The sequence below is a fragment of the Phacochoerus africanus genome, chromosome 13, assembly GCF_016906955.1.
Source record: "Phacochoerus africanus isolate WHEZ1 chromosome 13, ROS_Pafr_v1, whole genome shotgun sequence".
In the NCBI taxonomy this organism is placed as follows: Eukaryota; Metazoa; Chordata; class Mammalia; order Artiodactyla; family Suidae; genus Phacochoerus; species Phacochoerus africanus.
The window spans coordinates 76,218,569-76,289,187 of record NC_062556.1 but is presented as its reverse complement, the minus strand read 5'-3'; the positions used below and the strand labels follow the sequence as shown (position 1 = coordinate 76,289,187).

At 51.4% G+C, this 70,619-nt stretch overlaps 1 protein-coding gene and 1 long non-coding RNA gene across 3 annotated transcripts; one reads left to right on the top strand and one right to left on the bottom strand.

Annotated features, from left to right (window-relative positions):
• Positions 1-13,641: 13,641 nt before the first annotated feature.
• LOC125113357 (uncharacterized) lies at positions 13,642-16,130 on the bottom strand. Of its 2 annotated transcripts, XR_007131425.1 has the most exons (3): positions 15,246-16,130; positions 14,457-14,592; positions 13,642-13,829 (listed from the first exon to the last, which is right to left on the bottom strand). It is a non-coding gene; the product is annotated as an uncharacterized LOC125113357 (long non-coding RNA). The 2 variants fall into 2 exon arrangements; XR_007131424.1 differs by having other exon boundaries at positions 13,642-14,592.
• A 422-nt stretch (positions 16,131-16,552) lies between these two features.
• On the top strand, positions 16,553-45,601 carry IRS2 (insulin receptor substrate 2). Its single transcript, XM_047755734.1, has 2 exons — positions 16,553-21,093; positions 43,166-45,601. The coding sequence occupies exons 1-2, from the start codon at positions 17,085-17,087 to the stop codon at positions 43,168-43,170; spliced, it is 4,014 nt and encodes a 1,337-aa protein (XP_047611690.1). The 5' UTR covers positions 16,553-17,084; the 3' UTR covers positions 43,171-45,601.
• Positions 45,602-70,619: the final 25,018 nt, after the last annotated feature.

Genomic DNA, 70,619 nt, shown 5'->3' with positions numbered 1-70,619 from the left:
GAACATTCCTGTGTGTGTCTTTTGCAGAAAATAAGTGCCTGTGTATTTTCCCGTGCCTCCGAGCCTGTAGGAGAATTTAAGTAATGATAACTTTATAACAGAGCTCATCAAAATATAGTTTACAATCGTGGAAAATACAGATTATGAAATACGCAGTCTTAGTAACTAGTACTTATAGATGTGGATAAATGTCAATTTTCACTTCTATTCACACCATTTATCAAGATGAAAGAATCAAATAAAGAAACCAAACCATGATAAATTATAAGAAAACATAAGCAATACTTATGTCTGGGCAAGGAAATTCTGGGCAGAGACTTTCTTTTTATTATTGTGATTTTTATTTTATATTGGAGTGGAGTTGATTTGCAACGTTGTATCAGTTTCAGATGTACAGCCAAGTGATTCAGTTATGCCTGTATCTGTTCTTTTTCAGATTCTCTTGCTGTATAGTTTATTATAGAATTTTGAGTATTTTATTAAATAAATCACAATAGGAAAGAAGGTGTGCATATATAGCAATTTAAAATTTCTTCAGGTCAAGATACATAACTAACAAAATTAGAATTCACATAATGGGGAGTTCCCATCGTGGCGCAGTGGTTAACGAATCCAACTAGGAACCATGAGGTTGCGGGTTCAGTCCCTGCCCTTGCTCAGTGGGTTAACGATCCGGCGTTGCCGTGAGCTGTGGTGTAGGTTGCAGACGCGGCTCGGATCCCACGTTGCTGTGGCTCTGGCGTAGGCCAGGGACTACAGCTCCGATTCGACCCCTAGCCTGGGAACCTCCATATGCCGCGGGAGCGGCCCAAAGAAATAGCAAAAAGCCAAAAAAAAAAGAATTCACATAATGACTTTGAAAATATGTACAACAAATATGTCACAAAGGGTTAATAACCTCACTACGTTGGTGAGGAAAATACTATCAACCCATGGAAAAAGCACGTCTGTGTAACAGACGTATAAAAAATAAGATACATTTGGTAGTAAATATAAAAATATGTCAACCTTACTGGTAATCAACAAAGAGCAAATTAAAGCACGAGGACATCATTTTTCACAAATCACGTATTACAAATATTTAACAATCTTGACACTTGTTAAGAGTGAGTGGGCTGGACTTCCCGTCGTGGCTCAGTGGTTAACGAATCCGACTAGGAACCATGAGGTTGCCAGTTTGATCCCTGGCCTTGCTCAGTGGATTAAGGATCCGGCGTTGCCGTGAGCTGTGGTGTAGGTTGCAGACGCGGCTCGGATCCTGAGTTGCTGTGGCTCTGGCGTAGGCTGGCAGCTATGGCTCCGATGAGACCTTCATATGCCGCAGGAGTGGCCCAAGAAATGGAAAAAAAAAAAAGAAGAGTGAACGGGCAGAGAGAGGCATTCTCATAAGCTGCTGGGGCAACTTTTCTGCGAAGGAATTCAGCAAAATGTGTACAAACACTGAAAACATTCAGAACCTTTGAAATCATATTTGTGCTCTCAGAAACCTGTCCCTTAAAATAATGGGTAAGCAATGAGATCCTGCTGTGTAGCACAGGGAACTGTATCTAGTCACTTGCGGTGGAGCCTGATAGAGGATCATGTGAGAAAAAGAAGTATGCATATACATATATATATATATATATATATATATATATATATATGGATGGATGACTGGGTCAGTTTGCTGTACAGAGAAATTGAAGGAACATTGTAAATCAACTCTAGTAGAAAAAATAAAAATCTTAAAAAATAAAAAGGAATAATGCAAAATATAAACAAAACTGTATGTATAATACAGTCATCAAAAGATTGATTATTCTTGTAAAAAAAAAAAAAGACAGAAAAGTGACACCTAACAATCAGAAAATAAAGGACTGTGTGACTTAAGATGGAATATGGTCCAGTCATTACATGCTGCCGTCATGCAAAGGACAAATGACCCAGCAGGAGCGGTTCTCACTGGACAGAGAAGACTCAGAACCACAGTCACTGGGCAGAACCCCATTGTTCCTCACATCCTTGGTAGTGGCAGCAGCCCGGCCCCTGCAGAGGGTGGCTGCTGAACCCTTAAACCACAAGACTCAGAAACACCCCTGGGTCTTTAGGACGGTCGATAATTCTGGGGGTGGGGGTGGGGGAACTTTGCAGGTGGCAAAGGGAACAGTGGGAAATAATGGTGCCCCTGGCACTGGAGACAGGGACATTTCTCGTCACTTCCTGGGCAGTGAAGGTGGCTGTGGCTTTGTCAAGTTGAGTTAGGTGTGTAGAGCCCCGGGAAACCCAGACTCGGGGCGAGAAAGAGCTGGAGAACTATAATGGCAGATACCAACACATAAAAGAAAGTCCCCTAGGAGCCAAAAAATTATGCATGCGCCCAAATATGGCGAGATGCTAAATGTTCTTTGGCAGGTTGGAGAATTTGCAGCAGAGTGAAGGGTCGTGACTGCTCCTTCGAGCCTATCTTTACTTGAGATTGTGCGGAGCTAAGGAAATGTTATAGGTACCCAAGAAAGAGTGAAAATAGAAAAGAGTAATTGTACCTAACTTGCTGTGAGATTAAAAGGGAATGAGAGTGGGAAACCACAACCAGAAATTTCTTTTGCTGGTGCTCTTGCCTCGACCCACGTTGTCCGAATGACTTTACTTTGTAACTTGAAGTTCTGTATGGTGTTGGGTGAGTGTCGAAAGTCCAGCAGAATTTCTAGCAACTTCATAGGTTGTCTCCCAAAGGGACCCAGAGTTAATAGCATTTATTATGGGTATAAGAAACAAATAACTCTTTAGGACGAGAGTAATTTCATGCACATTATCCTGTGTGCTCTCCCGGCCTGAAGCCCACCGTCACATTCTCATCTCACAGCTAAGGAACTACGTGCTGGGATCTGCCATCCTCTGCCCAAATCCAGGGGCCACTGTGCGTGGTGTCGGCTGGCTGTGACGACGTGCACGCCCTTATGTGGTAGCCCCCGTCACCCAGAAGAAATGGTAGAAGGTGACCCCCAGAGCTAGGTTCTTTGCCAGCTCGTGACACGGTGTTAACGTGACTTAAATCTGCATGAAAGGGAAGAGAGGTTTCTGCCCTGCCCTTCGCCTGTGCTGCAAAGGACAGGTTACTTTGCAAGTAAGTTTCTGTTCGTATATGAGTTATTAAGGAAACTAGTCATCGAGCCTTTTAAAGACCAATATCTTTCAAGTGTTCAGTGACTTTTCTCATATGCATTTTATTTAGTATTGTTGTCTATCAGTGTGCTGTAGTATTCACATCAAATACCATTTAAAGAATATGTGTGAAAATAGTTATAAGTTCTAAGTATAAAAAGAAAGGAATAAACCATCAGAAATGTTTCTAGATTGAATTTAAGAATATGAAACCCTGAAATTTTCTGCTATAAAATACTTGAAGTTATAAAAGAGAATTTTAAAATCCACATTTTCAAAAGTTGATAACGAGCTTGCAAGGAAGTTAGTGAAATCCTCGGAGGACAAAGCAAAATAAGGCCGGAATGCAGTGGTGAGCCAGCACGACGGACAACGGCTCAAGGCAGGTGCCTGCTGGTGTTCTGATACCCAGTGCTTTGGTTTTTAAAAGCCACAAAGAGGCAGAAGAAAATACCTAGGGCTCTAGAAAGGGGAGAAAAAGGTTCTGGTTGAAACATCTCATGTAGCCAGAAGCTCCAAGAGCCTGAACATGAAGAAAAAAAATGCATCTGCCCTTCGAAGAAAGAGAAGATGGCTGACACCTCGAGGCACAAAGGCCGACGGCAAAGGAGCCAGCAGACACGACGAGTCTGACACCGGGAGGCACAGGGCAGAGGCTGGCATTACCAGGCGCAGACTTCTTATCTCAAAGCCTGGTTCTAGGGAAACCCAAAGTGAAGAAGGGCCAGGCTAGACTTATTCCAGAAATTCAAATTTGGTTTAATATTTGAAAATCAGTGTTAGTCAACTCTACTAGTAAAGGAAACTAGAAAATCCTAAGACCATCTCCCTAGATGCTGAAAAATATTTAATAAACGTTTACATACCTTCAGCTTGAAACCACACACTGATTGGAATGTAAGAGAACTTTCAACCCATGTAAATGTTCCCTTTCAAAAATTCAGACAAGCTTGTCCTTACGCCATGTCCTGGTGGCACTAGACAGTTCGGTAAGATGAGAAAAATGACAGAACGAAGAATTTGACAGGAAGACACAAAAACTCCATTACTTGTATACTACCAACTAAGAAACTCCCTCCAAACATCTTTAAATTATTGAAATTAATAACAGAGTTTATTGGATGTAAGATAATTGATGAAAAATCAATTTGATTTATATTCCGGGACAATGAAGAGAAAACAATATTTTTCTGGCTGCACCTGTGGCGTATGGAAATTCCTGGGCCAGGGGTTAAATACGACCTGCAGCTGCGACCTCCGCCACAGCTGCAGCAACACTGGATCCTTAACCCTCTGCACCACAGAGGGAACACTGAAAATAGAATATTCTATACAGGTGCTATTTACGATAGCAATACAATACATGGACATATGCTAGGAAGAAAATCTAACCAAAAAATCTAACAGAACATCTCTCTAGATAAAATTATAAATCTTTACGAAAAGACATTTTTAAGCCCTTTGAACAGTTTGGGACATGTGCCATATTTGCGGATAGAATAACTCAATGTCTTAAAGATGTCCAGTCTTCCCAAACTTACCCAGATACGAAAACAGTGACTGGAAGCCACTCGAAGGGGATCACTGAGCAAACGTGGTTGCTTCCCTCCCAGAACTCACAGGAGCAAGTTCTAACAAGCTGGTGGCTGGAGAGTCAGAAAAGGGGGGAGGTGGATTTTGATCAAGGTTCCAAAAAGGCAAAAGCTGCAGAGAGGAGGCAAGGTGATGTTTGCTCTGGAGGAAAGCCTGGTGATGGGACCTAGGCTTTACAACAAGACCATGAGACGGAGGGGCTGGATGGAGGACCCCTGTGCCGCACGAGACCCTGGTAGCTCCGTCTGGGACCCCAGGGGCCCCCACTCACTCCTGGACCTTTGCCTCCCCCTGTCTCACACCAAAGATCCTATGGCAGGGACCCACTGTGCACCAGTGACAGCTTTGGCTGTGCCACCATGGAGGCGGCCAAGCCCAGAGACCAAAGGGGTCTTGGGGGCCAGGCTTCATTTCTGGACCACAGCACAGCCAGCATCTTCAGGACACAGTAAAAACCTGCCGGTCCCACATCATCCTCCTCTCTCAGCAGGAGCCCTCAGCCATCCACCTGCGCCCCCGGGGGCGGGGTTATCCTCACTGGTCCTTGCCTTTCACTAGCACTGTTCTCCTCCCTACAGTATCGCCAGACTCTTTCGTGGGTTCTTTCCAGCTTCCACCTGTTTGGAAACCTGAGCCCATCTTATCTGAACTCCGCCTCCATCCTGAGGGTGCGAGGGGCCCTTGTCTCCCTGAGGAGAGGAGGCTGCTTATTCTCCAACCTCAGCTCTCCCGAGAATCCTGGGGCCCTCCTGGTCCCCACTTCTGCTGGGACAGCGCTTCCAACCCCAAGTGGAAGTGTCTCACGCCTCATCCTCAGGCTCCCGCTCATCTTTCATGTCTTGTCTGGGCCGTGTTCCAACCTCCCCATCCTCACAAACACCTCACGGGGGGAAACCACTCTGTCTGCATCAACAGCAGATTCCGAGTGGCCAGAAGCCCCTCCTTGGGTGACTCGGCATCTCTATCCTACGGTGCTCTCCTCGGCGCCGACTTGTGATCCCGCCCTGCTCTTTTCTCCTGCCTCCCAGACGGCTTCATCGAGGGTCGTCTGCACTCCTCTTCCCATCCCTGACCTTGAAGGTGGCACTCTCCCTGGGCTCCCTTTTATCTCCTCTCTCTCACTGCAGTCTTAGCCAGTCCCACAGATGCCAGTGCCACCCTGGGACTCCCAGCCCGGTACCTCCAGCCCTCACATCTTCCTCGGTTGCCTGATGGCTGTGCTGAAACCCTCGGGAGTCCCAAATCCACCTCCCCACCCCAGCCCTCTCTCCTAGGCCATCTCCCTGCCCAGGAAAGGGCACTGCTGTCCACCTGTTCCTGGGCAGGACTTTTCAGGAGCGCTTCTGGAGTCTCTGTTCCTCCCTTGCAGCCACACCATTACCAAGGTCTTCCGAGCCACTAAATGTTAAAATACATTGCTTTGGAGTTCCCACTGTGGCTCCGGGGGTTAAGGACCTGACATACTGTCTGTGAGGATGCAGGTTCAATCCCTGGTTCTCGCTCAGTGGGTTAAGGAACTGGTGTTGCCGTGAGCTGTGATGTAGGTCACAGATGTGGCCTGGATCTGGTGTTGCTGTGGCTGCGGTGTAGGCCGGCAGCTGCAGCTTTGATTTGACCACTAGCCTGGGAACTCCCAGATGCCCCAGGTACGGCCAAAATAAAATAAAATGAAATAAAATAAAATACATTACTTTTACATCTTTGAATGTTCTTGTGCTACACGATTCAGAAAATCCAAAAATAATGACATGTGAGCCCTTGCCTGCCACTCCGGGTCCCCAAGACCCCAGGGAGGCCTGTGCCGTGGCCAGCTCTGTGACTAGGCTTCCAGAGCATCCAGCCGCGAACACGCACATGCCCTTTTTATAAAACTAGTAGCACTCTACACGCTGCTTTGTAACTTATTCCCCCGCTCCTGCCCTGCATCTTCAGATGGAATTGTCCCTATACATAGAGCTGCCTCGCTCATGTCGCAGTTGCATCGTATTTCATGCGTCTGTGATTTGATCCGTTCTTAGTCGTGGGCATTCGATTCGGCTTTTCCAGCTTCTCGCTATTCCATTCAGGACCGCAGTGAAGATGCGCCGATAGAAATTATCCCACCCATGCCTGTCAGGTTCTAGTCTCAGCACTAATGCAATAAACACCCTTGCATTTCACATACACACAGGTAATTCTTAGGGGTTAGTTGTCAGTCAAGGAGCATGGACATTTGTCACTTTGGTAGAGACAGTCAGATGCCCTGCAAGGATGCCGTTTCCATCTGTACGGCCAGCAGCCTTGTGTGAGAAGCTTTCCTGACATTCTGGCAAACACACTGTGTTAGCCAACATCTTAATCGGTGCCAATCTGATACGTGAACGATTGTACCACTCTGTGGTTTTAATTTGCGTTTTTGTTATTATGAGAAAGGTTAAGCAAAAGCTTTTATAGGCTTACCACTTTCTTGCACCTACTTTCATCACTCTGACCTTTGTGTTCAGATCCTTGACCCATTTTTTTTTGGCTGTGTGGGTGGCATGCAGAAGTTTCTGGGCCAGGGATCGAACCTATGCCAGAGCAGTGACTTGAGCCATAGCAATGGCAAAGCTGGATCCTTAGCCCACTGAGCCACCAGGAACTCCCCCTTTGCCATTTTTATACTGTTTGTGGCCCCTTTATAATATTACCGGAGGCTTTAAGGTATTAAATAAATACACAATTAGCACTTCATCTGTGATACTGGTCTGTGATTTCTTCCCAGTTTGCGCTCTGCATTTTGTCATTTTTGGTTTTTGTTTTTCGGCCGCAGCCACAGCACATGGAAGTTCCTGGGCCAAGAATGAAACCCACGCCTCTGCAGTAACCTGAGCCACTGCAGGGACAACGCTGGATCCTTAACCCCCTTTGCCACACTGGCAATTCCCGACTTTGTTGTACTTTTCTTTTCTCCACTGAATTCTATTTCCGAAAGCTAAATGTGTCAATATTCCTTTCCTTTTCTCCTAAGTTTTAAGGTTTTGTGTTTTAATATTTAAATCCTTGGTTCACCTGGCATTTTAGTGGAGGGAGACAGGGATTCAGCTTTATGGTCTTCAGGTATATTTTGCAGTTATGCCAATGACGTTTATGGAATAGTCTGTCTTCTCCAGAAAGGAAATCAAATGCCAACTTTAGAAAACACCAGCTTCACCGAAGCTGGATCTACTTGGACCGTGAATACCACTGGCCCCGGCTTCGGCTGTGGCCATTCTGGCTCATCCTCCTCGAGGCTGTGAGCTTCCTGGGGACACCGTCTGGGGCTGAAAGTTCATGCCTTTTCCCTACGAGCTCATCAGTTAGCCTGTCACTGTGACGTGCTCACTGGCAAAGGACGTGAGCTTCTGAGGTCAGAGACTTGTGCCACAGCAAGACCTGCCTCTGGCCCTCTGGTCCCCCAGGCACCATGGGGGTGACATGGAGAGTCCCAGGGCTGTCTCTGTGGGGGGCTGTCGTAGCTGGTGCACCAGGCTCAGGAAGCTACCTCTTTTGTAGCAGGAAATAAGCAAGCTTGCTGTTGGTCCTGAAGGGAGCCAGCCACCACATTATCCCTTTCGGCGGCTGCTGCAAACACAATACCTAGAAGTGGCTTTTGGGTAAAACAGAGCCAGGGGCTTGTACATTTCACTTACCCAGCAAGAGGGGTGGGACCAGAGACACCGGCGGGAGGCTGTCCGTCCGACGGCACAGCTGGGCGGCTGCTTTAGGTTTGCATTTTGCTGCCAACAGGACCACACACCGTGTCTTAGCACAAGGAAGAGGCTTAAGTGTTGATCAAGTTGATAGAAGCAAATATGTTATTGAATTAGAACGAATTTACCAACAGATAACATAACTGGGAGCCATCTATTAAGATCCCCTCCAAGCCAATAGTTCCTCACACCGTCTGCATGATAGTGCTTAAGGCTCCCTTGTCTGAAACATCGGCTTAAAAATTAACTTAAAAATAGACTAAATAGAATTACCAATGTCTGACTAGTTAAAACGCGTTTTCATGAAATGACATTTGGAGACTTTTTATTTTTTTTTTAATATTTTCATTCTCCTTGGAGTGTTTAGCTGATGACATGAGAGGCAAGCACAGGGGTGAGGCACCCCGCATCTCTTTTAAATGGACGCGCCTTGTTTGTGAGATGGGCGCTTCGTTATCATCGCTAAGATGTTTTCATCATGTTCCGTTTGACACTGCAACCCAGCCACGACTGGGACCTGCATCCGGAAGCAAATGCGGGGAAGACAGAATGGGGTCCTTCCCTCTGACCTTAGCTAGGGACGCAAACATCCCTTGGAAGAGAGAAAAGGGAACCTGCTTAAGAATGTTTTTAAAACAATGGAACGTAGAAGTGAGGCGCAGCAGCAAATAGTGTAATTACCGTTAGGAAACATTTTACCTTTTGAAATGAAGGACAGGGGCTTCCCTCTTATTACAAAAGGTGTTGTTAACTCTCACTGAACATGGAATGAGGACAGGACAGACGTTCTTGTGAGAGAAGGTGGGAAGCCATCCGCAGCTCAGGATCACCTGCAAATGGCTGTCAGCGTGACCTGCCTATGCCTAACATCAAGAAAATAAAATAAAATAAAATAAAATGTCATTTAAAACAAGACGAACGTTCACGTGCCCAATTTACCGTTTACGCGTTCCCGGGTATTCTCTTTCTTTCTTCGAAGTGCAAACACAATTTGAATCGTGAAGCAGCTCCATGCAACCAAGATGAAGTTCAGCTCTGGTTTTCTTACTCTACCTGCATAGTGCCTTTTCCTGGAATTTTCCCCAGTGTTACCCGATGTGATGTGAGATGCTTCGTGAAACTTCCTGGGAAGAAGGTGAAAACCACTTTCTCTACCACATATCGTTAAGAAGAAGAGGCTAAAATGCCAACACGAGGAATTAAAAGACAGTAGTGGGAAAAATGCCAAAGGATAGTTGTAATGACACAGAACAATTTTTGTTTCTGAATTGTATGTGTGAATATTGTAACAAAAGATACAAGGGAAAAGAAATTTCTCAAACATAAATCTCTGATGGAAAACAGTTCTTTAGACAGGAAACCAAAGGGGCAAAAACCTATGTTCTAGAGAATTCCTAAAATGCTTGATGCTTAAACAGATACTTAAGGTAGGCTTAGTAATTTGATGTTTGGTGCTTTTTATACTTTGAATAGAGGAAGATATAAATTCATCTGAAAAATAAGGGATAATCCTCCTCTTCTATTATTCTATAACTGAAAAATAATGTGACTTTCAATCACCATGCCTAATGATAGCCTGCATACTAACTTCCTTTTTATATTGTGAGGACGTGGTTGCCAATTTGAAAGTGGGGTGCCCGTGTAGTGTGTGTAGAAGTTTTAAAATCAGGGACACAGTTGCCAAAATAAAAGCAGAATCATGCCATCTCCAAATGTCAACATATTTCATTTCCTCTGGGCCGTTTAATAGCAGTGCAAATATGGATTAGAAATTCTCGCTACTGACTCCTTAAAAAGACATCCTTGGGGTAAAGTATAATTTCAAACATTTTTCAATATACGCCTCTAAGTTTTCCCTCTTTCAGCAAGCTCAGAGGCTGGCGTTTAATGAAGAACTAGCAAACACGAAGTGCAGGCTGGTGTGCGTCTCGCGGTGATTCTCAGAAGGTGTTTATCTGAACTGAAATCTGCACTGGACATTCAACAGTCCGCGGGAAATGGCGCTACGGGGCATCTACTTTAATTTCACGTGTCGTCGCTCGGTTTATTTTCTTGTGAACCTCACGAATCCCTCTTTCCTCATGTTACTTCAGTCTAGTTGACATCACGTGTGTTCTAAGTGATGCAAAAAGTATCGCACACACATATGAAGAGCGCGTCATCCTTACACACTGTGTGTGGGCTCATAGGACAGGTTACCAAAGATTACCCAGAAGGGGCATTACCAGAGCTAACTGGACTCTCACGTGTGTCAGAAGTATGTGTTTATAATTTTGGCATCATGGGACATTTTTTCTATTTACCCCATAGATTGATGAGAGTCAGATGCCATTAACAAGTAAATATACTGATAAACAGCTCTCACTAGCTGTTCTTGTTATTATAGTATTAGCATTATTATTGCTAGTCTAGGTCCTGCTTTTTTTTTTTTTTTTCTCTTTCATCCACAGCAAAGGTACTTGAAGAACGTGGTTGGCAGCAAATAATGTCTTCTGATCCCTTTACCCTGTTTAGATAACTTAGCTCAGATACCGCTACTAACTTTAATATCTCCAACATGGGCATCCTAAAATTCGAGGTTAAAACAATTATGGAAATGATGTCATTTACACATTTAGCGCTGATAAACGAGCCGTGAGTTCATACATTCAAATTATTTTAATCCACGAGATAGCGACATTTGACACCTGTTATTTGGAGCTTTAAAAATGTTATTTATCATTGTGAAAAAATATTTTCTTTCCTCCATGCTTTTTCAAGTTTTACTTTTCACTATCTCTCAAGATGACTTGGGCTTATTCTAAGAACATTTGAGACTGATAGGTCTTGTTAGTGGAGAAATCCAACCAAAAATTTGCTTGTAAGAAAAGGAGATTTCAATTGTCACCCTTAGGTTTGCTCCGGGATAATTTCCAAAATAACCCTGCTCTGATTCTTATTTTTAATGTGTTGGCTAGGTCCTTTTCTAAAATCTTAAATGGAAATGGATATATATTTTTATACAATGGCTGTTCTTGGTAAATAAAGACGCAAATTGAGACATAAAGTGAGGCAGAAAATGAGGACATATTAATTTGATAATCGCCCCCCAAAATCTTAAATTTACGAAGAGAGTCATTCCTCATTTGTCGTCTGACGTTGCCCCTAGTCACTCCCTGTTGCTATTTCTTTGTTTCATCTCAGATCGTTTCTAGCGACGTATTTAAAACTGTGGGCAGAGCAAAGGTAGGGGAGGTTGGGACCAGCTTCCTACAAAAGCAGGCACCACCCTGGTTGTGACAACTGGCACAGGAGCCGGCCCTGCCTTGGGAAGAAGCATTGCCAGTTGGTGGCAGCATTCACAAGGGTGGGTCATATTTCCTCTCTTATCTTTAGGTTGGATTTCAAAACAACTCTAGAAAACAGACTGAAAGGCAAGCCTAGAAACAGCCCGTGACCACGGCAGAAAAGTGCAAGGTCTCTGCTGTCCGGTTCCCCAAAACGCCACAGCATCTGGCAAAAAGCTGGGGGCGGGGGGCGTGCTCGAGTCCTATTTACCTCCTGAGCAGTTTGCAAAAACAGGGTGCAAGCTTGCTCCGAGAACAAACAGTGGGATCAATGAACTGTGGCTGATCTTTCCCCTTCATAACATTTGTTCAAGGACACTCCCAGCTGGCCTCACGGCTCATCCCCCCTCCCCTCCCAGAAAATAGAGCTGTGTCATTTTAGAGGCTTTTTTTTTTTTTTTTTTAATGTCATCTGCTCCTGAACGGCATATTGAGAAGCAGACACTTTTGTTCTGCTCGGACTTGAAAAAACAAACACAGCAAACAACGTTTCAGGCACAGCTAGAACATTAAGAGCGAGCCCCACACAAGGCATCGATTCAGTCATGCAAAACGTGAGGATATTATATTTCAAGGCCAAGAATTCCAAGGAAGAGGGCTGTTTTCAGAAGAAACGCTATTTTTTTTTAAATGATTCAGTAATATTACACGGTTGGGAATGTGACATTTTTACTTCATTGTAGAATGTCTTTAGGGGAAGAAGTTGTTGCTGTTTTAATGTAGAAATATGCTCTCAAAATTCAAATACAACAGAATTCAGGGGCAACTAAGAATTTTAGGTTACTAACTACAGTCACTATGCAATTGGTTGTTTCTGTGAAAATATTTCTTCAACATAATTCTATTTAAAATGAAAATATTTTGAATATTGGAATAGCTGTACTGCTGCCTACTTCAGAAATGAGCATTTTTCTAAACTGAATTAATTCAATTCACACACTGTTCAGAATAATTCTTATTTTATGTGTTATAGCCGTTTGCTCTGGCATATATGCTCATAAGAAATTTGTTTTAGAAGATCCCTCTTCCTCAAATGAGCATTTAAGAAAAGGGCTATTTAAAATACATCAGTAGTTTTAATGAGCAAAATAGATACTTTACAACTTTCCAAAAAACTAATACAATATATGAACAAATCCAGTTTTTTTTTTTGAACACTCTCAAAGCCATCCATGGACAGTAAATGACCCAAACAGCAGTTACATTCTTTCGCGTAAATCATTCTGTTGCACAGAGCTGACATGTTACAAGATCCTTGTGAAATTTCAGTTGAAACATATTAGCAAATCTATTTGTGAGAAAAAACTAGCTGCTAAAGTTCAGGAAGCTGCTGTAGGAATCTTAAATGAGGAAAAGCCTGCCTGCAGCATTTATTCATTACACACAGGGAACTTTATTAAATGAGCAATTGAAATACATTACTTAATACAGTGAAATCTTTCTAAAGGCTGCGGCCATAAACCTCTGACGTTCAACTGTCCACTCCTAAAATGCATTTTAAATTCAAGCTGTTCTAGCTGGTCATATAATATTCCACTTAAAGATCTGCTTAGTGGGTCTGTAGATAAGAGTTCATTCAGATAGAAAATATTTTCAAACAGCTACAGGGTTAAGAGAGAAAAAAAAGGATTCTCAAGCACCAGAATGTACGAGTCTTACAGAAACAGAGAAGAGACTTGATGGTGGTTCCTCTTATCATTACTATTATTTGTAGGACTATTTTTTTATATTATAACTTTGTGATGCATTTTTATGAAATTGACAACATCACGAGAGGTAATTAAATTATTCCAGAAAGAACTTTCTGTTTTAGTAAAAGCATCCTTGTGTAGATTCTATGTTAAAACCAACAAACACAAAACACTCCTTGCTGAAAGAGATGACGATTTTATTACCCATGAAAGGAAAGAGGACTTCCAACGAAAGATCTTGGACCATGAGAAAAAATTTCATCCAGGCTCTTGTTGGCAACAGGCCACACAAGCAGCACCCAGCCCTGTGTGGAGAGCAGGTTGGCAGATGTTAACGGCTGACTTGCTGGAAAAGTCTGGGAGAACAGCTGGAAAATCACAAGGTGAGAAACAAGTTTTAAATAAATAAATAGCCTATTTGGCAATCGACGGGGAAAGACAACCAGTTCCTTTGCTGAGGAAGAGGATGGGGTACTTCTAACTACAGAGTTCCTTTCTGCTGGTTTCATGGACTGACTTCCTAATGAGAATGGAAAGTGTGTTCCCACACTTGTAGTTAGAGGTCCTAGGATTTCAGAATGACAATGAGCTTGCAGTTTTGCTGCAGATTTGGGATCTAGATGCATGAGACGCCCCCATGGAGGTGATAACACTTCACCCCACCCTGTCTGCCCCCTAACCATTGACTGAGGCTGTAGCTCATGGAGGAAATGCCTACTGCCTCCAGGAGGGCTTGACACCTGAACTTGAACCTTGGCGTCCTACACCAGAACAGCTCCAAGGGAAAAAACAAACCCAAGATGGACTTGTTACCTTCCAATGAGCACAGCAAATACATATTCAGGGACTATTTGGAAACTTAATTTTGTATCAAAAGCCCAAATCAAAGAGAAATACTTTCTCAGAAGAAATTACTCTGGCATGATGCTGAAGAGAAGTCGCCCCTACCAGCGCCCTCGGCTAGTTAGAGTTTCTGACTGTGTAGGCAGGCCCACCTACTGCAAATCCTCACAAAGTGGATGGGACCGGGCCACATTTTCTTCCAGTGCTCAGATAAGAATCCCCCATCTCTCCTCTCTCATTGGACAGATCGCTAGGCAACAGCTGTTCCCATCCAAAGGGCAACAAGATCTAAAAAGAATACAAAACCAAAGTGCAATGACCATAAGGGTGGTGTCCTCAACGCACACACAATCATACACACCCACAGTCATACACACCCACACACAGAAACACACAGAGATATACACACACACTTAAAGCAGCACTCCTAAAAGTATTTTTTAAAGCGTGGTTAAAAATGAAGGATCAAGTGTAAATATACCTCTCTATAGTTCTATGATGGTATTTGTCACTGATTATTCCTGCTTATATTACTCATCAATAATCATAACTTGTATACCTAACAAACAAAAATGCTATGATCTTTCTGTAAGTAGGGATCTCCTGACCCAAAGAATCAACGGGTAGAATTTTTAAGTCCCATTTTTACAACCATGTTAAATATATAGATCACCCTTTCAAAAAATTACAATCTTAAATCATTTTTTTTAAATGTAGGGCTTCATTACATTTAACATAAAGACTTTTATAAAGCATAGAGGAGATTTAAAGGCAAACTTCCAGGACTTATAAAAATTAACCAACACTGTTGTTTCAAACTATTTCATGAAGACACATAATTAAAAAAAAAAAAAAAAGTAAGGGCTTTTGTGTTTAGCCTTCTTAGTTTCTGCAGGATCTGGAGCCTGCCTGGATCCGAACCCAAGAACTCCCCCTCTCACCAGTAGCCCTCACTGTCATTTGGGAGATGCGATTGTACCGGGTGAGTCCTCATTTGTAATCGACTTTGAAAGTCACAAAAGCCACGTAGATGTAAACACTCGAAGCACTTCTTCAAGGGCGTCTTCCACGCGGCACAGACTGCGGGCTAAGCGCGCGCAGGTCTGCAGCCGCCCGCTCCTGCGCCTCCCCCACGCGGTGCCGAGGGTCGGGCGGGAGGAGGGCACCCGCGGCGGGGACCCGGCTCCCGGGGCTGTGTGCTCGCTGGAGCCCGCCCTCTTCCCGGCACTATGGAAACTGCAGTTCTCCACGCCTGCCCGTCCTCCTTCTCTTTCTCCTATTACATCCCCAACAGCCGATTTCAACTTCCCGAGAACCTGACGAGTGAATGGCGCTGATGACGCCCCGGAAAGAGCCCACGACCGGGTGCGGGGGAAGGGCGCCCCTGAGCGGGTGGGATCCCGCCAGCGGCCGCCGCCAGCGCGGCCTGGGGTAGAGGGCGCCGCATCCGCGCCCCCTCCCGCACCCCGACTCTCCTTCCAGGAAGGGGCACCGAAGCTGCTGCCGATCCAGAGCTCACCGGTGACGGACTAATGTGATGCTCGTAAACAAGCCGGGGCCGGGCACCCGGGAACCACCCAGGCGCAAACCCGCCAAGGCGCGCCCCCACCCCGAGCCTGGGCGCGGGATCCGCTGGCCGAAGTGTGTGTTGGGGGAAGGTGGTTCCGAGAGGGCAGCCAAGTTCACTGCCCCTTCTTGGCCCCCCGCAAATGGGGCGGCGGCGGGGCGATGCGGGGCCCGCGTGGGGTGCTACCTCCGCCTCCCCTGCACCAAGCCCAGGTCCGCGGTCTCGGCCCCTGATCTCCGCAGGCGCCCACCCCCTACAGTGTTCCCTCCCCCGGTCCCCTCCCCGGCGGAAGCTTCGAGCCCAATTAATTGAGTCAAAGGCGGGAGGGCAGGGCCCTCCGCGCGGCGGCCGGCCCCCGCCCCTCCCGCGCGCCCCTTTTCCCGCCCTGGGTGGCATCTCCTCCGCCGGCATCCCCAACGAGCCTCTGATTAATGAGGCTCGGGCCGGCCCCCACCCCGCCCCGGGCCCCGGCCTCCGCGGGAGGGGGAGGGGACGGCGGGAAACGCGGCCCCGGGAGAAAGGGGGGCGGGGCGGGGGCGCGCGGCCCGCCCCCCCCCCGCGCCCGGCGCCCATTGGCCGCACGCGCCGTCCGTCCGGGGGCGCGGCGCCAATGCGGGCGGCGGGGCGGGGCGGCCGCGCAGTGTGTGCCTGCGTAACGCCGAGTCACATGTTGTTTTGCTCTTCTTAGTTCAGTCACTCGGTGCGCGATGTGTTACTCACTGTGCGGCGGGGACCGCGACGAGCCCGGGTCGCCGTTGGCAGCAGCAGCAGCACCAGCCCCGGCGGCGGCGCGGACCCCGAGTACCCGGGCACACCCCGGCACCGCGGAGCGCGGCGCAGCGGCGGGACCGGTGCGGCCGCGCGCGCCTTAAGGCTCGGCCCCACGGCTCGGGGACCCCGACTCTCGGCCCAGCCAGCGAGTCCCCAGGCGCCGCCCGAGAGCCCAGGAGGAAGCGGCCGCGGGCAGCCGGGCCAGGGGGCGGCCACCGCCCGCGCTGGTCATCCTCTGGGGCCCCGGAGCGCGGAGGGCGCTGCGCCACCGCGCGGTGCCGGCCCCCGCGGGCCTCCCCGAACCTTCTCCACCTCCTGGGCCCGAGGGACGCGGGCTCGGGCGGGCGAGCAGGGGGGGGAGGGAGCCGCTCCCGCCCGCGCCCCCTCCGCTCCCCCCAGCCCCTCCAAGCCCGGCCGGGCGGCGGGGCCTGAATCGCCGGCGATGGCGAGCCCGCCGCTGCACGGGCCCCCCGGGCCGGCGGGCGGCGACGGACCCAACCTCAACAACAACAACAACAACAACAACCACAGCGTGCGCAAGTGCGGCTACCTGCGCAAGCAGAAGCACGGCCACAAGCGCTTCTTCGTGCTGCGCGGGCCCGGCGCGGGCGGCGACGAGGCGACGGCGACAGCGGGTGGGGGGTCGGCGCCGCAGCCGCCGCGGCTCGAGTACTACGAGAGCGAGAAGAAGTGGCGGAGCAAGGCGGGCGCCCCGAAGCGGGTCATCGCGCTCGACTGCTGCCTGAACATCAACAAGCGCGCCGACGCCAAGCACAAGTACCTGATCGCCCTCTACACCAAGGACGAGTACTTTGCCGTAGCGGCCGAGAACGAGCAGGAGCAGGAGGGCTGGTACCGCGCGCTCACCGACCTGGTCAGCGAGGGCCGCGCGAGCGCCGGCGACGCGCCCCCCGCCGCCGCCACCGCCGCGTCCTGCAGCGCCTCCCTGCCCGGCGCCCTGGGCGGCTCGGCCGGCGCCGCGGCGGCCGATGACAGCTACGGGCTGGTGGCGCCCGCCACGGCCGCCTACCGCGAGGTGTGGCAGGTGAACCTGAAACCCAAGGGCCTGGGCCAGAGCAAGAACCTGACGGGCGTGTACCGCCTGTGCCTGTCGGCGCGCACCATCGGCTTCGTGAAGCTCAACTGCGAGCAGCCGTCGGTGACCCTGCAGCTCATGAACATCCGCCGCTGCGGCCACTCGGACAGCTTCTTCTTCATCGAGGTGGGCCGCTCGGCCGTCACGGGCCCGGGAGAGCTGTGGATGCAGGCGGACGACTCGGTGGTGGCCCAGAACATCCACGAGACCATCCTGGAGGCCATGAAGGCGCTCAAGGAGCTCTTCGAGTTCCGGCCGCGCAGCAAGAGCCAGTCGTCCGGCTCGTCAGCCACGCACCCCATCAGCGTCCCCGGCGCGCGCCGCCACCACCACCTAGTCAACCTGCCACCCAGCCAGACTGGCCTGGTGCGCCGCTCGCGCACGGACAGCCTGGCCGCCACCCCGCCGGCGGCCAAGTGCAGCTCGTGCCGGGTTCGCACGGCCAGCGAGGGCGATGGCGGCGCGGCTGCGGGGGCCGGGGCGGCAGGCGGGAGGCCGGTGTCGGTGTCGGGGAGCCCCCTGAGCCCAGGGCCTGTGCGCGCGCCCCTGAGCCGCTCGCACACCCTGAGCGGCGGCTGCGGCGGCCGCGCCAGCAAAGTGACGCTGGCGCCGGCAGGGGGCGCTCTTCAACACAGCCGCTCCATGTCCATGCCCGTGGCGCACTCGCCCCCGGCCGCCACCAGCCCGGGCAGCCTGTCGTCCAGCAGCGGGCACGGCTCGGGCTCCTACCCGCCACCTCCCGGCCCACACCCGCACCTGCAGCATCCCCTGCACCCTCAGCGACCCTCCAGCGGCAGCGCCTCGGCTTCGGGCTCCCCCAGCGACCCTGGCTTTATGTCCCTGGATGAGTATGGCTCTAGCCCTGGGGACCTGAGAGCCTTCTGCAGCCACAGGAGCAACACGCCCGAATCCATCGCCGAGACTCCCCCGGCCAGGGACGTCAGCGGGGGCGAGCTGTACGGGTACATGACCATGGACCGGCCTCTGAGCCACTGTGGCCGCCCCTACCGCAGGGTATCCGGGGACGGGGCCCAGGACTTGGATAGAGGGCTGAGAAAGAGGACTTACTCCCTGACCACACCTGCCCGGCAGCGGCCGGTGCCCCAGCCCTCCTCCGCATCCCTGGATGAATACACCTTGATGCGGGCCACCTTCTCTGGCAGCTCGGGCCGTCTCTGCCCGTCCTGCCCCGTGTCCTCTCCCAAAGTGGCCTACCACCCCTACCCCGAAGACTACGGCGACATCGAGATTGGGTCGCACCGGAGCTCCAGCAGTAACCTGGGCACGGATGACGGCTACATGCCCATGACCCCTGGCGTGGCCCTCATGGGTGGTGGCAGTGGGAGCTGCAAGAGTGACGACTACATGCCCATGAGCCCCACCAGCGTGTCGGCCCCGAAGCAGATCCTGCAGCCACGGGTCACTGCAGCGGCCGTGCCCCCCTCAGGGGCGGCGGTGCCCACGCCCACTTCTGCAGCCAGCAGGGCCTTTCCGGGGAATGGGGGCAGCAGCTACAAGGCCAGCTCCCCGGCCGAGAGCTCCCCGGAGGACAGCGGGTATATGCGCATGTGGTGCGGCTCCAAGCTGTCCATGGAGAACGCTGATGGCAAGCTGCTTTCCAACGGGGACTACCTCAACATGTCCCCCAGCGACGTGGGTGCCCCGGGCACCCCGCCTGACTTCTTCTCGGCTGCCCTGCACGGCGGCGGGGAGATGCTCCGGGGCGTCCCCGGCTACTGCTACAGCTCCCTGCCCCGCTCCTACAAGGCCCCCTACACCTGCAACGGGGACAACGACCAGTACGTGCTCATGAGCTCCCCCGTGGGGCGCATTCTGGAGGAGGAGAGACTGGAGCCTCCGGCCGGCCCGGGGTCCACAGGGTCCACGCAGCTGGTAGGCGCCTTCGGGGCCGCAGCAGGTGGCGGCGGCCACACCCAGCCACCCCATCCCTCCGTGCCTTCTCCGGGGAGGCCCAGTGGCGTGGGCAGCGGGCGCCCGGAGGGCTTCCTGAGCCAGCGCTGCCGGGCCGTGCGGCCCACGCGCCTGTCGCTGGAAGGGCTGCAGACGCTGCCCAGCACACACGAGTACCCGCTGCCGCCCGAGCCCAAGAGTCCCGGCGAGTACATCAACATTGACTTCGGCGAGGCGGGCGCGCGCCTGTCGCCGCCCGCGCCCCCGCTGCTGGCCTCGGCCGCCTCGTCGTCGTCGCTGCTTTCCGCCAGCAGCCCGGCCTCGTCCCTGGGCTCGGGCACCCCGGGCACGAGCGGCGACAGCCGGCAGCGCTCCCCGCTCTCCGACTATATGAACCTCGACTTCAGCTCGCCTAAGTCACCCCAGCCGGGCCCCCAGGGCGGGCATCCGGTGGGCTCCCTGGATGCCCTCCTGTCCCCCGAGGCCTCCGCCTACCCGCCGCTGCCCCCGCGCCCTGCGGCCCCCTCCTCGGCCCTGCAGCCGGTGCCCCCGCCACCCCCGCCCGGGGAGCTGTACCGCCTGCCTCCAGCACCCACCCCCCAGGGCCCCAGCGCTGCCTCCGCTTCGTCCTCGGAGACGGCGGAGAACGGTGACTACACCGAGATGGCCTTCGGCGTGGCTGCCACCCCGCCGCAACCCATCGCGGCGCCCCCGAAGCCCGAAGGCGCCCGCGTGACCAGCCCGGTGTCCGGCCTGAAGAGGCTGAGTCTCATGGATCAGGTGTCCGGGGTCGAGGCCTTTCTGCAGGCCAGCCAGCCCCCCGACCCGCACCGGGGGGCCAAGGTCATCCGCGCGGACCCGCAGGGGGGCCGCCGCCGCCACAGCTCCGAGACCTTCTCGTCGACCACCACTGTGACACCCGTGTCCCCGTCCTTCGCCCACAACCCCAAGCGCCACAACTCGGCCTCTGTGGAAAACGTCTCTCTCAGGAAAAGCAGCGAAGGGGGCAGCGGCGGCGCCCTGGGTGGGGGCGACGAGCCCCCCACGTCGCCGCGCCAGTTGCAGCCACCGCTCCCCCACCAGGCACGGCCGTGGACCTCGGGTCAGCCGGGGGGGGCCTTGGTCGGCTGCCCGGGGGGCAGCGGCTCGCCCATGCGCCGGGAGACCTCCGCCGGCTTCCAGAACGGCCTCAACTACATCGCCATCGACGTGAGGGACGAGCCCGGGCTGTCGCCAGCCCCGCCGCAGCATCCGCACCCGCAGGCGGGAGACAAGAGCGCCTGGGGCCGGACCCGTAGCCTCGGGGGTCTCATCAGCGCCGTGGGGGGCGGCAGCACCGGCGGGGTGTGCGGGGGGCCCGGCCCCGGCACCCTGTCCTCCGCCAACACCTACGCCAGCATCGACTTCCTGACTCATCACCTGAAAGAGGCCACGGCTGTGAAAGGTGAGGCCCCTGGCGGGTGGCAGAGGGTGGGCGCTGAGGGCCGCCGGGCTTCGCGTCTGTTACCTTCTTTGGTACCTTGACCTAAATGCCAAAGTACTGGCGCAGGTTTCTTGTGCTGTTTTGCCTTTGGCCAGACGTCAGCTCTCTTTCCCCACAGACCTTGCCAAGAGCGCTCAGGTCGTCTTGGAGTTGAATGTGCATCTTCAGGCTCAGGAGACTGAGTTTGCTTTGGCCCAACGCGTGTCTCCTCTGCCACAGCCCCTGCCTCCTCCCCTCCCCTAACACCAGGCGGCCTCCTGGCTCGGCCACCCGGTGAGGTGGCCCAGGGCCTCTTCCAGATCTGAGAGGTGGCAAACTTCTGCCGGGCAGGGACCCGAAGTTGCCGCAGCTTCCAGGCTACAGCCTTGCCTTTTGTCTTTGTTTTCCTGGCGCGCTGCCGGCTGATTCTCACTGAGCCTCCAAGTTGGTCAAAACAACCCGAGGGCCTGCAGGTTGTTTAGGAAAGGGGCGTCCATCTTGGTGGCCGCTGCAGGGAACAGTTAACCTTCTAAAGTCTACACTTGCTCTCGATCGGGACCTTTCCTTGGGCGACGTGCTTTTCCTCCCGAGGGGCTGGGCTGGTAACGCTGCTTAAACAGGGTGCTTCAAAGCAGTGCTTCTCAAACTCGAGCCACCGGGGGCGTTTGCTGAGGTCGGGATGGCGGGGCTGGGGGCAGTTCCGATGCAGTGGGTCTGGGATGTGTGGCCCACTGGGTGCGTTCCTAAGAAGCCGCAGGTCGTGCCAGCGCCGCTGGTGGCAGTACCTGCCTCAGTCGGAGCCCCCAAGGAGGTCTGAGAAAGGAGCTGTGGGGTCAGCCCCGTGGGGTCGGGCGGAGCCCAGGCAGCGGCATTTTTCCGTTGCCCGGGTGATGGGAGTCTGTGCTTCAGAGCAGCCGGTGAGAAGATAACGTCTTTTTAGGGACCACCGTTGGATGGGGCTCCGGACTGTTCACATTCTCATCCAATATCCCGGAGGAGAGAAGTGCTTCCTTGCACCTGGGGGTCTTTGAATGCTGAGGTTGAAGTGGGCTGGGTGGGTGGGTGTTCAAGAGTTTCTTCTTTAATGTGTAGCTGCTTCTGTGCAGGGTTGCTGGTAAGATAGAGGTTCTGTGGGGACACAGGGCACAGAGGAGGGAGCAGGGCTCAGATGCTGGCCTGAGGTCGACGGTCTGCAAGGCTTACAAGGTGATGGCCAAGCTGGCTTGGGGATCCTTATCCCTTTTGTTCTGGAAGTGAACGGACCCATCCGATGCCATGGAAATCCAGCCTATGTTTCCTAGTGTCTGTGGGGTTTAAAGTGATAGCCGTAGGGTGAATAACACCCTGTCATTCTTAGTGTAACAGAGGAGACGCTGGTATAGAGGAAACAGAACAAAAGGTGGAAAGTGACAGAGACCTGTCAGGAGTGTGCTCTCAGCACGTCTAGTTAAGTCCATCAGAAGATGTCAGAATATGTCCCCCAAACAATGATGCTCAGCTCAAGGTCACTTGGCTTGGAGTTCGTTGAGCCCTACAGGTGCCTCTGAAAAATTGCTGGTGTGTCTGGGAGTTGAAGGCTGGTTCGCTGCCATCCGAGACACAGACCAGACAAACATGCCAGCCTCGCCAGCCTCGCCAGCCTTGAGTGGGAAAGGAATCCAAACGCACACCAATGGGTATGTGCCATACTGAGCATGAAAGTACATTTTGCTGAAATCTGATTCTCATCAGAAAAACAGCCTGAGAACATAACACCTTTTACTGCTTCTGACCGAGTAGGCGGCAAAAACCTGGACTGGATCGAGGAGTGGCCTGGGAGTGGGTTTCTGGCTGGAGAGGGAGGAAGGAGCTGGAGTTTGCGCCTTCAGGCCTGCAGGCATCAAGGCCTTTATGATAAAGCAGATACGTGCAGAAACGTGATCCATGTGTGACAGAATGACCTTTTCAGAGGAGAGAACAGTTTAAACTGCAAGAGATAAGTTTAGTAAGAGGCCTGATTTGGCTTGTTTTGTTTCAGATTTCCCAGCCGAATAAAATTCCTTTCACCCTGTAGGATTCAGGATTCTGGAACCAAAACAGCAGTTTGTATGTTCCATGGTAGCTGAGCAAAGATGAGAGATGGCCTTGGCCACTGTTGTCTTTTTCCCCAAGATGATGTGGGTGCTACGGTAAACACCCTCTTAGGATGGAAAAGGGCTTTTTAAGCAAAATAGACACCTCCAGTTGATCCATGGTGCCAAAACCACATTTGAGAAAAAAGTAAAAAGGACCGCAGGCTAAATGGGTTTCTGGTCAACAAACGTGAGCACAGGGAGGAGCAGTCAAACAGGGAAGACGAGCAGGTCGCCTTAATTAAGGTGGGAGCTGAAAGAGCATCTTCTGTGGAGCCAGAAATGGACCGTGGGGAAACTCGGAAGGAACATCACTTTTATTTAACTCATGGCACGTGCAGACGTGGGTTTCTGATGCGCGTAAGTACAGAGTTCACAGGCGGGAAGTGCCCTTTCCGAGCATGACTGATGGACGCAAAGCATCTCTTGGAGGATGACATGGGAAATGAACTTCCTGGGTCCCCGCTGGTGCCGCTCTGACTTTCAGAGGCGGCTGCGTTTCCACCACCAGCTCCTTGGGGTCTGCGTGGAAAAGCTCCGTTAGTTGTGCTGAAGCGGAGTCACTTGGGGGTCGCCGGGGTAGTGTTTGGTGTTTGGAAGGAGGTTTGGTTCCAGCCCTTTGATGGTTGTTTACAGTAGGATTGGGATGGAGGGCGGGTGTCAGAGGCGGAGCCAATTAAAAAGTGAGCACGCCTTAGATTTCCACTCCGATGTGTGCCTACGGGTCTGCAGGGAGTCCGCAGCAGATGAAAATGTGCGTCTGATTCCTCATCTCGTTTGGGAGATCGGAGAAGGTGTTTTGGGAGTGTGGCTATGGAGAAAGCTGACCAGTCTGATAAAGTGTCTCTGCTTGGGGGCTGCAACTCTGCCGCCGTGCTTTCAAACTGCTCTTTAGAATTGACTTTCTATCCTGGGTTGTGAGGGCTGGAGATGGGTGTACCCCATGAAAGATGCCGTCTCAGGGCTCCTCTTGTGGGGTTTTCCTCCTAAAATTGCTTTGTGTGCATGGACAAGGCAGAGGAGATAAGAATTACCCCCGAAAGCATCTGTATTTAACTTCGTTTGATAAAAGGACTATTTTTTCACATCCTGTGGTGAGAGAGTCACGGGATGAGATAAAGAGCTCGGAAGGTACAGCGCAGTCCTGATTGCTGTTTCCCAGGACTGTCTGCTGAAGTCGGAAAGCCAGCGATTCGGCTCTTTTTTGGAACCCCAGTCGGCTCGCTTGACAAGCCACACACGCTTTGTTTTCCGTGGTGCCTGCTTTTCTGTCCTCTGTGGTTGGCTGCCTCTTGTCATCGCAAGGTGATCTTGGGCCCGGGAACAGGCAGCCAAGGTGCTAAGGAAAACACACAGGCGCTGGTGAATGAACGTCACGTGACGGGCTCTGTTTCCTTTATTGAAAGAGAAACCTTTATAAAAATAGTTCTTGGGAGAAGGAAGCCCAGGCTGTGGAGCCCTTCCCCGGGGAACAGGAATGCAGCTTCCAGTTGCTGGTCTTCTGAGTCATAAGTCAGTGGAGGGAAGCCATTGAATCCCTCTTTGTCACTTTCTCTGTCTGTGGAGTGAGGTCATTATAACCCGTTTCTTCTGGGTCCCAGGGCCACGGGGAGGCCCAGGAGTTGTCAACATCCGGAGCGGCAAAGCCCTTCTAAAAAACATGCTAATAAAATCAGGGATGCTGTTGATACCCCCCCTCCCCCAAACCTTGACTGGATACAGAAAAGATGCTTTTGGAAACAGGTGCTCTTAAATTAGAAAACAAAACCAAAGCTCCCAGTTGACCGGAAATGGAGCTAACACCTTCCTAAGAAATGCAGGCCCTTTCTCTTCGGTTGCTGGTTCCACGCCAGTCTCCAAGAACCACTGTTTTTGGCCCTTTTTATTTACCTTGAGGTTTTTTTTTTTTTTTCCGTAGATAATTACCAATTGTTATGCAGTCGTATTTGAGGTCACCCAGTAAAATAACAATGAGGGGAAAACACATTCTATTCCTGAAACTGTATCAGGACGACACTTTTGATCACCTTTTGTGATTTACTTATATATTAAGAGATGCTGCCAAGGTGCAGATCTGTAACTAGAATGCAGATTTTTTTTTTTTAAATCAACAGTGTTGGCTTTGAATATGGGATGCATTATAAGAAAAACAGCCCCCTTAAACTTTGTGGTGTTGAATTGCCGTTGTTCAGCCTGGGTCGTCACTCTTCGAGGTTGATGTAATTACGGGGGTCCCTCCTGCACTGTTTTGAGTTGTCGGGTTGTCAGACTGGGTAGGAAAACCTGCAAGGTTTGATTCTTTTGTTCTTCCTCAGGCCAATTCCCCCACCCCGCCTCCACCCCCAGAAAAGGGATTTTAAGAGCTAATTAATGCTTTATTTTCTTTTAGAACTCCTAGTATTAAAATGAATCTCTTTTACTGAAAAGAACTTGCGAAAGTGTCCGCAGGGGAATAATGGGTTTCCTGTTAAAATTCCCTCTAACGCATTTTCTGTAGAAGCAGAGTTCCAAGAGCTGGTTAAATTTTAGTATCAGATTTGGCAAGTGGAAAGGTGTTTTGTTTTGTTGTGTTTTGTTTTGTTTTGTTTGGGGGCAGGGTAGCACAGAATCAAGTGTTCCCATTTCACCTTAGCAACTTTTAAGGGAAAATGCACCTTTAAGCTTTTATCTGCTTTGCCAAATACACTGAGTTGGGGGAGGGGGCGAACCCAGAGGGAAGGAAGCCCCGGAGCCCCGCGCCCCCACCCCCCGCCTGTTTTTCCAGGGGGCCCTTGAGCAGGTGGGCTCTGCAGACTTCATCTCCAGCGCACATGCGCAGAATATGGGTTTCCATAGGTGGGCGTGGCCTTTTCACCCCCGGAACAAAATTCCCTGAACCTCTGAAATTCCTGGGTATCAGCTTGTTCTTGATCAGGTGAGAACCCGCATTTCAAAGGGTGCGTTTTCTCTGTGTTTGTTTTCTTAACTTGACCATGTTCTTCAAGACTCCAGGGCTGGGGCTGAGTCGCTCAAGGTCGGTTATTGTAGACAGAGCTCAGGGGTAGATTTTTTTTCCGAAAAGCATGGGTGAAGGCCTCAGTCCAGACCAAGGAGGTGCCGAGGTTGATGATTGCTCCAGATCATTCCAGGTCTTTCTAGATCGCTGCAGAGACGGACATTAACGGTGCGTCGAAGTAAGAGGCCCAGAAGAAAGTTCTTTTTTAATTTGATTGGAGAAGAAAGTTTGAGTGGAGAGACTGGGTGTGTATGTTGGATATTCCCACATTGCCCGTGGGTGCCAACAACACAAGATGCTTCTGTGCTTGGCGCTCTTACTTAATGGCATTCATTGCCTTAGGACTGAGTTCATCGAATTCTGCTGAAACGGAATTGGGTTAAAAGTTAGAGGCTGGGAATTCTCATTTGGCTCAGCGGAAACGAACCTGACTAGTATCTATGAGGACGCAGGTTCGATCCCTGGCCTCGCTCAGTGAGTTAAGGATCCGGCTGTGAGCTGTGGTGTAGGTTGCAGATGTGGCTTGGATCTGGCATTGCTGTGGCTGTGGTGTAGGCTGGCAGCTATAGCTTCGATTCGACCCCTGCCTGGGAACTTCCATATGCCGAAGCGCAGCCCTGAAAAGACAAAAGACAAAAAAAAGTCAGAGGCTGCAGGTTTACAAATGATAGAGTAGTCAGGTTAGCGGTTCTGATTCTCTTTGATGGGACTGAAAGTTGAAGTTTGTCTAAGTCCCTTTTACCTGTCCACAGACTTTGTAAAAAGTTGATCAGGCGAAACGTGCCTTCCATCACTTTCTCATGCTGTTTGTCAAATCGATGCCCAAAGACGAGGTTTAGAAACTATGCTTTGCTTCTGGCGCGTGCTTTTACTGAAAATTGGAATATTTGGTCAAATTGTGTGCTCCATAATTATACCTTAAAGGGGAATGAGGACATGCATATAGCATTTCGTTAATACGAGGCTTTGTGGTATCACTTTTAAAGGGTATTGCATTCCCCAGAAACGAATAAATACTATCTGGGGCGATGCATGTATGCGTTTACACGTGTAGCTCTGTAACAGCTCATCCAGCCAAAAGCTTCAAGGGCTTTATGTGGGTTTTTTTCGTAATTAAAGCCAGGCTCCAATATTGGATAAAAATGTGTTTTCCAACCATGTTAACACTTTATAACCTTAAGCGTAACTTGGTTTAACTGTTGCTTTAATCTGTCCATATGCTATTGGTACAAATACCTGAGTGATTTATGTGGTCGTATTAAACTCCAGTTTTTTCAACATGAAAAAATAAGTGCGAGGATAGTGTTCCTTATATTAGTGATTTCAGTAGTTACCTTAAAACTCATATGCCTGTCTTCAGAATAACATACTTTTGTATAGAATCAGTGCATAATCTTCAATATTTATGAATGCGACATAGGACTTTGTGCAAGTTTAAGCGCAAGGAGTCACTTAAGTCTGTCCACCTTTTGACTCCAAATTGTAAGTAAACTACCTGTCTCCAAACTTGGCAGACAGGGAATGATTTTGAAAGGGCAGGACTAAAGTTGGAGATGATGAAAACAGAGCCATTATTCTGCTTAATAGCGAAAGATAAGTAATTACGACCCCTCTCCCCTTTCGATCACAAAAAGCGTTCAACATTCAAAAGGTGTTTTTCTTCATTTTATACCGTTAAGATGTTTTCATACATAGAGGATCACAAGACACCCCCAAAACCCTGCAGCAGAGGCATGGTTGCCTGGGCCCCCAGTTTTGGGATAAGGAACCCTCAGCTTGGAGTTTCAGTGACTTGCCTGGGAATCCCTGAGCCACAAAGGGTACAGGTGGCTTGAACCACACAAAGAGGCTATTTAACCACCTGACCCTGGTCAGTGTTCTTTTACCTTTGACCCTGTTTGCTCCAAGTCCTACTACACCCTGTCTGTTTTGGAAGCTCCTGTGAAAATCCGGACCTTGGGGTTTGACTGTAGATCCGCCTCAGGCAACTTTGAGGTTAGCAGCTGGGGTTTTATTTCTCTTGGTGGTAGTGACTTCATTTCTCTTTTTTCTTCCATCCATTATTTGTGCAGAATGGGGTGGGGACGGCTCTGTAGAAAGCCTGGACCGTCTGCCAAAGCTGCCTCATCGTTCTAACTGGTTTCCAGAGCTGCTGGGCGGAAGAGCTCAGCATTCCATCCTGTCTTCAGGGCGCTGGTGGTGTTGACGAGTTTGGGAGGAGACCCAACGTGTTGGTTGGTTGTCTGTCCTGAGGGCTCCCAGGCTGGCCTCCTGGACCTCGAGGGACCCGCCGAGGGGAACACTTCGCTTCCCCCCCCCCCCCCCCCCCCCCGCTGCCTCTGGTTTGCTAAAGCAAACCGTATATTACACGTGACAAGAGTCGCCCCTCCAACATGAAAACTTGAACTCTCTCTCCACATGGTGTGATGACAATCAGGAAAAAAAAAATGCAAGGTCGTTGTGAGGGAGAGAAGCTGGACACCAGGGCTGCGTGTAACTGGTTTGAAGGTTGTTAAAATAGAGGCCCAGGGAGGTTGGGCGTCTTTTCCAAGGTCACTGGTTTAATTCGTTGGTGGAGATGTTTGTAAATATTATCAAGAAGGAACAGGACGTGCTCTGTCTCTGCAGCCTTTGTGCTCTGACAGATCACTGGGTCCCTCGACGTGGCCTGTTCCGGCTAGAATGATTTGCTCAGTGTGGAAGTGCTGTGCTCTTTCCATTCTGGAGCGTCTCAGGAAATGGCTTCATGCCGATGCTCAGAGGTGTGTGCTGGTGGACGGAAGCGGGGAAGTGCAGACGCCGAAACGAGAAAGCATGTTGGAAGTCAGAAAAACAGGCTGCTGGCGCCCATGGGGGCTGTGGTGATGGATGCGATGGAAGAGCGAAGGCTTGGCAAACATTTGAGATCATGTGCTTACTTGTTAAAAAGGAAAAAAAAAAAAAAAAGAGGAAAGAAAATTCTTGGAATAATTCAAATAGGCCTCTAGGATCGGGGAAAATGGAAATCCTTTTTCTTTGGAGGTGAGTCAGCCTCCAGCATCTGATGGATCAGTGTGTGTTTGCAGGTGCGGCTGGAGGGGTGCTGCCTGTGCAGTTCTTCTGCCAGTGAAATAGCATAGACTCCTTGTGACCATTTGCAGGTTCCTAAGAAATGAGTCATCATCCTATTTAATGATGAGCTTATTTGAAAACGAACCATTTTAGAATTTGCCCCACTGGCCATAACTCACTGATCAGTGGCTGCTGGGAGCTGCTCTTGTTCTTTCACCAGTGCCCTTCTGGTTGTTTAGGGCTTTTTTTTTTTTTTTTTCTGTGAAACAAAGTTACTTCATTGTTCTGTGATGAGACGTGGTTTTTCAGAAGGTGCCACCTTTCCGAGGTGGCACTAGAATCCTGCTTCAAAAGGCATCAGGAAGATGTAAACACACGTTACAGTTGACAAGCTACCCACGTGTTACACACGCACGGTTGGGACTCTGCGGCCCCGTGCTCTTGGGAGCGATTCAGAGCTGTGTGTTTACATGAGCTGTCAGTCTCTCTGGCATCCGGGGAGAGAGTCCTGCCTTCCTAGCAGATGGCAGCCTCGGGGCCACGCGCCTGCCACTACCAGCCGTGCGCATCCCTGATCCAGCCGGCATCACGGTCCACCAGCAGCCCAGGGTACACACGGCGCCCATGCTGCCTCCTGTCAGGGCTAAACTGGGCGATGCCACTGCTTCTCAGGTTGAGAAGAAAGCGGAGGGCCGAGAACCCTGGCTTAGGGTATTTTTTGGCTGTGGAGGGAGCACTTACCCAGCTGCGTGGAAAAGCCGGCAGGCATTAAGACTCCGTTGTGCTGTGTAGGGCGTCTTGGTCCATAAACCCAGCAGTCTTCCCCCAGATGAGGTCTGGATCCCTCTGTGGAAACTTGCCTTCCATGGCGGACCGAGGGCCAGAGCACTGGTGCCTGGCCTCGGGCTGGTGGTGGGAAGCCTGGGAAAGTCGAGGCTGAGGTCAGCGAGCACCTGCCGCCTGCAGATCCCCGGGTCTGTCAGAGAAGCCCCCACTTCAACGCATCACATGAGTGACACACGCCTTCTCTGCCGGGCCAGGCCCAGTGCCCCATGTGGGTCTCCTGCTTCTTTCCTCCTCCAGGGCTTCTGGAGCCAGTAGTGGGTGGATGGATGGGTGGGGGGGGGATGGATGGATGGATGGATGGATGGATGGATGGATGGATGGATGGGTGGATGGATGGGGGGGTGGATGGATAGATGGATGGGGGTGCATGGGGGATGGATGGATGGGGAGATGGATGGGTGGGGGGAATTGTGAGGTGGGGGAGACGTTTAGGAAATAGGGCAGGATGTTCTTCCTGAATTTAAAAACTATGCAAATAGCGCTTTAGAAACTGCAGGCAATAAGCAGGATCACACAGGGCACGGGGTACAGGGCGTCGTGCAGCTTGATTTTGCATGAAGGTCAGTGATGGAGGGTGACCCCAGAGCTCCAGAACTGCCGAGTTTCCAGGAAGGGAGAGTCTGCTGGTGGGTTTCTCACACCGCAGCCTGGATGTATTTGTTAAATAATAAATCGCTAATGTGATTTGTGCTGTTGTCATGCTTCTGTTTTACTCTTTATATGAAGTCGGAATTTTAAGAATTGTTTTCCAGCATAAAAGTGACCTAAAAGTAACACTTTTCATATTATGCATATGAAACAGAGCACAAATCTATAAAGTTCTCCTGAGCTCTTCCAGTTAAAGTAGCAGATAAGTTTGGGGAAACTCCTACTAAGGGCGTTGCTTCGCCAAGTAGACGTTTAGTTGTGCTTTCACGAAATACATTGTTTGCAAAACTGCAAGAGCCAGATTTCCTCTTTCTTTAGATTATAAAACCGGGAGTTGGAGTTGCTGTTGTGGCTCAGTGGTTAACGAATTTGACTAGGAACCATGAGGGTGTGGGTTCGATCCCTAGCCTCGCTCAGTGGGTTAAGGATCCCGTGTTGCTGTGGCTGTGGTGTAGGCTCCAATTGGACCTCTAGCCTGGGAACCTCCATAATGCCACGAGTGCGGCCCTAGAAAAGACAAAAAAATAAAATAAAAAAATAAAAAAAAATAAAACCAGGAGTTTATGTTTATTGCAGTAAGTTTCAGAGAACTCCCTTTAACTGGTTGAGTAAACAAAAACTTAAAACTTCGGTAATGAAGGCTGTGGAAATAATCGATACAAAATATTAATAAACTACAAGTATATAAACATTAGTGAATTTGAGACATTCTTTCAATTTAATTTCTCTTGACACATTTTTTGAACGAACGTTTTATCTTCAATGGAACATTTAAGTAGCTTCCAGATAGAATGCCATTTTGGTAAGAGGGTCATATCACAATTGGAAAGACTGACCTTAATTCTTCCCTTTTACTTGTTATTGTTATTGGCAGCTTAGCTTGTGGGTCATGCTGATTTATTTGTTGTTCTGGTTCCAAATGAAATAAGCACTGCAGGAAAATACCCAAGTTTCCCAGGCATGGAGCATTTAATTCAGTTCCTAGAATAACTCTGGGTGATAACCATGCATCTTTGCAATGCTGGAGTCTGTGCCGCTCAGAATTCATTTTTGAATTCAGGATGGGCTGTCCCTACCGGAACCGCAGGTGCCCTTGTGGAAAATCCTGGTTCCCCGTCCAACACACACACACACACACACACACACACACATGGTTGGGGCACACCTGATGAGGTGGAATTTCCACGTCATTTTCTTCTCTGAGAAACCGCAGGCTTGCTTTTGCTGGGGCTCTCTGCAGCCTTGCCTCATAACTCTCAGCATTTCTTGGGGTCCTATGTTTATCTCCACTGTTGCATTCCAGAAACGTCACCTTGCCAGGTTAGTGGTCCCCTGTTCCAGCCCCTTGGTCTTCCTCGGGCACCGCACCTGTTGCTGAGGAAGGATGCGCCCCGTCGTCTGCCAACCAGAAGCTTTCCGGGCACCTGGCCCTGCTCTCTGACCTCTGCCTCCGCATTGGTCGGTGCACACGTGAGACAACTCTGGTTGTCTCAACATCCGGGAAAAGTGGACGTTTCGATTTTAGTTTATATTTTTCTCATAAATGACCCGCAGTTGTGTTTCTAGTGTGGGCTTCGTTTTCAGGCACCCTAACCATCTCCAAGGAGGGCTCTGTTTTCTTAAGATACACCTGTTACTACATGCTAGGCGGCCCCGAGCCTTTTTCAAAAGTGCGTTTTTTTATCTGTCTTTCATTACCCCCCACCAGAGGAAACAAACAAATGCCAAGAACTTTCCCTAAAGGAGGACCGCAGATGGTGGGCTGTGAGGCACGAGGGACAGAGGCAGAAAATGTTCGGGCTCAGCTTTCACATGTAACACATCGGTCACTTTTTTTCCTGTGTGTTCATTGTAGAAACAGGCCAGCTGTGACATGTGCACACTTTAAACCTCTTTCACCCGTTTGAGAAATATTAAAGTACAAGCTAGAAAGAGAGAGAGGTTTGGCTTCCAAGCTAAAAAAAAAAAACCCAAAACAAAAAAACCACACGCATGTCAAATAAACAAAAAACCAACCAACCAACCAACAAGAAAAGGACTGAATCTTGAAACCTAGGAAGTAATTGTAATGTTGACGACGTGTGTCAGAGCATGAAGTAGTGGGAACAAGTGCTCCAAAGATAAAGCCGGGAGAGAGAGGCGACAAGTCCTGGAGATGTTTAGGGGAGAACCCGCGTGGACAAAGGAATGGCTGGCTGGCCATGCAAAGGTCCTGGGGCAGGAGGTTGCTGGCGTATTCTGGAAACAGGAGACCCGCGTTGTTGACTGGAGGGCGGTGGTGGGTGATGGAGGAATGAACGGTGGCCCACGGTGCGTTGAGCCTGCTCAGCCGTGCTGCAGACTGTGTTCATATTTCAGAGGAGAAAAAGACCGTTTCTTTGGAGCGTCTTTGGATTTTGCCATAGTGCCTTTTTTTACTTCGTGAGATATATGTCAGCTCTTGACTGTCTCAAAAATAATGTAGAAACAGTGAAGAGACTTACAAGCTTCCTTGGGGAGGGGGTGGCAGTGCCGAGATGTCACTGAGGTGGGGACAGCAGTAGGACATTGTCAGAGCAAAGGCAGCGGCGTCAGAGCACACGTGCTCATCCTAGTTACATTCTCAGCACACCGGCTCAATGGTAAAGCACCTTTTGCAATTTGAAAAACATGTCCAGATGGTGTTTCACGCCCAGAACCTCCTTGGAGGGAAGGTGCTTGCTGCTTCCCTTCTTTTTTAAAGGAACCACCCAAGGGGGAAGGGGGCTAGCGGCGGGCCTTGTGGGGGACCCTCTGCCGGGCCGTGGGGAGCTTTGCGCGGGTCGGCTCGCTGCTGACTGCTTCTGTCTTCTCCATACCATAGCACCTGCCTTTGAAAAACTGGGTCAGTCGTGCCACCTCGCCCTCCCAGGGCTTTCTCGTGAGGAGCGCCAGAGTCAGTAATTGACTCTCGTGCAGCGAAGTGATTTCCTTCTTCTGCTGATCTGGAAACTAAGAGACCCGATAGAAAAACATCATCACACTCTATGTATTTTAGGGAGATTGAGTCTCTCAACGGGGAAGCACCGTGGCGGTGAGGTTGGAGCTAAGGGTCTAAGAATCCAGAAAAGCCAGGGCATCGTGTGTGAAAAACCCTCCCCACCCGTCAGCCCGTCTGCGAGGAAGACACACATGTGTTAAATGGACTTAATTTGACTTAATTTTTCTGAAATACGTAGAAGCAACGTCTCTTAAAGAAGGTCACATCCATTTGAACAGGAGAAAAGCGGCGGTCTCGTCCGCAGGATTTATTTCAATGGTATTAGCGGGGATTCCTTCCCACCGGGGATGCTCTTCCCTCCTCCAGACCGTCCGTGTCAAATTTCCGGTTTCACGGTCAAGTGTGTATTTTAGGAACCATGCTTATGCTTGTGGGTTTCTTGGTTTCTCTGGCTGTAATGTCATTTCTGGGAGTTTGGTGTGTAAGGAATTGCTGCAGGAAGTGACAGGTGGCGGGAGGCAGTGTGTATATGTTGGGAGGCTTGTGACCAGCACACAGGGCCTTGGAGGGGACACGCAGCTGGGGGCTCTGCCTCCCCCCACCCCCCCACCGTGTCTGCCACCCCGCCCTGCAAGCAGATGGCTCGCATAGACTCGTCAATAACTTGATTCACACGTACTCTTGTCATATCTGTGCAAAATGTGTAACGTATGAGCCAGATGACTCTGTGTCTTGGTTACTCAGTGTTGAGGTCACTTTGCAGCCTACGCCTCATGCATGTTCCGTTCAAAACAAGGAGAAATTGTAAAATGGCCAGCCGCCCCCGAAGGAGGCTGGAGAAAGACGTTATTTTATATGAACTCCTCTGTACCGAGTGCCACAAAATCATAACGCTGCTGAGGGTGACGAGGGTCGGGGGGAGGCGGAGGGGGAACGTCTGTCTGCGAGATGCTGTCCTGGAGGGAGCGGCCTGGGCGTGAAGTGCCAGGCGTCATTGTCACCTGCTCAGCCTGGACTTGGTCCTCATGGTTACTAGAAGGGTGACTCGGTTCATCTTCGAGTCTTAAGAAGAGGCTGGGCATGGGTTTGAGTGACTGGCACTCGGAGTCCACCCTCCTTTGAACATAAGAAGTGTTGTCTTCACACCGAATTGCTCCTCCCCCAGCCTGCCGAGGTTTGGGGAGCTGTCTTTAGGGGGCTGGCTGTTTTGTCCCCGCACTGTGCCTTCTCTCCAAGGGTGAGATGCGCCTGTGATCCTGGGGGTCTCAGTGGTGTCCCCTGTGGGTCGCTGGCTGGGCAGGACTGGGTGCCCCCCCCCGCATCCACCTGCATGAAGCCCTCCCCACCGGGAGGCAGCAGCCGTCCCCTCTCCCTGCTCTGTGTCTGACCCCTGGGGGCCCCTGGGCCCTCCAGGAGGGGCCCCTGGGCTGTGTTCCCTCCCGTTAGATGGGCTTGTGCTGAAGTCTAGTCCCCGGTTCACTGCTGCCAAGGCCGCCCAAGTTCTCTTCCGCAGGCTGACCCAGCTGAGACTCAGGATTTGAGCGACAGAAAGACATTTCAGTGTTTGGGCTGAACCAGGGTACCCTCCCCTGGCTGCCTGCAAGGACTGGAGGTGGAAGGTGAAGCTGAGCCAGGGCATCTGCAGACTCGGGCCCAGAGCCTGGCGCCTGTCCGCCCCCCCCTGCCCTGGGAGGGCACGGCCATCAGCTGGGACTGTCTTACTTTCTGTTATTTTGTTAGTAAATGAACTTGATAAAGATGGTCTTAGCCTTTTCCGCTTTTCATTTCTGAAATTTCAATCAGTGGTGTTTCATTTGGCTGCAAATCATTCTCACTGGCCACGGAGGATTTTAAATGTCCCTCCAGGAGTTCCCATTGTGGCTCAGTGGGTTAAGAACCTGCCGAGCATCCATGAGGATGCAGGTTCCATCCCTAGCCTCGCTCAGTGGGTTAAGGATCTGGTGTGGCTGAGGCTGTCGTGTAGGCCAGCAGCTGCTGCAGCACTGATTAGACTCCCGAAGGACTCCAGGACCTTTCCTTATGCCATGGGTGCCGCTCTAAAAAGAAAAAAAATGTCCCTCTATACTTTGGGGCACTGCTGGGTGTGACCCCAAAAGATCAGGGCTCCTGTGCCCCATGGGCCAGGGCTCGGCCAGCAGACGGCATTGGATTGCAGGGTGGGTGAGAAGGGAGGGACGTGGGTGTCCTCTGGAGCTGGCGATGCAGACACACGCGTGGCCTGGGCACGCTCTGTGCGGCTCTGTGCGGGTCTGTGCGGCTCCTGAGAACTGTGAGCTTTAAATGGCCCAGAATTAGCCCCAGAACAATTCGACTTCTGTTCTGCTCTGTCCAATGAAAACAAGTTTATTCACTTTTTCCGGGAGCTGTTTGCCCTCGTGTTTGTGCAGCCAGAGCTTGTTTATTCGCTGCTTGAAGTTGCGGCCCTTGGTGGTGTTATTCACGAGTGGAATTTTGAATGAAGTCAAGGCCATGACGGCAGCTGTGCTCAGAGGTTCCCGGCAGCGCAGGGCCCCAGGGCTTGGGGCTTTGCGGTTTGCAGCGCAGCACGTGGTGACACGCGTACGTCGTGAAAAGGTGTGTGAAGAAGTCGGGGCTCGGTCCCCAGGTGCAGGTCACGCCAGCAGCACGTGCTTCTCTGTGTGCAAAGAAGCAGTCTGTGTGCGTGCGTGCGTGCGTGTGCACTTTGTTGGTACTGTTTCCTTGTCAATTTTACACATAAATCCTCTTTGGGTGGTTTCCCCGCGGTCCAGTGAGGACTCCGGGCAGGAGAATGATGTTCCCGCTGCCGTGAGAGGGGACAGTCTGGCGGGTGCTGGCTGCCGGGCTGGGACCCCCACACTGGCACAGCTGCCGGTGGCTGTCCACACTCCCATGTCCCTGAGCTGTGGGGACCATTGCCCTGCGTCCCTCCTCAGCTCCCAGGACTGTCCCTGAGGGCGGGGATGGGTGGCTGCCTGTGCGGCAGGAAGAGCACAGCCCTCAGCCTCCAGCACGTGCTCCATCCAGACCCAAAGGCTCGGGGCCCCTTGGCACAGGGAGTAGCCTTCCCCCCCAACCCCAGGAAGGAAGCTGGCACCCGGGTTAGGGGTGTCACCCTTGGGAGGGAGTTCACCCACAGTCAGAGGACCCCCGGGGCAGGGGAGGCTGACGGCTCAGGTCCCTGGTGGTAGTGGTGGCTCAGAATGTGCCCTTCTTTCTTTTCTTCCTGTCATGACAGACAGGCACTGCATGCCACCTCCTTCTAATACATTTCCCAATGACTGCGTCATCATTAAACGTGAATGCCAGAGTATATTTCAGATTCCTGCAGGTATATCTTTTTAACCGTACTCGTAAGTGTGGTTCCTATTCCGTGATGTTTTACAAGGGCTGTGAGTTGTAGTTGGCATGATTTCAGACTTCCAGAAAGTACGTCTTTCAGTTTCAATAATGAAAACAAAAAAAAAAGGAATCAAATTATAAAATGAAAAGAACCCAACAGCAACTCAAATATTTAAATATTCAAAGGAATGATTTATTTCAAATGATGCCTAACAATAGGATATTTGGGAATGGGTATATTTTGAATAAATTGTTATTCTGTAGTCCCTTAACTGTAGAGGAAAACAGCAATATTAGACGTGAGAACTTCAGAGCGAAGCAGTGGAAACGTTTTTAGAGCTGACATAAATACATTTTTTTTATCCGTGTAGAATCTTAAATATAAAAATGTGTTAAATCCGAGGAAAGAATTATACTGTTCATAGGATATTTGCAGTTTTAATACAGGTGATATCACTTGGCCCAAATATTCATACCGTTTCAGAGGGCAACAAGCAAGGCTCAGAGTCACATTCCCAAGTGGTCCAAGAGGAAGATTCCGACTCTGAATTGCCGCTCTAATGAATACAACTGTATTCCAGTTGAAGTTGAAGGAGCCATCCCGTGGGATCTGTCTCGTAATACTCAGTTTTATGGGGACGTTTGTGTTACATACACACCGTCCGCTGGAAAAGGAAGGGACCCTGGTCCTGAAAGTGAGCCGGCCGCACGAATGACCGGCAGACCTGCGTCTCCTCGGCGGGGTCCGTAACAGGATAGCACACGCCTCCAGGTGGATGGCATTGCATCTCGGAAGCACGCGAGCTTGCTGATGATGTTCCAGGGGGGGTGTCCAGCCCAAGGGTAACACACGCCTGGGAATGAATGTCATTTTCACGCGTGCCGCCCGCTCTCCGTCTCCTCCTTGTCTTTCGGTGTCCTGGGCGCACTGCGTCTGTCCCCCTCACCCAGCCCTGCTCTTCAGGGGACGAACAGCCAGGAATAGGGCTGTGTCCCAATAAAACTTGATTTGGCTGGATTTGGCTGGACTTCGCTATGTTTGTCTCCTAAAAGTCCACTCCCTTGGGGACGGGGAAAGGTCTCCTTTTCTCCTGGGCCTCAGACCGTCCTACTCCTGTGTTCCAATATTCTGCCTATGAGAAATGTGGGTCCTTATTTCACCTTAACTCAACAAAGCTGCCTGAAGGCCCTAACAGGCGTGTGCTGGGTCCGAGGACCCACGCCACCCAGCTCCTCCACCGAGAGGAGAAGGCGGACGCTCCCAGCAGAATCCTCCGTCTGCAGGGTTTGGTGTCTCTGGGGAGTTGATAAACAGCGGATGGCACCGCGTGAAAGTTTAACCTCCAGGGCCCCAGTGCGCATTCCAGGCCTCCTCTCTGTGACTGCAGCTCCTCCCGCCTTTTATCTGCAGAAGTGGAGAGTGATGGCCCCAGCGCCGTGGTGAAGAAAGTTCTGGAATGTGAAGGGCTGTCCTTTCCTGCTGATCAGCTCCGAGGCACGGGGCACGTCACCCAGGCCCCCTCATCTGGTTTTTACCGAGAAAAGCTCTCACGTGCCGTAATTTAGGAGAAAGGCCCACCCGCCGCTGAGCGGCAAATCTGCCTCGCGGGGTCTGCGCCGAAGCCGAATCCATCCCTGAGGCTGCTCCCCGATGTCGGTCGCTGCAGCTCTAGCGGAAAGCTCGGGCTGTGGGAGAGGAGCTGATGGGATGATGCATCAGGCTTTTAAACAACAAACCGAAACCAAACAAATGCTTCCTTGTTACAGCGGAAAGTAGGTGCGGGCTCTTCGACGGTCACGCCGCCGCTGCGGGCGGACCGAGGACCGTGGGGGGAGATGGGAGGTGGGGGAGCCGGTCGTCTGGGACTCTGACTGCTCTGCCCTTTGGTGATGAAGACAAGGTCTTCCGTGAAGGATGAGACAAGAGCTCAAGAAGGAAAGGGACCTTTTATGAACCCCCGCCTCCCGTGCAGACGTGCTTGTCTCATCCTGTTTCATGTTGTGTCATTAACATCAAGTTGCAACTTGACGCTGGGCAATGTCTTTAATCACAGGCATCCAGGATGAAGTGCTTTTAACTGGCAGTGGACATGATGAGCTCATCTCCAGGAGGTTCTCAGTCTTTCACGGGCAGGGTGGGTAAAGTCACTCACTGTGCCCGTTTGCCCTCAGGAGCCTGTGCTTCTGTGTTTTCCTTTTAAGTTATTTTCTTCCACTTGAAAAGTTAGAGTAACCGTTTTTCTTAGAATCCCTGGCTTGTTTGTTATCTCACCCAACCTTACCTTTTTTTTTTTTTTTGGGTATACGCGAGGAGTATTTTTGCTTTCAGTCAAGTAAGGAGATACTGAATTATCAGGTCTACTTTTCTAGGAATTTCTCATGTCACTGAAGGGTTTATTTTCTCCCGTCGTTCTGAGTCTGACGCGCAAAGTCTCCGTGGACCCGAAGGACGGGTCTGGGCTCACCAGGGGTTTGTTTCTTGTTTCTGTGGTTGTTGGTGCTGGAGTATAAATTTTAACCGGAGGAAGCGTGCTGTGTCGTTTTGTCATGAGCTCCGCGTTCACAGTGGCCTGAACATATTAAGTCATTGGCACCTGCTGTGTGGGTTTGCCCTCCTTTGCCTTCAGTGCTGCTCCCCAAAGGCGGGGCGGCCCCTTCCCTTCTCCAGGGCCGGGGGGGGGCCTGCCTGAGCCTCATAGACACCCCCCCAGGGGGCCCCACGGGATCTCACCGTGGGCCCCACGTGGACCCCGGTGGATCCCCATGAGTCCCACATGGGACTCTGTCTACATCCAAACCCAAATTCTCCTGATGAGCAGTCGTGAAAAAGTTGTGCGTCAGAATGGACCTCCGGAATACGCTGCTTGAGTTTATTTGCCAGAGCAAATTTACCCAATTGATTTCTAAACCTTTTCAACCTGAGGCTCACTGCATGTTCCACTAATGTGTTTGGAATCCTGGAGGCCAGCTCAGCGGCGGTGTGACATGTCCTCGTTCCGATATCCGTGCCCTCCGTGGCAAGGGAGGTTTCCCACTTACCTCAAAGGCACTGTTCTTCAGTGATTCGTTTGTTTTCTTTTTCTTTTCCTCCCTCCCTTTCTTTTTTTCTTTCCTTCTTTCTTTATTTTTGTAAAACAGAACAAATTAGAGGTGCGGGGCCTTTGCCGACAGCACTGGTGCTCATTTGCATGCTGTTTGCTCTTTTAAATGGAAGAGAAAGGGGCAGAGTGAGTGCTGGTCCCCAGAGAGTCAGGTGACGGACTCGAGGGACTGCGTCTGTCACATGCACTTCATTTGTCACATGTGGCAAGAGCGAGGAGAAAAAGGTGGGGAGAGCTGGCCTGCAGGAGATGCCGTGTGGAACAACTCCAGTCTTTGTGCCCAATTTTTGTTTTAGTCAAGTAAGTCGAGATGGATGCTTCTGGGAATGGGTTTCTCTATAAAGCATTGTCTAAGCTACGGGATAGCACAGGGTGTAACTATATGACAAATCACTGTGTATCAGTACGTTTACATTATTTTTAGAGGCATGACCTCTAGGAGCAGAATCAGAACAGGTGTGTGTGTGTGTTGTGTTCGCCGTTCACAAGCAACGCGTGATTCTGGCCTTATTTCCTCTTTGTGTTGCCTCGACACCTCCTCAGTTCAGAGAAAGTCTCCTATGCTAATGACATTCACTGTGGAGGGTCCTAAAATGAATCATTTGTTCTTTAGCCCCAGTTGAATTAACACAGATCATAAACTAAATTGTTGGAGCTCCCTGGTGGCTCAGCGGGCTAAGGATCTGGCGTTGTCACTGCTGGTGGCTCTGGCATCACAGCTGCTCATCCTTCAGAACACAGGTGTTTGCAGAATGCAGCATGCGTTTGAAAGGGTTGCTTCCCTTCCCTGCCAGGGAAACATCTGGCCTGGGACTCGGCTCTGGAAGTGTCCTGGTTCTCAGGGTGTCTCGCAGAGGCCCTGCACCCGAGCAGAATGGGAAGTCGTGGGGCAGAAGGCCCCCGTATGCATAAAGGCATGGAGGGAGGGATGGTTCCTCGCCTCTTAGCGGCTCTTTGCTTTCACGATGCTAACGCTTGGCAGTGCAGGTGGGGAAGACTGCGTTGCACTTGAAAAGAATCAAATTACACCTTCAACTTGATTGGAGGCCATGAAGTTCTAACGATAGGAGTTCTTTCATGGCAATAAAACACCCTTAAACACGGGAAAAAATGTCCGTGGCCCCACAAATTTGCAGATGGTAAAGGAAAGTGAGTTTTTCAGCAATAATTAAACCCCCTTGGACACGTCCTTGTGTTTGAGTTTGAGGGTTAAAGAACCCACTTAGCTGTGTTCAGAGTCTTGGAGGTGAAAGCGAACGTGAGGCCATTCAGCCACACTTAGCTCATCGTTAGGGTAAAAATAAACTCGGAATAGAAATCTTTCTGTAAGTGGACCCCCCCTCCCCCAGCAAGGGCCTTGACTACCTCTGGCCACGGGATTCTTCTGGCGTCAGGGCCCGAGTGGCCAAAGGCAGATTTATTCAGAGTGGATCCACCTCAAGTCCAGGTGGATTTTAGCAAAATGCCTGCATCTAAGGGATGCTAACATTTAGCACCTCCCCAGTGCCTCTTAGCACCGAAAATCACAATCATGAATGCCATAGCTGGAGACACATCTTTCCTCTGGAGGAACTTTGGGCCCCGTGCCCCACTGAATTTGCCTTGCTTCGCAGTTTACCCTGTTAACCTTTCTAAAGGATAAGCCTTTTAAAAAATAATAGCAGTGGACTGAGTCCCCTTGCTGTACAGTAGAAAATGGACAGAACACTGTAAACCAGCCATAATGGAAAAAAATAAAAATCATTAAATATAAATAAATAAAAATACTAAAAGTGGCACTGTCTCAAAACGTCACATGGTTGGGAACTTTTGAAAAAAGTCACAAAAAGATGCAGGATTTATGTTGCACATTGGCAGCATGTGTCTACACAGGCTCTTGTTTTGGGCGCCGCCAAGGAGGAGCTCACGCTCCGCCCTGGGACTCACTGGCAATCTCTCTCTTGCTGGGATTAGTCCCCTGAACTCAAAATGAACAGAAAAAAAAAAAATAGATTCACAATAAAGTAAACCCAGGAACATGGTGAGAGCCTGGGTCAGATGCTAAGTGATTTTGAAGGATTGTTCGGAGACGCAGGTTAAGTAACTACAACTGCAAAGGAAGAGACTGTCCTTGTCCCTGACGGGGCGTGACCCACCCGGCACCTGTGTGACCCAGGAGTTACCACGGCGAGGAGTGATGAGCAACTTGCCGTTTTCGTTAAAAAAAAGAAAGAAAAGGCCCAGAGGCCTTTAAAAAACAACGAAAAAGACAGTAGACTGTGAAATGTCACTCTCTCCAGTTGGTGTGTCCCCTGAAGAAGGAAGGAACACATCCAGTAAAAGTGTGCTGAAAACACTGGGAATTGGGAAAAAGTGAAGGAAGTTTGAGCTTTCAGCAGGGAAGGCGGGAAGCCTTTGGAGCTGGTGAGGGTCCTGCCAGCTCAGCACCAGGGCACCTGTTGGCTCGGGAAGAGGGTGTGTAACAGGAGCTTTTGAAATCTGGGATGGTTTTGGGAAAAGGGTAGCTTATCTGATGGGAAGGGTTTTCTGAGGGCAGAAGTGTGGACGTGTTACTTCTCCCACTTTCTTACCATAAAGCTCATTTGCATCATCTGTGTAGTTGGCAACACGCTGTGGCCCGGGTTGTGTTTTTCACTCTCTCGGCAGCCCCGTGGGGAAGGCAGTGGTTCCTCCCCGCTCTGTCCACATGAAGAATGGACCCCCAGGCGGTTAGGTGCTGGCACCTGGTCCCACAGCCACTCTCCCAGGGGTAGAGTCCTGAATGGTTTTCTCACATCGAAAGTGGGAACCTCACTGTATGGACCTCCCAGCTCTCTGTCCACCTAGTTGCTCTGCTTCCAAGGAAATGGAATGGGAGTTTACCCATCATACTTGTTCCTGGAAAACAGAATGACTACAGTTTGCTACCCAAAGTGACACAGATCATAAGTGCAGGCTAAGAGGGGCCGTGTCTCCCCCTAAGATGCTCTGTGTGCACTGACTTCTTTCCTTCCTCTTTCAGAGTGAAGATCGATCTGACTTTATCGCCAGGACGTCCGGCATCAGAGAAAAATGTTAAAATAAGACACTCAGCATTTTTTTTTTTTCAAATCCGAAGCTGCTTACAGTTTTCTTTTGGATCTGAGCAGTTACTGCGCTTGGAAGCATCTGTGACAATTAGCCGTGGAAGCACCTGCCTCTCTCCCACGCTCCCGTGGGGGGCATTCATCCTCGTGCTGTTTGTGTTGTGCTTTCTTTTGTTTTTCGACAAAATTAGCGGAAGGAGTGATTCACAGGAAAATTGGGTGTTTTCATTGGCCTTCTCGGTTGCGGCCAGTGTCGTCATTTCTTCTGACTTGGATTCTGGCAAAGCAGAGTTATCCCTCAGCATGCTAGGAAATTCTCCCGATTCGCATTCAAGTGGTAAAATCTGGTATTTATTGGCATCTGCTCCAAACTACCACAGTCCTACCTCAGTGCCAGGTGAAGCCTGAAGCCGGATCGGCGTGGGGGCCGGCAGGACCTCGGGGTACCTCTGCCGACTGGGTTTCTGGTGTGGTCATCAGCCTTATCTGACAGGCCTCGTGCGCTGCTGCTTGTCGGAGCCCGGCCTCGGTACCTGCGTGTTTACTCAGACAGAGCCCAGTGTGGGACTGACGTTGCTCAACAGAGATGAAATTTGAGATGGGACTTTGAAGATGGGTGAATAAATAATAATTATTATATGTAACTGAAGCAACCTTCTTTGGAAAATCATCAACTGTATTGGGGGGGCGGGGGAGGGGGCGGGGCCTGGGAAGGGGTGAATAGCTCTTTTTACCTTTAACAGACCTGTTTCATCTTCTCTCGGTAGATGTTTCTGTAGGTACTTCCGATTGCAAAAGCCTTTGATCCTATTGACAAGCTCAAATGTCTTTGCTACCCTTAATTTTGAGCTTGCATTTCTCTAACCAAAAATTCTCACAGGCATGCGAGCGGTTCAAGGATGGTCAAGGGTTTGGCAGATTTTTTTTTTAACACATTGGGTCCTCTTTACTCTGACGCCATTGTATTGGCCGGTGAGGCTGCCCTGAACGACAACAGCAACCAAAAAAAAAAAAAAAGGAAAAGAAAGAAACTGATCAAAGAGGCATCCTGGCCCCCTGTGTTATTCATAGACAAGAAGAAAAACAATCTCACGGTACATGTCACTTGTCAAAAAAAAATTCCCGACAAGGCTACCCTGGTTTTATGTGTTTTCAGTGTTCTGAAAATAGCAGTGTTGTGTAATTATTGCAGGTGTCACCGCAAACTGCTGACCTTGACCAGCAGAATGTCACACCATCTCTGCTCCCTTGACACGTGGGGGGGCTCCAGTGCCTCTTCTCAGAGTCTTACGGAGGTATTATTACACAGATTCATTGGAGATATGAGTTGGGCTTTTTGGTTTTTTGTTTTTTGGAGAGAAAAATATAGATAAATATATAGATATATATCACTATAGAAGAATGCATTAATAAAATGAGGCTTTTCTAGAGGAAGACCAAAAAAAAAAAATTCAATGTCTTAAAAATCTATTTAATCGCAATGCAAACGTCTTCCTCCTTCCGTGGTGAACTTTTAGAACAGGGGATTGTATCGCAAGACAAAGTTGAATGTAAAGTGATTTCCCCCCCCCCCGGGACATTTTTAAAGTTTGACTTTTCTAGAATCACACAGCACAACAGTGCATAGACCATGCCATGTTAGTTTGAAGGTCATTTTCAGCGTGTAATATAGAGAGACTTTATTAAAATGTATAAAGCTGTCCTAAAGTTTTGGTTTAGTTTGGAGACGGGGGAGGGATGATGGCGCCCCGCCCCCAACCGGGTAGCTGGGGTGTGAATGCGGACCCTGCGGAAGGCAGGGCCGCTTCCTCTTTAAGTGGCTCCCCTTCCTCAGCGAGGTCCTGCCTCCATCCCCAGGGGTCGTGGTCCTCCTGCAACTTTAAAACAAGCGAAATACAAAGTTGGTAATAGACTCAATTTTCTTCTATCCTGTACATTTCAAAAAAAAAAAAAGGCATATGCAATATTTACATTCTTAATTTAGTTTACAGAATGAAACCAAAATGTATAAATGTTTCGTTTGTGAGAACTTCACAATGTATATTGGGTCTTTGTACATTTTGCCTGACTTACCTTAAATTTAAAATATTTTTTGCTATATAAACTTTAACAGTTATTAAACAGTGTTTTCTTTTTCGGTACGTATGGTTTCTGGAGATGGAGATGCGAAGTATATTTCTGGCTCTTGGGACATGACAGGACATGGACTTCCTTTGCTGTCTTCCACTGTCTTGGCTGTACATACGGGCCAGTACGGCCCTGCTGGAGAGGAGACTCACAGTGAGAGTCGTGCGTTGTATTTAGTCTGTATTCACCATGCTCTTCTTAATAGCCATATGCAACACAATAAAATACATTATTTATGAAATGAAGTCCGCCTAGAGGATGCTTTTTCCCGTGTGGATGATGAGTTTGACACCTGCAGCCCCTCTTCTGCTTGCGGGGAGTCGTGACGTCGATAGCTGGCTTCTCGAAACGCGGGTGCCTCTTCCTTCAGCACGCGTGTTCTGGAAACCAGACGACACCGGCCGAAGCGCGAAGGTGATGAGAAGTCGAGGTGTCAAGAAAGCAGAGAGGAGCACCAAGTTCACGTCACCAGGCGGAGCTCCGTGCCCGTGTGTTTGATGCTCTTCCCTGTGTGGTACCAGCGCTCATCCCTTCCCGGCAGCCTGGGGGGCGGGAGTGGGGGCCTGGCCACCCCGATCTGTAGACGAGGACACTGAGGCCCAGGGAGCTCAATGGTCTTGCCTGAGGGCCCGGGGACCCCGAGCAGCAGAACCAGGGTCAGACGCAGACGCACAGCCCAGAACCTGTGGCCCCGTGTGCCCTCTGCGGGGCCGCCTCCCGGGGTGCAGGCCTGGGAAGGATAAAGCCAGGCCCACTTCAGGAGCAGGTGGCAGTTGGGTTCTCAGAGCCCAGAGGTGCCGTTCAGGAGGCAGAAAATAGGAAGATGATGTCTATTGATTTTTTTTCAAGGACGACTGTGCCTCCTTGTTAGGGACAATTTTTCTGTGCATCCGCTCTCCCCCAACATGAGAGCGATGCCAAAAATGGGTGTCATCTCTTTCGAACCAAAAAAATCAGCAACATGGAAGATTGTTTTCAGATGATGGCTTTTAAATCGTGAGACCGGCCTGTGCTGCGTGGCGTTTGGGAACTTGGAGGTGACGGTCTGCCCGTCGGTGCCCAGAGGATGCTTCTGAAGCTCCTGTTAGGCCCCCAGCAGGAGGCATGACATGCAACACTTGATGTCCCTGAAACCTGCAGTGATGAAAGGGCTGTCCTTCCAGGGGGGGTCGCAGAGGGCAGGAATCGGCGAGTGTGTTTACCCAGAAAAGTCGATGGTCAAAGGAGACGCGTTGTTTCAAAGTTCCCAAGATGCTGGAAATGTGCCCTGCAATCGAGCCTGTGCCCTTGGAGGAGCACGCTGGGTTCCAGGGTATCCCGAGGTGAAGGCTGAAGGCCCCGCCTGCCGCGTGGATTTGGGGAGAGCAGGTGTCAGTTTGGAAGCGGCACTTTGGCTCCTGTGGGCTCCTGGTGTTTTAGCATCTTCATGGGACCTGCGGGCCCACCGCCCTCCTGAAGTCCTGGGTCTCAGGTTAAATCCCACTTGGCACGTCCGCGGGCTGGCGTGAGCAGGCCGTTCCTTGCTTTGTGCATCTAACTCTGAGCTGTCCTGGTATCTGACTTACTTGGCATTGCCACTTCCCACAAGTGAGAAGACGGGGTGGGGGGGTACTTGCTCCTTTAGAAATGTGCCGAGTCCACTCTCCGCACCCCCCCCCCCCCACACACACACTTCTTTGCTTTATACAGCTAAGCGAGCAGGGCGTTGACGATTCCTGGTTCGGCAGGAATCTCGGCAGGATAAAACTGCAGGAAAGTCTCTGTGTGTGGTTTTGACAGTTTGCAAAGGCTGCAGTTATATTTTGCCTCATCCAGCTTGGTCCCCATCCTGAGCCCACAGCGCCAGAGGACCCCACCCAGCAGCTGGGGACTTCCTTCCTGCTTGCCCCGGTACCTCCTTGATTTCATGCTGCGTCTGTTGCCCTTGAATCCACCTGAGCCCTGAGCTCCTCATGGCTTTCGCCGCTGCATGTGGGAAAATTCGGCTCTCTTCTGGGCACTGGTCCCTCTGCATTGAACGGTGCCTTCTAAGTTTTCTTTTTATTTCAGAATCCTCGTCTTTCACCTAGGAATTCTGAAATCTCCCAGTTTTTACCACTTGTCTTATATGTCAAGAAACTTACCTCTGGAGCTCCCTGGTGGCCTTGCAGTTAAGGATCTGGTGTTGTCACTGCTGCAGCTCGGGTTTGATCTCTGGCCAGGGAACTTAGGTGTGCAGTGGACGTGGCCAAAAAAAAAAAAAAAAAAGGAAGGAAGGAAGGGGGAGAGAGAGAGAAACAGAGGGAGGAAGGAAGAAAAGAAAGGTACCTTAACTCTTGAGTGGCCCCAAACCGTTTTCAGAGGATATACTGCATATTCTCATCTGTCCGACCTTCTATCCACAACACTGGAAATTCTCAGATGACTTCGATATAATAAAACAAAAACGTCAAATTGATTGAGTTTCCCAGAAAAGGCCCATCAAATACAACACAGGGGCTGTCGGAGTTAAGACATGTTTAGCTGCAAGTAATGGGAAACACAGTTCCTTGGCTTGTCCCAGTGGTTCCCAGACACTGGGGATAATCAGAGGCACGTGAGCACTCGTTAGACCCAGATCCCTGCACCGACTCCCAGACTTCCTTTTCAGTGGGTCTGGGATGAAGCCCAAGAGGTTTCCTTTCTAATAATTCCATAGGGGACGCCATGGCTGGTCTGGGAACACACTCTGAGAACCACAACAGTAAAGGGATTTACGACCTGATGCAACGGGAAGGTCAGGGTCAGGTTCATTAGGCAGCTAAATGACATGATCAGGGGCCCAAAAGTGCTTTTCCTCTTGCCCCTGAGCCATCCTAAAGCTCTCGGCTGTGCTCTCTCAGACCTGCCCCTGGTATTTATAAAATGGTAGTCACAGCTCCAAACAGCATACCCTGCCGTAATAATAGCCAACAAAGACAGGCGCTCTCTTCCTTGGGTACCTTGCTGAAATGATGCAGGTGGCCCCAGAATCGCCAGCCCCCACCAGCTCTGCCCCATTTCATAGTCACCAAAACTGGGCCATGATTGTGATGCCGGCCTGTAGATACATAATTATTATTTGCAAGACCGGAATTAAGTCTACCACTGTATTCCTCATGTGTATTTGTTTTTGTTAGTGAGTTTTCTGCAGCTTTGGAGCTACCTGATGAAAGATTGAGATACAAAGGGTAGAAAGTTGGACCTTTGTTTTTGTGTTGGTTGTGGTTTTTCCTTTTCACCATGTCCTTTTCTGTGCTGGGTGAAAAATAGCATTCTTTTTAAAAATGAGAATGCTCTCTGGAGCATATTTAACAAAATGACAACTGGAAATAATGTTTCCACGTAGATGAGTTCCTGTTGTGGCTCAGCAGTTTAGGGATCTGACGTGGTCCCCATGAGGATACAGGTTCGATTCCTGGCTTCGCTCACTGGGTTAAGGATCGCTCGTTGCCTTGAGCCGTGGGACTGTAGGTTGCAAATGCAGATCTGATTCAACCCCTGTCCTGGGAACTTCTATTTGCTGCAGGTGCAGCCATAGGAACAAAATAGAACAATAATAATAATATTTTCACATATATTCAGGATGACCTCCCCCTGCCCAGTGCCTAAATCTATTGGGAAAATAACCATAAGAGTCTGGATTTTCTCTCCGGGAACTAGATATCTTTTAAACCGAATTCAAGAGATTTTTCCATACATTGTGCCGGGGGAATTGGATTGTTTTACTTTGCATCACAAGCTCAGGCTTGATGTCTAACACAGTATGTGCGCCTGAGAACAAATTAAAGCACTGTGCATAACTCTTGCTGGGTCATTTGAGGACGTTCGAGCTCCTTCCCCGGCTCGTGGTGTCCTCTTCCTCAGTCCTCATGTCACCTTAGGGACCACAAGGGTGTCGTCTGCAGACAGTTCAGCATCTCATCCTTTTATTCACTTGGCTTCGGAAAACTTCTCTTTCTTCCTCCGTCTTCATCCTTCTCCGTGGCCACACACTGGGCTTTTATAGCCCAGCATTTCTTCCTCAGAAATAATAAACCATCTTACAGAAAGCTGGACCTTGGAAGGTGTCTTAAAAGAGCAAGAACTCTTTAGGTTGGAAAGAGAGAGAAATAGGGATGAAAATGAGAATGATTAAATGCCAATATGGACATGGAAAGAATTTTAGATTACTTTCTCTGGAAGCCTTAAACAACAGAACTGTGTGGCTGTCTTTCTCGGAAAGGATGGGAGTGTGTCGGTTGGTCCGCCCCAGAAGGTCAACCAGCCCTTCCCGCGGGCGTCCTGGTGGCAGAGGTGTCGCTGCCCTGGTGCCCAGGCCAACAGCACCCAGGATTGCCTCGCCTGAAGGCTGGTAAGTCCTGGTCTCGTTTCCTGTCCTGGCTTCTCTGAGCGCTAGGACACGCCTTCCCATTGGACGTAAGCAGGAGAAAGAGAATGACGACAAGGTTATCTGTGACCCGGTTTACTTTGTGGTGAAAGTATGCACCAAAGTCATGTTCAAGAATTTGAAGGAAAGAGCTAAAAACTTCAAGGAAAGAAAGGTCAGGCTCCCAGGTCCATGCCAACCACTGTCTGGCTTTAGAAGATCATGCTGGCAGAGCGTCTCCAGTTCAGTGACAGAATGGCATGGCAGGGCTGTCCCTTTGGGATACAGGCAGAGTCCATGGGAAGGGGCAGCATATGGGTGACCAGACACCAGCAGAGCCGGCACATCTCCTAACAGAGGGCCTGGGGGTGCCCACCAGCCCTGGATGGGCTGCCAGTGAAGGATCAGATCCTGGATTCTTTGGGGAACTGCTCAGGTCTGTTTCAAACCTTGATTTCCTTGGAGACCCAAACGAGCTGCTGGGGAAACTCCAGTGGTCCCCTTCATGGGACAAGATACGGGGGCCTGAGGTTCTCAGGGCCCAGGAGCAAGGTTACCCCATGTAAGCAGATGCTGACACGCTGTGGTCTGCAGCCCCAGGGCCCTGCCGTGACCTGGCGGGTGTCTGAGCTGCAGGGTGCCGAGGGTGCTGCCTGGTCGCTGGCCCCTCCCACACAGGGCTTCCACTGGACGCACAGGCCAGGTGAGCTGGACCCACGCTAAGTTCTCCATGGCGACGCCTCATCGCCCCCCGTTTAGATGGCGCATTTGATGGAATGCCATCGACACTGCCAGGCTGTGTACCTTCTCCATGGATAGAATTCTTGTCACCAGGCTACTGTGATCTTAGTTATGGTCACCATCAGTGACAGCGGCTATAAATGTCCACGCTGTCCACAGCAAGCCAAACACACACGCGTCGCGGTCCTTGTCCTCACGGGGCACGCGCACATCCAGGCAGGCTGAGGAGGAGATTGGCACCTCCTGTTAAAATAATCAAAGATACAGTTTTAATAAAGTTGCTCTGTCTCGCTGTGTTTTCACACGATACCCCACCCCACCCTTCAGTGGTGCCAGAGGGTGCCCAGAAACTGTCATGCCCACAGCGACGTCGCAAGATTAGAGATTTGGTTTATGGCTGAATGGTCCTGGGGGGGGCAGGAACAGGCTTCCCCTAAAAAAGCCAGAGAGGCCAGTTAATTTGCAAAGGCATCAGGCAAGCAACAGGCCCCAGGGAAGGGCCTGCGTGGCGAAGCCCTTTCACCCTCTGGGATGTGTTCGCACCCCTCTGGCTCCTTCGAAGGAGGAACAGAAGCTTGGGCTAAGACTCAGCCAGGCCCTCCCTAAAGGATCCTGTGGCCTGCACGGTAACAGAACCTTCTCGTGAGCAAGGTCCTGTCTGGCCGGGAGCACCTGCTGGCAGCGCTCGGGAGTTGCTGCCTGGGTCTCCCCTCCATCCTCTGCCTTTCAGGGAGCTGTGCCCTGATGGGGTTTACCCCAAACACCAAACCCAGCCTGGGCTCTTCATCTGGGCCCTGGCCCTCCCTGCAGAGGAGGGAGGAGAAGGGTTGCCCATCTCACCCCCACCCCCTGGACCAGCCGCCCTCCTGCCTCCCACGGGCAACCCTCATGGGTCCCCAGCAGCCACCGGGCTTTCCAGGATCCATGGAGATGTCAGCTCCTCCCTGGCGGGCAGCCAAGGCTTTGTTTGCCGCCGCTCTCGAAGCAGACCCGTGCTCCTGCCTCCTGTCTGGTCTAATTTTTGAAAGCATTCAGCTCTTGGCTCGCAGGCACTGCTTCCTGTTCTCATCGGCTGGGCCTGGACCAAGGACTTGCAGCCAGGGGCCAGGGGCCAGGGCAGCCCTCCCGGGGCATCAAGACAGGACCACTGGCCCTGAAAACACATGCAGGCCGAGCATCCTCTCCTTCTCACAAAAGGTGGCTGCCTTTTGAAGAGTCCGCAAGCAGGGGCATGTGTCCAGCTTGGTCACGGGGTCATAAAGAAACTCATCTGCCTCCAGCTCAGTCTCACCCTCACCCACCTGGGTTTGCAGGATGGCATCCCCCGGGCTTGTCCTCCAGTGTTGGCCCCAGTTCTGGAGTCCCTCTGGTGATGGAGCCCTTTGCTGGCAGCCTCCAAAGGCTATAACTGAACACAGCAGGACGCTTTCAATCACGCTTTCCCGGTAGGAAGCAAGCCGACCCACTGCAAGGGCTCGGAGGAGCGCCTCGCACTGCTCAAGCTGCCTGGGCATCCACATTCCCATCGGCCGAAGGTCTGTTTCCCTTCCATGCAGCGTTTCCTCCTGATCACCTGGAGGCACCCAGGTGGGGCTGAAAACACGCCCAACCTGGGAGGAACTCTCTACACCTAAGAGCCGTGAACAGTGGAGTGAGACAGCCGTGCAGGGGCTGAGTGCTCGCAGCAACCTGAGCTGTTTACCTGGTGACTCAGGCAGGATGCGGGGCCAGGTGGCCGGCCTCTGGCCAGGCTGCCCGGTGCTCTCCTTTGATTGCTTAAGAGTAAGTTCTCTGGAAAGGGGCTTTTGCACACGGCCGCCTTCTCTCTGGGGTCCACAGTTTCATTGCCCTGTTCTCCAAGCTCTTAACTTGGGTAGCAAATAAAACATTTCATTCCTTTGCATTCCAGAGCAGCTAGAAGACCAGACTTTCAGGGCTTGAAAGGCACCAAAATGAACACGTAAATATCTTTAAGATATAGATTGAGGAGTTCCCATCGTGGCTCAGTGGGTTAAGAGCCTGACCTGTATTGATGAGGATGTGGGTTTGATCCCTGGCCTCCCTCAGTGGGTTAAGGATCTGGTGTTGCCATGAGCTGTGGTGTAGGTCGCAGATGCGGCTCGGATCTGGCATTGCTGTGGCTGTGGTGTAGGCTGGCAGCTGCAGCTCCGATTCAGTCCCTAGCCTGGGAACTTCTATGTGCCGCGGTACGGCTCTAAAAAGAAATAAAAATAAATAAAATAAAGTATCTATTGAGAACATGATGGGGAATGATTTGAGAAAAGGAATGTGTACATATGTATGACTGGGTCACTTTGCTGTACAGCAGAAATTGGCACAACACTGCAAATCTGTACTTAATAAAATTTTTAGAAATTTTTAAAAATTAGAAAAAAATGTATTGAAAGTGTTTTTGTGGTTTTCTATAGAATAACTTCTCCGTATTTATTGCCCTAGACAATTGTGGGTGTCCCCCCAGATTCATTTGTTGAAACCCACCCCCGAGGTGAGGTACTGGGAGGAGGGGCCTTTGGAGCTGACTGGGTGGTGGGTGGGATTAGCGCCCTCGGAGGAGGTTCTGAGACAGCTCCCTTCTCGAGGCGAGCCAGTGAGCAGCCAGCAGCCTGCCACCCAGCAGAGACCCCCACCAGCTCCCTGCCACGTGTAGGTGTTAAAGCCACAGGGGCCTCTCCGGTGACCTGGGCGGGCGGTCTGCCCTGCTTGCTCCGCTGCTCAGTGCCCACCTGAGATGATGACACCCTTGGCGGAAAGGTGAGGTCTGCTCAGTCCTTTGGCAGTTTGCAAAAGCTGAAGTGACATTTCACAACATAGACTAAGGCTTCTCATAGGGGCTCCATGCGCACAGAGCCCCTGGGAATAGGGTTCATTCTGATGGATTTGGTTCTGTGGGTTTGGGGTGGAGCCTGAGGCTCTGCATTTCTAACCAGCCCCAGGTAATGCTATCGCTGCAGGTCCATCTGGGGACCTACTTTTGTTTTGTTTTGTTTTTGTCTTTTTAGGGCCACGCCTGCGGCATATGGAAGTTCCCAGGCTAGGGGTCGAATTGGAGCCACAGCTGCCGGCCGACACCACAGCCACAGCAACACTGGATCCAAGTCGAGTCTGTGACCTACACCGCAGCTCACGGCAATGCCGGATCCTTAATCCACTGAGCGAAGCCAAGGATGGAACCCGCAACCTCATGGATACTAGTTGGGCTCATTTCTACTGCGCCACAGCGGGAACTCATGGGGACCACACTTTGAGTAGCAGGGGTGCGTGATGACAAACTTCAGGTGGGGTGGGGTGCATGTGGAGAGGAGGAGCTGGCCTGCAAGCCTCTGCCTTATTGGCTCTAAACCCTGCCTTCCCCAGTTGGCACCACAGCCAGGAGGTCAGCTCACGGCACTGGGCTCCGTGTCCCTGAGAGCAACCTGAGCAGCTCTCCTCTGAGACTGGAATGCTGAGGGCCTTGGCCCCACTGGGGAGCCCCCAGGGAGGGATGACCTGTGTCCCCCTGGCATGAGGCATCCCACTGTCCCCCTGGTGACACCGCTTAGCAGAAAGCATCTCTGCAAAACCACCTGGAAGAGGTGAGAAGCCTCCGAGCTGAGCAGCTGCCTCTTCCCAGAGCATCTCACGATGCACTCTTGCTGCCTAGAGTTCCGGGGCTGGGGGAGAAATGATGAGAAGTCACGCCAGGTCCCGACAAAAGCCTTTTCCTTCCCCTGCAGCCCCAGGGGTCCTGCTGCAGGGCAGCCGTGGTCTGACTTGCCTCCTCCTTTCTGCAGGTCACTTAGGAGTGATCATTAAATCCACCCCCTTTTCTCATTTTGTTCTGCTGGGGCCGGAAGTCCCATACTTGGTGGGAAAGGATGGCTGCGCGGAAGCCACGCTCTCTTAGTTGGCGTTCGTGTGACGCAGCTTTTTTCACCGCTACGTCCCCCTCTCCCGGTCCTGGGAATCAGCGTTCCTGTCTGTCCCACTGCTTGTCAACCTGACGTCCTTCCCTGGATGCCCTCCTGGGCCCTCACCCCTTCACCTCCCAGAGCTGAATCCTCGCCTCTGCCTTCACCTTCCACCTACCTCCACCTTCAATATACCAAAAAAGCAATCATGGAGTTCCCTTCGTGGCTCAGCAGTTAACGAACCCAACTGGGATCCATGAGGATGCAGGTTCGATCCCTGGCCTCGCTCAGTGGGTTCAGGATCCGGTGTTACTGTGAGCTGTGGTGTAGGTTGCAGATGCAGCTCAGATCCCGCATGGCTGTGGCTGTGGTGTAGGCTATCAGCTGCTGCTCTGATTCGACCCCTAACCTGGGAACTTCCATATGCCGCAGGTGCAGCCCTAAAAAGCAAAAAAAAAAAAAAAAAAAAGGGCAGTTATACTGCTGCCTAGACCCGCCCTAGGCTCAGTGGTTTAAGGATTTGGTGCTGTCAAAACTGTGGCCCTGGATACTGCCATGGCAAGGGTTTGATCTGTAGTCTGGGAGTTCCGCATGCCATGGATATAGCCAAAAAAAAAAAAGGATAAGAACAGAATCCCTTATAGGATAAACAGGATCCCGTGATTTCCTTTATAACATGGTGCTGGCAGATCCACGCCCAGCACACGCAGCTGTCACTTGCTGATGACGTCTTTCTGCTGCTTTGGAAGTTTCCCTGTCAAGCCACCTGTGTATCCCCGCTCATGCCTCCTCTGTAACCTTATCTCTGAGCCATTTCCTCTTGTCCTGGCTGTTTTCTGCCCTCTGGGGCTGCTCTCAGCCAAGGGCCACCAGGATGCAGTTTGAGGATGGAAGCCCTCCCCACTTGTTCTTTATCTTTTTTTTTTTTTTTTTTTTAGGGCCACTTGTGTGGCATATGGAGGTTCCCAGGCTAGAGGCCAAATCAGAGCCACAGCTACTGGCCTACACCACAGCCACACCTACAGCCACACAGGATCTGAGCCTCATCTGCAACCTGCACCACAGCTCATGGCAACGCTGGATCCTTAACCCACTGAGCGAGGCCAGGGACCCACCTGAATCCTCATGGATACTAATTGGATTCGTAATCCACTGAGCCGGGATGGGAGCCCCCCACTTGTTCTTGACAAGGGAAACTTTCACTGCAGATGGAGAGTCAAAGCCAAGGGGCCTCCGGCGCTGAAGTCTTCCTCGGGTTGTTCAAGAAGAGACTTCTCCGGATCTGAAGAGAAGGGGGTCTGGGACACACGTGGCATCGGCTGTCCCGGGAAACCCCGAGACCAAAGTAGATACAATTTGCTAAAATCACTGAACAACGTGGTCGGGTTTGCTTCCTTCCGCCACAGTGTTAGGCAGTCGGCCGAGAATGTGGTTCCTGATCTCACAGGCCGTCGATTTCCTGCCACATCTCCGCAGCCGTGACGCCTCTGGGGGAAGCCAGGCTAAGGAGCTAAAGAGAGAAAACATGTTACGTGACAGTGTTACCGTGTCTGTAGCCACGTTCTCTTATCTCCTATAAAGTCAAGTAACAGAGAACGAAGAGAAGGTGGGACCGAGTGGAGTCAAGGACAAAGACTCTTCCGTGTGACCTTGAGCAAGCGAATTCACCTCCCGGGCCTCGCTTCCCCTATACGGGAGTGATCTCGTGGGGGGTGGAACTGGATTCATTCAGCAGGTCTCCCTACTGATCACCTACCTTGCATCAGGCACAGGTCTTTTTTCAAGCTCATTAATTTTATAATAAGTGACAATATGAAAACAAATCCTACAGGAAATATGCAAGGTCTTTCGCCCAATTCACTACAAGACCTGCCGTGTAGGGACTAGCAATTCCTCTGGCCTTTTCAGGCGTTAGAAAGGATTCCTTGCCGAGATTTCAAATGCCAAAGCCCCTGCCTGAGGACACCACCATCCCACCGTTTTTTGTGTCCCCTTCCTGTGGCAGACTCATTGCAGACCGGCTCCACGTGCTGCCCTCTCGGCCCTGCCCTGCGTCCAGCCCCCTGGGATGTGCCTCAAGGCTCCTCTCACCAGGAGATGAAACCGGCCTGGCTGAGACGTGCCCTGACCACGGAACAAGCCCGGGCTGTCTGCGGGCTGCCGGAGACCACGCGGCACAGACGCCCATCAGGCCGGTTGTCCTGACACATCCAAGAGCCCAGGCCGGAGGAGACGTGACCGCCTGACTCACAGGCTCAGAGCCAAGAAAGTCTGTCTGCCAGCAGTTCCCTGGGCAGCATCACTGACCTGAAGGACTCCTCTTGAACTTGGCAGCCCCCACCCACCGTCCATGGTTACTGCCCGCCCCCCCCCACTAGCCCATCCTCCCCGCCTGGTTCCACCTGCCATCCCTCCACGTGCATCCTGCTAAGGACAGTCCAGAGACCTGCCCAGAAAGCCTGACACGGTCATGTTCCCCGCCCCAGGGAGCGCGTGGTTGGGACATTCCTCGGGCTCCAGGTGATAACGCCCCCTGCCCCCGCCGCAAGCAAACCTGTGCTTCTCATTGGTTCAGGCACTCCTGTTTCTGCTGTGGACCCCCTGGGATGCTGGCCACCTGGTTCTCTCATGCCCTGTCCCCTGCTGGTCACCCCCGACGCGTCCTGGTTCCACACGAGGCACCGTGTTTCCCGCAGCACAGGGCCCCTCCCACCCCCCTCCTTCAGATCCTTCTGCTTCCCCCGGGCACCCCCTCCCCCAGCTCATCTGGCGTCCCTCAGCTGTACCCTCGACACTTGATTTGAACTTGTTACGGGACAAGGACACCCTCTGAGTCACTCTCAGGCTCATTGGGGTGGGGGGGTGGCAGGTGCAAAACTAGCTAGTCAGGAAATCGGTGACTGTCCTTGGGCCTCATATAAGAACAAAGACCCGGGAGAGGCCAGAGGCTGGAGCCGTCCCTGTCTCTTTGAAGGGTCAGGCTAGCTTTCCAGAGAAGAGCTGTTACCACAGCTTGGAGAGAGGCCAGGAGAAGGGAAGCCCCACCGTGACTTTGGTGACAGCCGTCGTGCTGAGAACCTTCCTGTCGCAGAATGTAAGTCACAGTTCTTCAGAGCCCCAGCCTCCACCCCATCTGCAGGATGAAGTCACAGCATCATTTCCACGGGCTGTCGTGGGCCAGACCTGGGCTCACTGCCCCCTCAGGACGGCTCTCTCTAGAACACAAGGACACGCTGGCACAGGGAGCTGAGCCCCATGTCCTGAGAAGCCAGCGGGCTCCGGGCTGTGCCCCCCGGGCTCCGACTGCTGAGCGGTCCTCCTCTGGCGCTTCCTGTCCCTCTGCCCCCATCAGCTCCAGCTTGCCCTCCATGGCCTCCTGGGTCTGCATTTCCTTATCCAGGACGTCCCTCTTGGCTTCTGCTTCCACCTCTCTGCCGCCGCCTCTCATCCCCAGAAGCCAGGATCCCGCGTGGTCATTGCCTGCAGGATGCTTCCTCTGGTGTTTTGAGTGGCCTGCTAAACTCGGCGTGTCCTGTCACAGGTCACTGTCTTCCCTGGAGACCAGTTTCGCCCCTGACCATTTTCTCTGAGTCAGGGAGGCTAAAACTTAGCTCCTGACAGCCCCGGCCCTCCCCACATCCAGTCAATTTCTGCCTTCAGGATGTCCCTGGACCCAGCCCTTTAGCATCACCTGGGTGACAAGGCGTTGCTACCTCGCCTGCTCCGAGGGGCCTCCTAACTCAGCTTGTCTCCCCCCCACCCCCCTCCGTGGCGCAGGCAGATGAATCCTTCTGACGCGCAGCTCAGAGTCACATCGCTGCTTGACGCACCAAACCTCAGCAGGTCCCTCCTGTTAGCGAACAAAGTCCACACTCTCCTTTGTTGGAGTTCCAGGCCCTTAAAACTGAGCCCCATCTGCAGCAACTCACACCCTGGGCTGGGAGGGAGGCGCTGCGCGGGGAGGGTGGGGTGCGGGTGGGGAGGTGCCTCCCTGCAGACTTAGGCTGCCCGGTCTTTGCCGGTGCTGCTTCCATCCGTGCCCTAACTCTGCTTTGTAGACGCGTTCCCATCCTTGAGGGCCTTTCTGCACTGTCACCTCCTCCAGGAAGACCTCCCTGATCCCATCTAACACATGACTGACAGCACTCTTCGGGGGCTCAGATTCGCCCCTGAATTGAGGTCCCTCTGCTAAAGGGTATGTCTTTTGTGGGTCGGATGAATGGCTGTCCAGTCTACTGCGAAGCTTGACTCTCTCATGGGTGTAAGTGCTTAGAAAATTGACTCAAGAAGTCGTGATAAGAACACGGTGGTAACTGTGGTTTGACCATCAGGTTTAATCCTTTTAGACACGTGAACAAACTCAGGAGAGCGGGTGGGAGAGTTTCGCCCCATGGTTGCTAAGGGTCAAACGTTCTAATGGGAGCTTAGACCGAGGGTGGGGCCAGCCCCTCCTGGGTGAGAGTGTTTGCACCACGGCTGGGGTGGGTCTCACAGAGGGTGGATGTCTGGATCTTCGAAATCATATGTTTGTGGGATTGTGGGTTGGTGTAAAAAGGCGCTTCTGCAGGGAACTACCTGTAGATGTTGCTAAGTGACCTTTGTGGCCAGTCTGGCTCCCCAGCTACACTCGGCTCCGTATGTTTGGCGGGTCTGTGCTTGAAGGATGCGATTATGTGTAACTCGGGTGAATGTGTCATAAGTGTGTATCAGTCTGGGGGGGCCTCTTGGACTTAATAAACCTATTCATAACAGCCCGAGATGTTTCTTTTGATCTAACCAATTGATATTGGCATTTTGAGAAAGCCTCTACCTGAATTCCCGCATTCATTGAAAAGCATGCACATTCATTTTTTTAAGGTGTGGAGGCATTAGGAGGGATAAAATAACGGTTTGAGGGGGTCGGGGTGGCCGCAGAGTCCACCCCCCATGCACCAAGGCCAAGGTATCTCAGTGGAAAAGGACATTTTGCCTCAAACCTGCCCTTCTTACCCCTTCAGCAGCAAACGCAAAGGTTTCCCCACTCCAGGAAGTTGGATGTTTCATGTTCCTATGATGGATGTCAGGTCTGAAACCCTGCTTTGGTGTCAGAAAGGCGCACACACACAAACGAGGAAGCCAAGGGAGGCCTGTTCTAGATCCCCTGTCCTGTCCTTCCTTCCTCTGCCTCCCCCTCCCCTCCCTCCCAGTCACTCTGCCTCCCCCTCCCCCCATTACTCTGACTCCACCTCTCCCCTCCCCCCCGTTACTCTGTCTCCCCCTCCCCCAGTACTGTCTCCCCCTCCCCCTGTTACCCTGCCTCCCCCACCCCCTCCCTCCCCTTCTCATCTCCCCTCTTCTCTTCCTGCAGACGTTTCAGATGCACAGACTTGACCTCTTGACCTCCTGGGACACCCCGACCGACCAACCGCCTCTTCCCTCGCAGCCCTCTCCTCCCACCAGGATGCTGATTTCCTCCGGGCCTGGTCCCCCTGCTTCACTCTTCCCCCACTTTCAGCTCATTCTTTATAAAATATCACCGTGGCCTGTTAAGAAAATAGGTCAGATGTGCCCCCACTTCACTGGGAGGCAAAGCCTAGCTGTGTCCTGAAAACCTGCCGGGTTCCGTCCCCACCCACCTCCCCAGGCCTCCCGGCCGCATCTCCGAGTCATCCACACCGGCTCCAGTACCCCCCAGGGGGAATGCTGACTCCCAGACGGACCTCACCAGGGCAGGAGCCTGGCCCCCCGCAGCCCCTGGGCGCCAACCCAGCTGCCTTCTCGCTGCCAGTGGCTCTGGGTGCTGGGTGGCTCCTGATGACACCTTAGGGCTCATGGAAGGGTTTCCCCAGCTCCACTGGAAGCGACTCACTCAGTGAATGTCATTCTCAGGCAATCAGCCCAGACTCCAAGAGGTGCCAGCCTGGGCACTGAGCTAATGCAGGGTGAAGGCTGGTGGCCCCTCCAGTCCCAAAGCAGCCAGCCCCCACCTCCAGGCTCGAAGTCAGAGGAGCCACTGCATTGCCTTATGGCTTAACCTGGTTCCACACAGGATTTCTGCCCCGAATGGGCGGGCGCGCTCATGCAGGAGTGGCAGGTGTACTGTACACATATCTGCCAGGGATCCATCATCAGTGATGGGATTTTTGCCACTCCAGCTGATGTGGGGCTGGAGGGCTCCTTTTCACGACACCCCTAAGGGCTCAACACAAGGAATCCTGAGCTTCATTAATCTCCTGAATTTTATCAATGCTGCACAGGGAACTGAGAGAGCAGCCTTATTTTATTTTCAACAAATCAGCTGGATTTCCTTATTTATACCATTATCTACTTCCACGTGTAAAAGGTTCCTTACATACATTTTGGAATAATCTGCTCTTTGGTATAGAAACTGAATTGCCTTCGTTACAGAGGCCCAATTAGTCCTCTGTTTTGCATTTTTTTGAGTTTAAATCACCTTACCCTTGATTTTATAGGGAACAAAGGTCTCTGAAATTACAAAGCAATACAATTTATTTAACACATTCCCAGAAGTTCATGGATACAGTCCAAATTACAGCTCCAGATTGAAAGGGAGGTATCGGGCTGAGGAGCCAAAACCCTAAGGCAGTAACTATGACTTCATTTGATTATCCTATAGCGGCAGATATATAATGACATGTACTAGAGAATTAATCCCATCATTATTGTACATTTTAAGCACCACTCTGAATCTTCAATTTTTAAAAATGCTGCTCCAGGTTGCAAACCGGGACTCAGAGTCTGGGGACAGATCTGAGCTCTGCTGAATATCTGCAAATTGAGGGCTCGGGCGTTTCCTGGTCTTCAATTTCTTTTTTTTTTCTTTTGTGGTCTTTTTAGGGCTGCACCTGGGGCATATGGAGGTTCCCAGGCTAGGGGTCAAATCAGAGCTGCCGCTGCCGGCCTACACCACAGCCACAGCAGCACCAGATCCTTAACCCGCTGATGGAGGCCAGGGATTGAACCTGCGTCCTCATGGATACTAGTCAGGTTCATTACCGCTGAGCCACGACAGGAACTTCACCCTGGTCATCAGATTTTCAGCTACTGTGATTCTCTAAAAAGATGCGATCTAAAGTCAGCTTATTCTTAAAGTGAAAGCTCTTTGCATAGGGCTTTCCAAACACTGCTGGCACAGGAAACAAGAAGGAAACAAATAGGCTCGTGAGTTGTTTGGGGTGGAGGAGAGAGATGGATGCCTTTCCAGAAATTTTCCCTCCAAAGCAGCTCCCCACAGTGGTCTTTGGGGAAAGGAAGCCACGCATGGCTCCTTCGAGGCCAAATCAGAGTGTGTGTTGTCTCTCACGATGCTGCTGAGGGAGGAAGGGTCCAGGGCAGCGTTTTAATCCAGCAGCAGCAGCAGCGCTGGCTGGCGGGGCAGAGCTGCAGGGACACAGTGGCTTTGCAGAGCCAGGAGGCGTCCGGAAGGGGAAAGCACTTTAATTAATATGTAAAACAGCAGAGGGACGAAAAGCCAGCTTAATTTCCAAACCGCATCTCTACCGGCAGCCTTCGGGTGAGGAACCCCGGGACCCCGTCGAAACCACGGAGGCGCTTTCGTGTGCGGGCAGCCGCGGAGGCGCGCGGGCCTGTCCGCCCCCGGGGCCCCCCTCCGCCCGCGCCCAACAGCCGCGCCTTCGACGGGCGGGCTCTTGCTTTTCCTTTGCAAGGCTCCCTCCACTTTGCGACGCCGCCCAGGGCCTCCCAGGGGCAGCGGGCGACCGACTGGGACGGGCCTGAAGCGGCGCCGATGGGGCGGGGGCTGGGCTGGGCTGGGGGACCGCCTGCCTTTCTCCTTCCTGGGCCGCCTCTGTCCCTGCTGCTGCGGCTCGGCTCGCACTGGATGCGTGAGGCTGGCCTTCCTTCCCTGCTCCGAAACCCTCCCCTGCTTGCCTGGGGTGAGACAGTGGCTCTTTGCCTGGGCCGAGGTCCCGAACCCCGACCTGGGCAGCGCGGCTCACCTCTGCATTGCCCCAGCGGCAGCCCCTTCCTGTTGAGCCCTGCTGCCTCTAAGGACGGGTCGTCGGTGGGGAAGCAGAGCTGAGCGGTCCGCCCCTGGCCGGGACTGAAGCCGCTTCGTTCAGGGCTGGACCCAGCGACCCAGTGTCAGAGCACCTGTGCCCCCCTCTTCTCCCAGGGTAATTGCAGGCTGCTCCCCGCCTGGAGAGGAGAAGCCAGATGCCCTATTCCTCCGCCCCCTGGTTCTCCAGTACAATTCCCAGCCCTAGCCACTGGACGGCCAGCATCGCCAGCATTGGATGAGGACATTTCTCGGCCCCTGATTCTACCTGGAGCGTCCGCGGGGAGGTGGAGGTCTGCGCAGGGCACCTGTTTTGAACTTGAGTTTCGTGGCAGCTACTATGTTCTAGCTTATGTGGAAAGTAACATCGTGTCTTTTCTATCAAAGGAAATCTCCCTTGCTCCATTTTGCTCTGGCTTCGGCTGAAACGCCTTCCTGCCACCCCCCTCCCCTTCCCTCTTCTCCCAGTAACAATTTGTTTCATGTTAGCCAACCGAGAAGAATGTGAGCCCTGACCTGACCCATGGGGAAGGGACAGGTCCATCCCCGGCGCAAGGGTAAATAGGGAGGGCCTTTTCTTCATCACGTGCGCTTTTTGAGCACCCCCATCCCTCTGCGGAAGGAAAGAGCCTTGTCAGATCTCCCCGTGTTCACGTGTCTCATTTTTTAACACGGATGATCTGAGCCGTGTCCCCAACACTGACACCCAGTACATACTTGGGGTGGCCCAAGGGTGTGGGGGCCGAAACCTTACCCTGCAACTGTTACCAAGTTGGTTGACGGGACGCACGCGGGGGTCCTAGCGGGGGCCGAGACCCCCGGCTCGGTCAGGGAGGTTCTGTTTCCCGTGGGATTCCTGCACCCATGAGCCTCCCCGCTTTTTTAAGGGTGTTGCCTCCTAGGATGTTCACATCCCCTCACTTTTCCGTGGCTTTGTTCTGACTCCTCCACTCCGTTTGTACCCACGCAACGATCCTAGAGCCCACTTTCCTCCAGGCAATAGTCAGCCACCTGCCATCCACACTCTGTATCCTGGGGTGCTCATCTCACCCCCAGACAACTGCCTGTAGGGTCTGCTTACCACGTTCCAGCTGAGTTTGGGTCCCGCCTCCATTCTCCCCTGAAACAGCTCACCAGACGTCTCCATGGGCAGAGCCAAAGGACCCTTCTAGGCACACGTGCATAGGCCTTTAAACCACTGGCCACACTCTGCTTCTCTGGGAAAACCGTATGGAGTGGCCTCTGGACATGAGCACTGCCCCCTCGTATACTGTCCTCCTGGACTGACCGCCGAGGTCTTTCTGGGCCTTTCTTTCCCCATGCACTTAGCATCCGCGTTTCATTTTTAAGTCTTGACATTTTTCTTCAAAGATTTCATTGTCTATCATTCTTCTCGTGTCTACCTGAGTTTTGCGTTGGTTTTTTTTTTTTTTTTGGCTTTTTGCTATTTCTTTGGGCTGCTCCCACGGCATATGGAGGTTCCCAGGCTAGGGGTTGAATCGGAGCTGTAGCCACCGGCCTACGCCAGAGCCACAGCAACGCGGGATCCGAGCCGCGTCTGCAACCTACACCACAGCTCACGGCAACGCCGGATCTTTAACCCACTGAGCAAGGGCAGGGACTGAACCCGCAACCTCATGGTTCCTAGTCGGATTCGTTAACCACTGTGCCATGACAGGAACTCCCCAAGTTTTGCGTTGTTTTAATTGCGATGTTCTCCAGTGGCCAGACCTACCCTTCCAGCTCCCCCTTCTCTGTGGGCCAGGCTCCTATCCCATCAGCCTCCTGGGTAAATGAAGGCCACTCGGACGTCGTGCGTCTAGAGGTGCTTTCCACGGCTTAGCACTCGTGGCATCAAGCACCACTTCCCTCTGCAGAGCTTCGAATGACCCTTTTCTTACAACCATCCAGGAGATACAAAGAAACACAAAACAAACCTAAAACAACCCCGAGGAACTTCTGTATCGAAAAGCTTCTCTATAAGCTATCGCTTGCATGTCGAATCTAAAATATGGCACAAACGAACCTGTCTGCAGAAGAGAAACAGACTGGCGGACACGAAGAACAGACTTGTGGGTGCTGAGGGGGAGGGAGAGGGGGAGGGAGTGGGATGGATGGGGAGTTTGGGGTTAGTAGATGAAGACTATTACACCGAGAAGAGACAAGCCATGAGGTGCTACTGTATAGCACCGGGAACTCTCTCCAGTCTCTTGGGATAGAACACGACGGAAGCTAATCTAAGAACAGGAATGTATCTACATTTGTGACGGGGTCACTTTGCTGCACAGCAGAAATTGGCACAACATTGTAAACCAACTATACTTTAATAAAAAAAGAGGGAAGATATATTTTTTAAAAAAGAAAAATTAAAACCAATGAAAATTTCTGACAGTTTACAGAAAGACTTTATTTTTTTCATGAAAATTACTCAAAACTACCTTGGTTTTGTTTCTTTTATTTTAATTGCAGTCCGGGCAAAAAAGGGGCATTTACTGGCTCATGAAGATAAAGACTCCATGGTTGACTTGGAGCAGGGATTTTCAAGGGGAGCTTGTGTCAGCCTTCCCGGAGCCCCACCCCACCCCAGGAGACTGGCAGGGGAGTGCCTGGGGTGGGGGGTGGGGGGGCAAAATTTGCTGTTCAACAAGCTCGAATTGGCTGTGGCTGCTGCCTCAGAACCCCTCTCTGACACTCTGAGAACCTCTGGATCCCAAGAATGAAGTTCCCAGGCATCTGTCTGTCTCTCTCCTCACCTCTCCACGTTGGGTTCCCCGCGGTCCAGGCCTCCATTCCCTTCAGAGCTGGCAGGTTTTGAAAGAGGTTTTCCCCACATTCATACAAGTTTCCTTCCTAATAAGCCTGGTCCCTGCGGGTCACCTGCACCCTCCCAGGCCCTGTGGGGCCACCTGACCCTGCAGCCTGGGCCAGGCATCTGCCCTGCACGATGGCTCTCCTGCCCACCTGCACTCAGGATCCTACTGAAGGGAGGGAGCGAAAGTGTGTGGCTTCAAGGCCTCTTCAGGGAGACAGAACTCAAAGCCTCTGGCCAAGACAAGAATGACGAGACCCTTATCATCGCTCCCCCCTTCTCATTGTAATGCCCCCTCCCACTGCTCGAGCAGCCTGGCCTGCTCCTTCCTGCCCCCCACCAGGAAAGATAGGTGGCCCACTCCTCACACCACTCCTATAGGGGCCTTATACGCCCCAACCAACCGGCAAGTGCATCTTAAGACCCCTGTTTCCCAACCAATCAGCGGGTCAGCAGGTGTACCCTGAGACCTCTCCTCTCCCCGGGCTGTAAAAACAGACATGACCACACCTTCTGCGGTGGGATCGCTCTGATTGTCAGGAAGTCCTCCTGCTGCTCTAGCAGCATCTTTTGTCTCAATAAACGTACCTTTCTCTTTACCTCACTAGGCCGGGAAAATTCTTTTTCCAACCCGGGAGCATGGACAACCGAAGGCTGAACCAGGTGTCATCTGATCCACGTGTCTGGAGCCGGGCAAGGTCTTCAGCCTCACAGAACTGCATTGTTCTTATCCAGATAAATGGTTCAGTAACACCCCGTTTCAGGAGTTCCCATCGTGGCGCAGCAGAAACGAATCTGACTAGGAACCATGACGTTGTGGGTTCCATCCCTGGCCTTGCTCAGTGGGTTAAAGATTTGGGGTTGCCGTGAGCTGTGGCGTAGGTCACAGATGCAGCCCTGATCTGGCGTGTCTGTGGCTGTGGTGTAGGCTGGCAGCTGTAGCTCCGATCAGACCCTTAGCCTGGGGAACCTTGGGTGTGGCCCTAAAAAGTAAATAATAATAATAATAATAATAATGACACTACTTTTCAGGATTATTGTAGGGATCAGAGGTACCACCTGCTTATAGTACCCAGCATGTTGCTGCCACATAAAATACATGGAATGAAGGATACGTATTAAGGGAAGACCCCTGCCTCTCCCAGTAAGGTGGGTCCTTAGATGCCTGGCAATGGACAGAGTGGAGCCCTAATGAGGAATCCCCTCAGATTTGTCCTCATCCATCCCTTTCTCCTTGGCCAGTGAGGACACACCTGTGTCCATCACGTGAGGCTGAAGGTCTCCATCAGAAAAGGAGGCACAGGTCTAAGATACACTCATCTAATCAGCAGCCATCAAGATCTGCATCCCTTTGGTCAGAGATGCCGGGGCCCGAAAGAGCTCCTTGGGCTGCTAAAGTCCTTTTTTGGGTGGCTCTGCTGTTTCCACCTTGTCAAAGTTTTGTCCCAGCCTTGAGCTGTTCAGGGTCTGAGAGAAGGCTGTGAGGGACCTCGTCCCTCCTGTTGTATCTGGTAGTGTCAGCTCTGCTGCTCTTCCTTGCAGGTCTCTCCTAGGATCTCCCATATAGACAACGTCTCCCTGGAGCCTCTATTAGGGTAATTAGGGTACTCCCTTGTTTGGGCAGAGGGGTCAGTCAACTAGCTCCCAGTCCTTGGTCCTTTGCTCTCACCTCGAGGGTCACCATAATAATACCTATTATTTGCTGAGCCCTTTTAATGTACTGGCCTTGGAGCCTCACACAGCCGGGGGGTAGGTATGGAGTGTCATGGACAAGGAATCCCAGGCTTTATCAGGACCACTCAGCCCAGCACTGGAGGCAGAGCCAGGGGCCAGGGCACCCAGGGGCAGCCTCAGGGCCCTTTAGACCAGGGCTGGGCTTCTGCTGCCAGAACTAAGGACGTTCAGTTGATATCATTGTTGTTCTAAACTGGATTTACATAAAATTCCCTCTCCCTCCGATATTCAGTGAGATGTCTGGCCCGCACTGTAGACTCCTGGCCTGGTTGTTGCCATGGGTGATTTTCTCAGATCGCCGCTCTGGGCCCAGGGCCATCACACCCGTTTCCCTCGCTGAAGAGATGCCTTTGTTCCTGCAGAGGCAACCTCAGGTTAGCCGTGCTTCGATCCACCTCTGACTCCAAAGCACCAAATTACTTTTAGGAGTTGCGTAAAGAAAGGTTGACTCTTCTGTTTTCTTTGGGGGTGGCAGCCGGCACTCAGCTTGTGGAGCGCGGGCCTCGGCCTTTGTCACTGCCCTCACCCCAGCTCTGCTCCACCACACTGGCGCCCTTTAGGGGTGGGTCGCGGGTCCTGCGCCAAAGTCACAGGCAAGCACCAAGGACATAGGAACGGTCTGAAGGTTAAAATATTGGGCTTCAAATCCCAAGAAATCCCATTGCCCTGTCCTAGTCTATCAGGAAACTTAGCATCCACTTCCTTTCCTGACAGGTATGTCTGGGTACCTGGGTTCCATTTTAAAGGTTTAGAAAAGTTAAAAATTATCACAATGTGGGGGTCCAGCCACAGAGGAAGTGGATCAAGAAGATGTGATACATGTGTGCCATGGAATATTACTCAGCCATTAAAAATGAAATAATGCCATTTGCAGCCGCACAGATGGACTTAGAGATGATCTGACTAAGTGAAGTAAGCCAGACAGAGAAAGACAAATGTTATGATATCAGTATGATGCAAATGAACTTATTTCCAAAAACAGAAATGAACTCACATAGAAAGCAAACTTAATTTACTAAGGGAGAAGAGGTAAATCAGGAGTTTGGGATTAGCAGGTACAAACTACTGTACATAAAGGACATAAACAACAAGGTCCTACAGTACAGCCCAGGGACTACATTCAGCATCCTGTAATAAACCATAACGAAAAAGGATGCGAAGAAGGATATGTGTATGTGTATATATATAAACTGAATCATGGGGAGTTCCCGTCGTGGCGCAGTGGTTAACGAATCCGACTAGGAACCATGAGGTTGCGGGTTCGGTCCCTGCCCTTGCTCAGTGGGTTAAGGATCCGACGTTGCCGTGAGCTGTGGTGTAGGTTGCAGACTCGGCTCGGATCCCGCGTTGCTGTGGCTCTGGCGTAGGCCGGTGGCTACAGCTCCGAGTCAACCCCTAGCCTGGGAACCTCCATATGCCGCGGGAGCGGCCCAAGAAATAGCAACAACAACAACACAACAATAACAACAACAACAAAAAAAAGACAAAAAAAAAATTGCTCAATCACTGTCAGCATCAGGGCTTGGCTAAGAGCTGCACCCTATCTTCAGGTGACACCCACCCAGCACCCAGTATTCTGGAATGATTACCTCCTCTCCAGGTCAGATGCAGCATAATTACAAAGATCACTATGCGGTCAACCCAGTAACCACTCGATCCACAGACACGGTCACAGGTCAGGCACTACGATGCCGGGAACACCCAAGTTTAAGCCCAGGGTTTGGGTAAGACCCCTGATCGTGAACTCTGGAAAGTTCCACCTGTTAAATATTTTTGGTAAGGTTCAATCAAACAGCGTTTGTAAGCTAGTTTGACAGTTATTCAGGAAGTGAAACTCGGTGATTTTTCTTATAAACTATCTTATCCACCGAGCAGATTCCTCCATGGGGCCATCTGCTTGGTTTCGCAGCCCTCAGCTGTTCTTGGAGTTGGAAAAAAAAAATCCTATGCTGGTAAGAATCAATATAGTTCTCTCCTAGAGATATAGATTTAATAAGCCACATGAACAGATGTCATAGAAATCCCTAAATTGATGACACGGATTATATCTCCACTTGATGGAGAAATTTTAGGCTGAGTAAAGTGTGGCTCCATGGAAGGGCCGCCGGATTATTGAGGTGGTTGTTTTAATAACGAATTCAGTAATTTTAGAAAGTAGAATAAGAAACCCATAGCATGTTCACACTGAAATAGATTTCAGGCATTTTTTTCTGTCGTGATGTGTTGTTGAGACTCTTTTCCTGGTGTTGTTGAAACTGTGGTTCTCTACTTGCAGTTTCAAAAATAAAAGCTTGGAAACTGGCTCCATTTGGAGTTCAGCAAATTTGTGCAGTTCGTTCTGGTTGATGTTTGAGGTCCTGTTTGGTATGAATTCTGGGAGTGGATGCCATGTTTGTGGAGGGTCCACACTGTCTGAGCATGTAAATAACGGGAAAAGCTAGACTGGCAGCCATCACCCAATTACCCACCTAGAAGGCAGAGTGGGCTTCTCCGTCCAAACATGCAGGCTGAGCGAGGCATCAGTGGATAAATATGTCCCAATGCCAGATCTCTGCTCCCAGCCCAGCACACCTGCCGAGGCGTCAGACACACACCTGTCAGTGCTTGTGTAAGTCGGGTGGAGGTTGCTGAAGGGGAGGGGGCTGGTCAGCATCCGGGAGTGCCTCTCTCCCTGTGAACTTGGCCGTTAGGCCAGCTCTGCCCTAGGCTGGTCGAATTGCCCCCATTTTCACATTTGAGGAAAATTGGACTCAGAGAGGACCCCGCTTTGAAAGGCCTGTGACAACCAGGGGTGCCGTTCATTCAAACGCTTTTCGGCTCTCAGGGGTTCTGCTTTGCATCTTGTAGCCTCTGTGAATACAGGGAGATGGTAGCATATAAATTACAAACTTGAGCATTTTTATAGGCCAACCGTCTATGAAGACCCCAGTAGCATGATTTTAAAACTCTCACGTCAGTCAAATATGTTAACGTGGTACCGCTGGAGACAGGCACCCTTGGGATCTGAACAGAGACTCTAACGGGCCAAGCAGTGGTTTTGTCAAACATCATTGCAGCTACCCGCTGTTTTTTGGAAATACTTGGCCTCATCCTTGCTGCAAGAATGGGTTTTCTGAATAAAAAAGACAGACAATGGAGCTACCGTCTAGTTTTGTGTTCACCAGAAGTGGGCTGACTCAGGGGAGTGGGGGGATTTCATGTAATAAGAGAGAAACTTTGTGTTCTGTTAAAAGTTCATCACTAAAGGGATTTTGCCTATAAGCTTAAAGTCTACATAATGGCCCTTCTCTGGGAGCCCTGCCTCCAGGTAGTTCGCGTTCAGCTAAAATACCTTGTTTAGCTCACAGGAAACATCCTGACCAGGCCCACCCGTGAACGGCTTCAGGGAGGAAGAAATGACCGCATTGCCTCGGAGACTGATGGGAACCAGGAAACGTCAGGCTACTCCCTCCCCTTTCAGGATAGAAGAAGCCTGCGTTCTAACTTGGGCAAGATGTGTCTTTGGGACAGGAGTCCGCCCTCTTCTCAGTCTGCTGGCTTTCCAAATAAAGTCACTCTTCCTTGTCCCAACAACCTGTCTCTCTCCATGAACCGACCTGTTGTTCAGTGAGCAACAGGAGCTTGGACTCCGTAAGAGTCACCAACCACTATTTCACCGCACGCCCACAGAGGTGAGACCCACTTCGCC

Bases quoted from the DNA above. Each gene is read 5' to 3' on its own strand.
- IRS2 (XM_047755734.1), top strand. From the start codon at position 17,085: ATGGCGAGCCCGCCGCTGCACGGGCCCCCCGGGCCGGCGGGCGGCGAC.